The following is a 72,089-nucleotide window of genomic DNA, read 5'->3' on the forward strand; positions in this document are numbered from 1 at the left end:
AGCAGTGTCACAGGCTGATTGCCTCCATGCCACGCCGCATTGAAGCAGTCATTTCTGCCAAAGGATTCCCGACCAAGTATTGAGTGCATAACTGAACATTATTATTTGTTGGTTTTTTTGTTTGTTATTAAAAAACACTTTTATTTGATTGGATGGGTGAAATATGCTAATTTATTGAGACAGGTTTTTTGGGTTATCAGGAGTTGTATGCCAAAATCATCAGTATTAAAACAATAAAAGACCTGACAAATTTCAGTTGGTGGATAATGAATCTATAATATATGAAAGTTTAATTGTAATCATTACATTATGGTAAATAATGAAATTTAACACTATATGCTAATTTTTTGAGAAGGACCTGTACTTATACATGGTTATTAGATCGCCCCTCAGTCGTCTTTTTTCTAGACCAAATAATCCTAATTTCGCTAATCTATCTGGGTATTGTAGTTCTCCCATCCCCTTTATTAATTTTGTTGCCCTCCTTTGTACTCTCTCTAGTTCCATTATATCCTTCCTGAGCACCGGTGCCCAAAACTGGACACAGTACTCCATGTGCGGTCTAACTAGGGATTTGTACAGAGGCAGTATAATGCTCTCATCATGTGTATCCAGACCTCTTTTAATGCACCCCATGATCCTGTTTGCCTTGGCAGCTGCTGCCTGGCACTGGCTGCTCCAGGTAAGTTTATCATTAACTAGGATCCCCAAGTCCTTCTCCCTGTCAGATTTACCCAGTGGTTTCCCGTTCAGTGTGTAATGGTGATATTGATTCCTTCTTCCCATGTGTATAACCTTACATTTATCATTGTTAAACCTCATCTGCCACCTTTCAGCCCAAGTTTCCAACTTATCCAGATCCATCTGTAGCAGAATACTATCTTCTCTTGTATTAACTGCTTTACATAGTTTTGTATCATCTGCAAATATCGATATTTTACTATGTAAACCTTCTACCAGATCATTAATGAATATGTTTAAGAGAACAGGTCCCAATACCGACCCCTGCGGTACCCCACTGGTCACAGCGACCCAGTTAGAGACTATACCATTTATAACCACCCTCTGCTTTCTATCACTAAGCCAGGTACTAACCCATTTACACACATTTTCCCCCAGACCAAGCATTCTCATTTTGTGTACCAACCTACCAACCTCTTGTGCGGCAAACGCTTTGGAAAAATCGAGATATACCACGTCCAATGACTCACCGTGGTCCAGCCTATAGCTTACCTCTTCATAAAAACTGATTAGATTGGTTTGACAGGAGCGATTTCTCATAAACCCATGCTGATATGGAGTTAAACAGTTATTCTCATTGAGATAATCCAGAATAACATCCCTCAGAAACCCTTAAACATCCCTCAGAAACCCTTATAACATCCCTCAGAAACCTCGATATTTTTTTATTTTTATTCTTTATTTTTTACATGAATATGGATCCCAGGGCCTGAAGGAGAGTTTCCTCTCCTTCAGACCCTGGGAACCATTACAGGATACCTTCCGATATTTGCGTCCCATTGACTTGTATTGGTATCGGATATCGGTATCGGCGATATCCAATATTTTTCGGATATCGGCCGATGCAATCCGATACCGATACTTTCAAATATCGGAAGGTATCGCTCAACACTAATGGTATGGTTACAAAAAAAAAAAAGAGGAAAATGCACAAAAAATACATGTCAGAATAACCTAAATTTGGACTGTCATTGGTTTAGATTTTGAACGTACCTTAATGTCACCAGCAGATGTTCCTCGGGTGGAATCGCTCTACGGAGCTGGGTGTCCTGTCGCCGTATGGCTCCTTGGACACGAGACAGCAAATCCCGGAACGATTCTTGCAACATTCTCGTGTACTCCTGGAATTTCTCCGGGTTGGCATTCAGCTCGGCATAGAGTGTGTGATAGGCTCCATGGCTCTCACGCACTTCAATAATGGGGTGCCTCCAAAAACGTCTACGTTGTCTCTTTCTCCATCTTTCGCGATTTCGGTCTTGCTCCCAAGCAAAAGCACAGGCAAGAAACAGCTTGAAGCTGAAATCCAGATTGAAATAAAAGCTCTCCATGCAAAGATCCATCATGACACAGGATACAGTAGCAAGCTGTAAAAATTTCAGTAGCCCTAGGGTCTATATATAGAGATCCCATCATATACGCCCTCTCTAGTCCCATTGGTGGTGTCTGGTTATCTTGATTTTTCTCTTGTGAAATTTCTCTTCTTGCGCACCAAAAATGCAAATGCAGGAAAAAAGCGTCTTAAAAACGCTGCATTTGTATGCGTTTACATGTGTTTTTTCCTGCACTTGCAGATGCGTTCAAAACGCTGCAGATCAAAACGCAAGTGTGAAACCAGCCTTATCCCACCATGCCTCTCCTACTCTATTCTCTATGCTATACCTAATATCTATGATGCCCCCATCTAGTGGCCAATTTGGGGTACAACCCCCTAACACTATACAGACCCAGGCACTTACTTTCCCTAACAATAGTACATGTGCAATTAAGGGAAAAATGACATGACAACATATTTTACATTTAGACTCTTAAAGGTAATACACCTAGGGTGTAGCAATACCTGTATGCAACAATGGCAATACACTTTAGATGTGTAGCAGTACCATACATGAATAACAGTGATAATACATTGAATAATGTAGCAGCATCACATGCCAAGTGGACAGTGGGTTAAAGGGGAGGGGAACAGGGCATCAAATTATCACATCCCCTACAAAGTGATGGAGGGGAGATACGTGTCACTGCATATTGTCATGTCAGTGATGTGAAACCAGATTAGTTTCCTCCAGTACTACATGTTGGGACAGTATATACTGTATAAAATTATATAATGGGCTGGTTTTAGTGGACATTCATAGAGCAGGAGGGAGAATGTCCATATATCTTCTCCTGAAAAACTGCCAGGACCTGTGCGATGTCAAAATCATGTGATCAGTCACATGATGGAGTCACAAGGTCAGGGCTTAAATGGCTGCCTGGCAGGCTTCCAATGTTCAGTGGTTGCTGGAGAGATAGCATACCTCCCAACTTTTGAAGAAGGCAAAGAGGGATAAAGTTGCTGCGCGCGCAGCGGCAAACTTTAGGCCATGCCTCTGACCACACCCATTTTACATCTAGTCATACCCATATCCATGTCCCAACCACACCCATTTAGCACTGCTGATCACACTGTTTCATAAACAATAATTCTAAACAAAAAAATATGGCCACACAGTGCTCCATACTGTATAATGGCCTCACATGATGCTCAATACTGTATAATGGCCACATGGTGCTCCATACTGTATAATGGCCACACATGATGCTCAATACTGTATAATGGCCACACACAGTGCTCTAAACTGTATAATGGCTCCACATCATGTTGTGTACATTAAAATGGCTCCACATGATGCCCTAACTGAACTGTGCACATTGCTGTGTGCTAGCAGTCTGATATAGCTAGGAAAAAGGACTGTGTTTTCTTTCTTTTGTTTCTTTGTTTCTTTGTTTTGCCTGGAGGGCTGTGTTTACTTTTAAACTTGGTTTATGCTGCTACAATAAACCAAGCACTTTCTTAAAGAGACAGTATTCCAGAGATACATCTGTGTCCAGCTGAGTGAGGCACTCTACCACAATGTGTGTATGTGAATGCAGAGTTCAAACCAAATTCCACATCTTTAAGCAAACATCATCAATCATGCTTGGAGAAAAATTGGTCAATGTCAACCAAAGTTTTCAGTATAACCAGTGACAGCAAACATATTGATATAGCAATAAATGCAAATCAGTTCAACAGTCCATAAAAATATAATGATACATTTAAAGCACCACTGCAGCGTTTTTTTTTTTTTCAGCCTTTCCTAGCTTTAAATGGAAGTCCCTTGCCTCCGGTCATATATTCACCCTTCGGCATCTTCATCAATTTTCGGCATCACTCTGGTCCGCCATTTTGTGAGCGCAGTTTCTTGTAGAGAGATGGACAAGAGAGTCAGTAACTGTAAACGGACACCACCATCTGCTGGACAAAACTGAAAGTGAAAGTTAAAAAAAGAAACAATTGTGTTAGCAGGAACCAAGAAGGAAGTACATAGTCAACAGTGGAAGAGTTTAAAGGACGACACCAGGTCAGGTAACACCTGTGTCACAGTACCTAACTATAAAAGGCCTGTCCAGGCCAAGAAGAGGCAGTTGACGCTGAAGATGACAATCAAGCACCAAAGACCCAAACAACATTGGTCAAGGCTCTCGACCCAGACGACGCCGGTCAACATCCGAGAACCAGCACCATCAATATGGACCAAGGAGACACCTGCCGGTGGTCAAGTACAGAAAAAGCCCTGAGGATACCGGGTCAGAGACCCAAGCCTGGGCCAGACGGCAAGGAGGAGACATATGGGACGGGCTGTTACTTTCATCAGAGACTTATTGTACCAGGTATGGGTAATGGATAGACTGCAGATGAGACGTGGTCCAGCTAATGATAAAGTGGCCCAAGAAAGCATTATTAGACTTTTCAGGGCCCGGAAAGTTCCACGTGTGCCCTAGAGATTGTTCCCCCTAAGTACGGCGTTTATCGCCTTCCCAGTTAGAGCAAGGTTGGATTGTGAACCCCGAACTGATCATATGTCTTGTAATGTACTAATCAATATATCTCTATGCATTTAATTGCGTGTAACTAATACTGTGAATATTGTTCTTGTGCGATATATCTATGATAATAATCTTTCCCGTATTAAACTCTGTTAAGTGAATAAAGTAGAAGTAGATTGTTGTTCGGCCTGTTGTCTCCGCTGTTGCACTCAGATCACCGGCATTACATTCTGACTGTCCAGAAGTCAGAAGCTACGACACAAGCTCTCAATACAATATTTTGAGAGGCAGAACTTAGCTCTCAGACTTGCACTGGAAAGTGACCTCCACGCAGCTCCAGGAAAACACTGGAGCTCCTGGCAGGTCACTTTTCGCCAGAGACCGACAGGAGTGGTGGCGAAAACAGATGAAAACATAGGAACGTGAGTATCAAATAGGGGACAGAGGACTTTCATTTAAAACACGGCTCCAGGGGTGAAATAAAAAAAAATGCTGGAGTGGTGCTTTAAAGAGTAAAAATAAGTCACATGATGGAAAGCGAAGTAACTGACTAATTTTTAATATACCTTATTAAGTGTGCTCATGTATATTGTAGTATTCACAGTTTGTTACCTGTCATGCATCAATATTATAGGCATTAGGTTCAGCTCAATATGAGATTATGAATAAGTAGAGATATTCCTATACTGTTGTTACTAAGGTTTGTTATATTGGTGTGTTTTTCTTTAAGGTCAGTGAGTTTTAAAATGACACGATCTTGTCACGAAAAAAAAACATATCAAGAATAATTAATTCAGAACTTTTTTCAGCTGTAATCTCATCCATAATCTGTACAAATACATTGAGAAACAAACTAAAATTATGTTAAGGGGGGAACAAACAAAAATAATGTGGTTGCATAAGTGTGAACAACCTCATATAATTGGGTATGTGATTCTGTTTAGATTTAGCCAATCACTATCTCATGTAAGATAGAAGCGAGTAAATAGCCGCCATCATTTATAGTGATTCTGATTAACCTCATATAAAGTTTTTCTGTTCTAGGAAGATTTTCCTGACATTTCTGACATTTTTTTAGTTGTATTTTACAGTAAAAGCCATGGTCCATAAACAGCTTACAATCCTTGCAAAAGGATATCATTGTTGAAAGTTATCGATCAGGAGCAGGGTCTGAAAAAAATTCCAAGGCATTAAATATACCAAGGAACACTGTGAAAATAGCCATCAAGAAGTAACTTAAGTTTACCTAGAACTAGATGTGCCTCAAAAATTGATGAAAATACAAGTAGGAAATTGATCCAAGAAACTGTCAAGAGGCCTAAATCAACACTAAAGGAGCTGCAGAAATGTCTGGTAAGTACTGGTTGTGTACTGCATATGAAAGCAATCTCCTTTATTCTTTACTAGCTGAAGAGCCCGGCGTTGCCTGGGCATAGTAAATACTGTATCTGTGGTTAGTTATAGCACCTCACTTCTCTTATTTTCCCATCACGTCTCTCATTTTCCCCCTCACATCTTTCATTTTCCCCCTCACATCTTTCATTTTCCCCCTCACATCTCTCATTTTCTCCCTCACACCTCTTAGTTTCCCCCTCACTCCTTTCATTCCCCCCTAACACTTGTCATTTCGACCTCATATCTGTCATTTTCTGATCACTCCACTATTTTCCCTCACTCCTCTCATTTTGCACTCACACCTTTTCATTTTCACCTCACACCTTTCATTTTCCCCTCAGTATATACATGTTTGTCATCTCCCTTATATATAGTATACACCTGTATGTCATCTCCTGTGTATAGTATATACCTGTATGTCATCTCCCCTGTAAATAATATATACCTGCTGTATGTAATCTCCTCCTGTATATTGTATATACCTATGTATCATCTCCTCCTGTATATAGTATATACCTGTTTGTCATCTCTTCTGTATATAGTATATACCTGTATGTCATCTCCTCCTATATATGGTATATACCTGTATGTCATATCCTGTATATAGCACAACATGTAGAGACAGCTGGACGGCACCACCGCTCTCAAACACAGTGTGAACCGCTCACCTGCAATGGAGGCTCAGACTTCTGATCACGGGTGCCTTGGCAGAAGCAGTAGACAGTCAATGCGGTATAAAGAAGAAAAGAGCCGGCACTCACCGATCGTCCGGAACAGGTACCTTTATTGAAGTGCGGTTAAAACATCTTCACGGCCGGGGGTGCTAAATAAGGAGAGCGGCAAGCATGTCATGCTTGCCGCTCTCCTTATTTAGCACCCCCGGCCGTGAAGATGTTTTAACCGCACTTCAATAAAGGTACCTGTTCCGGACGATCGGTGAGTGCCGGCTCTTTTCTTCTCTATACCGCATATCCTGTATATAGTATATACCTGTATGTCATCTCCCCTGTATATAGTATATACCTGCTGTATGTCATCTCCTCCTTTATATACTGTAGGGGTTTCACTCACTCAGGTGCGATGGCTGACACTTAGGAGACAGGTTCCAACAAAAGTTCAAAGGTTTATTGCTCCAAAAACCAGTTAGCATAAACAGAAAACAAATAGCCTTTAGCTCAGGCAAAGAAAAAACAAGTGTCCATTCCTTCAGGCTCAGTCCTGGAGCCTTAACACACTCTGGAGGCTAGCACGTCCACACATATCCTCTGTGTTAAGCATTAGGCTTTCTTTTATATGTCTAACCACACCCAGAACCCATCACATGACCAGACATGTGGTTGTGACATCACCACAGGTCCTGAAACACATATAGGTAGCTATGGTTACATCACAGCGGCAAGCCATCTATGTGACACATATCTCCCGTCGATTAGACACCCTTTAGCCACGCTACATACCTCCCCCCTCTGCCTAAAGCCGTGGGGCTTGGCACTTTCCCCCACTAGACAAGGGATTCTTGACAGTGCATCAGCATTACCGTGCAGCTTTCCGGCCCTATGTTCCACATGGAAACAGAAGTCCTGCAGGTTTAAGAACCAACGGGTGACCCTAGCATTTCTACCCTTCGTTTCCCTCATCCACCTAAGTGGGGCATGGTCGGATATCAGTCTACATTTACGTCCCAGCAGATAGTACCGTAATGTGTCCACCACCCACTTTATGGCCAAGCACTCCTTCTCTAGGACTGAGTAGTTCTTTTCAGATGAGGACAGCTTCCTACTCAGATAGAGAACAGGATGCTCCTCCCCGTGTAGTTCTTGGGAAAGGACTGCTCCTACCCCAACATCTGAGGCATCTGTCTGAAGAATAAACTCTTTCTTGAAGTTTGGGGCCATCAGAACGGGTTGCTTACACAGAGCCTCTTTCATCTCTTGGAAGGCTAACTCTGTTTCTTTGGACCATTTAATCATGATTTTGTCCCTTTTAGCAGATCAGTCAGAGGCGCAGCCATCGAAGTTTGGGATGAACGTCCTGTAATATCCCACGATTCCCAGGAAGGCTTTAACTTGCTTTTTGGAAACTGGTTTTGGCCATGTTTGAATTGCCTCGACTTTACTGATTTGGGGTTTTATTTCTCCATGACCCACTATATATCCAAGGTACTTAGCTTCTTTTTTACCCAAGGCACACTTCTTCGGGTTTATTGTAAACCCCGCCTCTCTTATAGCATCAAACACCGCTTGGACTTTCTCCAGATGACTCTCCCAGTCCGGGCTAAAGATGACGATATCATCTAGGTACTCAGCAGCGTAGGCCTTATGGGGTGCAAGGACTCTATCCATAGCCCTCTGGAAGGTCGCCGGAGCTCCCTGTAGGCCAAATGGCATCCGGACATACTGGAAGCATCCATCTGGTGTAGAAAACGCCATCTTCTCCTTGGCTTCCTGTGCCATGGGGATCTGCCAATACCCCTTCGTCAAATCCAAGGTGGTTATGTACCTGGCGGGCCCAAGCCTTTCGATGAGCTCATCAACGCGGGGCATGGGATATGCGTCGAACTTGGAGACCTCATTCAACTTCCTATAGTCGTTGCAAAATCTCCACTCCCCATCAGGTTTTGGGACCAGGACAATTGGGCTCGACCAACCGCTCTTGGATTCCTCAATGACTCCAAGCTTCAACATACGCTCCACTTCCTTGGAGACTACTTCTCGACGAGCCTCAGGAATTCTATAGGGCTTCACGTTCACGCGCACATGTGGCTCTGTCAGGACCTCATGCTCTATGACCTTTGTGTACCCAGGCAACTCAGAAAACAGGTCCCTGTTTTTCTGGAGTAACTCCCGGCACTGCTGTTTCTGGGTCTTCGATAGCGTCTCCGCTATAGTAACCGCTCCAACCTCTCCTTCTGGGTTGCTTAACAACGATGGAGTTACTGTCAGCTCTCTATCTTGCCACGGCTTGATGAGGTTGACATGGTACACTTGGAATTGTTTCCATCTTCCTGGTTGGTGAATTTTATAATTTACTTCACCAAGTTTCTCGACAACCTCATACGGCCCTTGCCATTTGGCCAAGAACTTGCTTTCCACCGTCGGAACTAACACAAGAACTCGGTCTCCCGGATTGAACTGCCTCACTCTTGCAGACCGGTTGTAGACTCTGGCCTGAGCTTCTTGTGCCTGGAGGAGGTGTTCTTTCACGATAGGCATCACCTTTGCAATCCTCTGCTGCATCAGGGCCACATGCTCAATGACGCTTCTGTGGGTCGTGACTTCGGCTTCCCAGGTTTCCTTGGCTATATCCAGGAGTCCTCGCGGATGTCGGCCATATAGAAGCTCAAACGGTGGGAACCCTGTGGAGGCCTGTGGAACTTCACGAATGGAAAACATCAGATAGGGTAAGAGACAATCCCAGTCTCTACCGTCTTTCTCCATCTGACTGGGGATGGTACACCGAGGTCCTCAACTGGGAGATTTTCAGGGCTTTGCATAATTCCCTCATCACCTTGCTCATGAAAGGTGTCCCCTGGTCAGTCAGGATCTCCTTCGGCAGACCTGTCCGGGAAAAGACATGGACCAACTCGCGAGCTATACTCTTTGAGGAAGAATTTCTCAAGGGAATTGCCTCAGGATAGCGTGTGGCATAGTCCAGGATGACCAATATATACTGATGGCCCCGGGCTGATTTAACTAAGGGACCGACCAAGTCCATGGCAATTCTCTCGAATGGCACCTCAATAATGGGCAGTGGCACAAGGGGGTTCTGGAAATGAGGAGTGGGAGCAGTTAGCTGACATGTAGGGCAGGACCTGCAATAGTTCACTATTTCCCGGTGACACCCAGGCCAATAGAACCTCTGCACAACCCATTCCTGCATTTTTTCCACCCCTAGGTGTCCACCTAAGATGTGTGAATGGGCCATGTCCAGCACCTTCTGTCTATATGGACCCGGCACTACCAACTGCTCTACCAACTCCTCCCTTATTTTCGTGACCCGGTACAACAACTCCCCACTCATTAGAAAATGGGGAAATCTTGTGTCCGCCCCCAGCTCCTGTACCACCCCGTCAATAACTGTGACATTATTAAAAGCTTCCCTCAGAGTGGGGTCCCTATGTTGGGGAGTCCCAAAATTTTCACCGGTCACCTCTAACTCCAGAATGTCAGATGCAGGGGACACTTCCTCCTCATCCCCAACCAGAACACAAAAAGGAAACCTGTCTGACTCTGGGTGTGGTGACACCCTTCCAGGGTTCATTGGTTCCCTACTCTTGCTAGGGAGCTCAGAACCTTTTCCCCACAAATCCCAAAACAAACAGAAATCCCGGCCAATAATTATAGGGTGCAACAAGTCCTGCACGACGCCGACTATGTGGGACTCAGTGCCACATGCCGTTTCCATGTCCACCCTGGCCATAGGGTAGTTCTTTGCATGACCATGTATGCACCGCACTCCGACCTTCTTTCCCGGGAGCAGGTGGAAAGGAAAAGTGGCCCTCACCAGGGTCACTAGGCTCCCCAAGTCTAACAGTGCTGTTAGTGCTCGACCGTTCACCTTTACTGGACACTCTTGAGGTCCATCGTTGGGCGGAGAGTTCACACCGCAGGCTGGATATGCATAGTATGAACAACGGCGTCCCATGCTGCAGTCCATCTGCTCAGTGGTCTGGGAACAACGGGCAGCTATATGTCCTGGCCCGTGGCACCTCCAACAAATAACATCACCCGTAGGGACCTTGGGCACCACCTCCCCCACCCTTTGTGACCTTGGACGCGCCACCCCTTTTTGGGACTCAGCTCCCTTCTGGGACCCCCAGTACGGCATGGGTTGCCTCCCGGAGGAGCCTTCCAACCCTTGGTATCTCTCAACCAGTCCGATCAGCTCGTCAGCATTCTGGGGATCACCCTGGGCAACCCAAGTCTGTATGGACCTCGGGAGGGAATGCACAAACCGATCCATCATCACCCGTTCCACCATCTGTGCAGGTGTACATGACTCTGGCTGCAGCCATTTCTGGACCAGGTGCAACAGATCAAACATTTGAGAGCGAGGCAGTTTGTCCCGGTGATAGGCCCAGCAGTGAACTCGCTGTGCCCTGACAGTCAGTGTCACCCCCAAACGTGCGAGAATCTCGACTTTCAATTTGTGATACTCTTTGGAATCATGCAAGGTCAAATCATAGTACGCCTTCTGGGGTTCTCCCGTCAGGTATGGCACCAGTACCTCTGCCCACTGCTCTGGCGGGAGTTTTTCCCTCTCAGCGACCCTCTCAAACACCATCAGGAAGGCCTCAACATCATCCCCGGGGGTCATTTTCTGCAATGCGCGTCTTACCGTCTTCCGGACGTGGGTGTCATCAGCCAGACCTGGAGTTGGGGCGCTCGTCTTGCCCTGGATGGCGGTTGCCAGAAGCTGCATCTGCTGCCGTTGCTCCTGCTGGTTCTGTTGCACCTGCTGCATCAACAGCTTGTTGGACTCTTGCTGGTTCTGTTGCAACTGCTGCATAAACAGCCTGTTGGTCTCTTGCTGCTGTGACTGCGACTGATCAAGTGTTTCAGTAGGTCCTCCATTTTCCCCGGCAATGCTTGCTGGCTTACAACAGACTTGACCCAGGACATTCAATAAAAGACTTATGTCTCCGCTGGGAACACTGCCCGCACGTCTACCACCAATTGTAGGGGTTTCACTCACTCAGGTGCGATGGCTGACACTTAGGAGGCAGGTTCCAACAAAAGTTCAAAGGTTTATTGCTCCAAAAACCAGTTAGCATAAACAGAAAACAAATAGCCTTTAGCTCAGGCAAAGGAAAAAACAAGTGTCCATTCCTTCAGGCTCAGTCCTGGAGCCTTAACACACTCTGGAGGCTAGCACCTCCACACATATCCTCTGTGTTAAGCATTAGGCTTTCTTTTATATGTCTAACCACACCCAGAACCCATCACATGACCAGACATGTGGTTGTGACATCACCACAAGTCCTGAAACACATATAGGTAGCTATGGTTACATCACAGCGGCAAGCCATATATGTGACACAAAGCTCCCGTCGATTAGACACCCTTTAGCCACGCTACAATACCTATATGCCATCTCATCTTTTATATAGTATATTCCTGTATGTCATCTCCTCCTGTATATAGTATATACGTGTGTCACCTCCTCATGTGTATAGTATATACCTGTATGTCATCTCCTCCTATATATAGTATATACTGTATCTGTATGTCATCTCCTCCTGTATATAGTATATACCTGTAAGTCATCTCCTCCTGTATATAGTATATACCTTTGTGTCATCTCCTCCTGTATATAGTATAGACCTGTGTGTCATCTGTTATGTTTGCTAATGACAGGTGTTATGAAGGCAATCCAGAAACACAGTGTGCTTAGCGATCAGAGCGCACACAGTGATCTGACAAATACCCAAAAATACAAGAACGAGCTCTGAGACGTGGAAACTCTGTAGACTGCACACCTGATCCTATCCTAAACACAACTAAAAGCGGCTGTGGATTGCGCCTAACAACTACCTAGGCAACTCGGCACAGCCTAAGAAACTAGCTAGCCTGAAGATAGAAAAATAGGCCTGACTTGCCCCAGAGAAATTCCCCAAAGGAAAAGGCAGCCCCCCACATATAATGACTGTGAGTAAGATGAAAAGACAAAACGTAGGGATGAAATAGATTCAGCAAAGTGGGGCCCGATATTCTAGGACAGAGCGAGGACAGTAAAGCGAACTTTGCAGTCTACAAAAAACCCTAAAGCAAAACCACGCAAAGGGGGCAAAAAAAACCCACCGTGCCGAACTAACGGCACGGCGGTACACCCTTTGCGTCTCAGAGCTTCCAGCAAAACAAAAGACAAGCTGGACAGAAAAAAAAGCAACAAAAAAGCAAAAGGCACTTAGCTATACAGAGCAGCAGGACACAGGAACAATCAGGAGAAGCTCAGATCCAACACTGAAACATTGACAAGGAGCAAGGATAGCAGCATCAGGCAGAGTTAAGTAATGAAGCAGTTAACGAGCTCACCAGAACACCTGAGGGAGGAAGCTCAGAAGCTGCAGTACCACTTGTGACCACAGGAGTGAATTCAGCCACAGAATTCACAACAGTACCCCCCCCTTGAGGAGGGGTCACCGAACCCTCACCAGAGCCCCCAGGCCGACCAGGATGAGCCGCATGAAAGGCACGAACAAGATCGGAAGCATGAACATCAGAGGCAAAAACCCAGGAATTATCTTCCTGAGCATAACCCTTCCATTTAACCAGATACTGGAGTTTCCGTCTAGAAACACAAGAATCCAAAATCTTCTCCACAATATACTCCAATTCCCCCTCCACCAAAACCGGGGCAGGAGGCTCAACAGATGGAACCATAGGTGCCACGTATCTCCGCAACAACGACCTATGGAATACATTATGTATGGAAAAGGAGTCTGGGAGGGTCAAACGAAAAGACACAGGATTGAGAACCTCAGAAATCCTATACGGACCAATAAAACGAGGTTTAAATTTAGGAGAGGAAACCTTCATAGGAATATGACGAGAAGATAACCAAACCAGATCCCCAACACAAAGTCGGGGACCCACACGGGTCTGCGATTAGCGAAAAGTTGAGCTTTCTCCTGGGACAAGATCAAATTGTCCACTACCTGAGTCCAGATCTGCTGCAACCTATCCACCACAGAATCCACACCAGGACAGTCCGAAGACTCAACCTGTCCTGAAGAGAAACAAGGATGGAACCCAGAATTGCAAAAAAATGGAGAAACCAAGGTAGCCGAGCTGGCCCGATTATTAAGGGCGAACTCAGCCAACGGCAAAAAGGACACCCAATCATCCTGGTCTGCAGAAACAAAACATCTCAGATATGTTTCCAAGGTCTGATTGGTTCGTTCGGTCTGGCCATTAGTCTGAGGATGGAAAGCCGAGGAAAAGGATAGGTCAATGCCCATCCTACCACAAAAGGCTCGCCAAAACCTTGAAACAAACTGGGAACCTCTGTCAGAAACAATATTCTCAGGAATGCCATGCAACCGAACCACATGCTGAAAGAACAAAGGTACCAAATCAGAGGAGGAAGGCAATTTAGCCAAGGGCACCAGATGGACCATTTTAGAAAAGCGATCACAGACCACCCAAATGACTGACATCTTTTGAGAAACGGGAAGGTCAGAAATGAAATCCATCGAAATATGTGTCCAAGGCCTCTTTGGGACCGGCAAGGGCAAAAGCAACCCACTGGCACGAGAACAGCAGGGCTTAGCCCTAGCACAAATCCCACAGGACTGCACAAAAGTACGTACATCCCGTGACAGAGATGGCCACCAGAAGGATCTAGCCACTAACTCTCTGGTACCAAAGATTCCAGGATGACCAGCCAACACCGAACAATGAATTTCAGAGATAAGTTTATTAGTCCACCTATCAGGGACGAACAGTTTCTCTGCTGGACAACGATCAGGTTTATTCGCCTGAAATTTTTGCAGCACCCGCCGCAAATCAGGGGAGATGGCAGACACAATGACTCCTTCCTTGAGGATACTCGCTGGCTCAGATAAACCCGGAGAGTCGGGCACAAAACTCCTAGACAGAGCATCTGCCTTCACATTTTTAGAGCCCGGAAGGTACGAAATCACAAAGTCGAAGCGGGCAAAAAATAACGACCAACGGGCCTGTCTAGGATTCAAGCGCTTGGCAGACTCGAGATAAGTCAAGTTCTTATGATCAGTCAATACCACCATGCGATGCTTAGCTCCTTCAAGCCAATGACGCCACTCCTCGAATGCCCACTTCATGGCCAGCAACTCTCGATTGCCCACATCATAATTACGCTCAGCGGGCGAAAACTTCCTGGAAAAGAAAGCACATGGTTTCATCACTGAGCAATCAGAACCTCTCTGTGACAAAACCGCCCCTGCTCCAATCTCAGAAGCATCAACCTCGACCTGGAACGGAAGAGAAACATCTGGCTGACACAACACAGGGGCAGAACAAAAACGACGCTTCAACTCCTGAAAAGCTTCCACAGCAGCAGAAGACCAATTAACCAAATCAGCACCCTTCTTGGTCAAATCGGTCAATGGTTTGGCAATGCTAGAAAAATTACAGATGAAGCGACGATAAAAATTAGCAAAGCCCAGGAACTTTTGCAGACTTTTCAGAGATGTCGGCTGAATCCAATCCTGGATGGCTTGGACCTTAACTGGATCCATCTCGATAGTAGAAGGGGTAAAGATGAACCCTAAAAATGAAACTTTCTGCACACCGAAGAGACACTTTGATCCCTTCACAAACAAAGAGTTAGCACGCAGGACCTGAAAAACCATTCTGACCTGCTTCACATGAGACTCCCAATCATCTGAGAAGATCAAAATGTCATCCAAGTAAACAATCAGGAATTTATCCAGATACTCACGGAAGATGTCATGCATAAAAGACTGAAACACAGATGGAGCATTGGCAAGTCCGAACGGCATCACTAGATACTCAAAATGACCCTCGGGCGTATTGAATGCAGTTTTCCATTCATCTCCTTGCCTGATTCTCACCAGATTATACGCACCACGAAGATCTATCTTAGTGAACCAACTAGCCCCCTTAATCCGAGCAAACAAGTCAGATAATAATGGCAAGGGATACTGAAATTTAACAGTAATCTTATTAAGAAGACGGTAATCAATACACGGTCTCAGCGAACCATCCTTCTTGGCTACAAAGAAGAACCCTGCTCCCAGTGGTGATGACGATGGGCGAATATGTCCCTTCTCCAGGGATTCCTTCACATAACTGCGCATAGCGGCGTGTTCGGGCACGGATAAATTAAATAATCGACCTTTAGGGAATTTACTACCAGGAATCAAATTGATAGCACAATCACAATCCCTATGCGGAGGTAGAGCATCGGACTTGGGCTCTTCAAATACATCCTGATAATCAGACAAGAACTCTGGGACCTCAGAAGGGGTGGATGACGAAATCGACAAAAATGGAACATCACCATGTACCCCCTGACAACCCCAGCTGGATACCGACATGGAATTCCAATCCAATACTGGATTATGGGTTTGTAGCCATGGCAACCCCAACACGACCACATCATGCAGATTATGCATCACCAGAAAGCGAATAACTTCCTGATGTGCAGGAGCCATGCACATAGTCAGCTGGGCCCAGTATTGAGGTTTATTCTTGGCCAAAGGTGTAGCATCAATTCCTCTCAATGGAATAGGACACCGCAAAGGCTCCAAGAAAAACCTACAACGTTTAGCATAATCCAAATCCATCAGATTCAGGGCAGCGCCCGAATCCACAAACGCCATGACAGAAAACGACGACAAAGAGCATATCAAGGTAATGGACAGAAGGAATTTGGACTGTACAGTACCAATGACGGCAGACCTAGCGGACCGCTTAGTGCGCTTAGGACAATCAGAAATAGCATGAGTGGAATCACCACAGTAGAAACACAGACCATTCAGACGTCTGTATTCCTGCCGTTCAACTCTAGTCATAGTCCTATCGCACTGCATAGGCTCAGGTTTAACCTCAGGCAGTACCGCCAAATGGTGCACAGATTTACGCTCGCGCAAGCGTCGACCGATCTGAATGGCCAAAGACAAAGACTCATTCAAACCAGCAGGCATAGGAAATCCCACCATGACATCCTTAAGAGCCTCAGAGAGACCCTTTCTGAACAAAGCTGCCAGCGCAGATTCATTCCACTGAGTGAGTACTGACCATTTCCTAAATTTCTGACAATATACTTCTATATCATCCTGACCCTGGCACAAAGCCAGCAAATTTTTCTCAGCCTGATCCACTGAATTAGGCTCATCGTACAGCAATCCGAGCGCCAGGAAAAACGCATCGACACTACTCAATGCAGGGTCTCCTGGCGCAAGAGAAAATGCCCAGTCTTGAGGGTCGCCGCGCAAAAAAGAAATAATAATCAAAACCTGTTGAATAGGATTACCAGAAGAATGAGGTTTCAAGGCCAGAAATAGCTTACAATTATTTTTGAAACTTAGAAACTTAGTTCTATCTCCAAAAAACAAATCAGGAATAGGAATTCTTGGTTCTAACATAGATTTCTGATCAATAGTATCTTGAATTTTTTGTACATTTATAACGAGATTATCCATTGAAGAACACAGACCCTGAAAATCCATGTCCACACCTGTGTCCAGAATCACCCAAATGTCTAGGGGAAAAAAAAAAAGTGAACACAGAGCAGAAAAAAAAAAAATGATGTCAGAACTTTTTCTTTCCCTCTATCGAGAATCATTAGTTGGGCTCCTTGTATTCTTATGTTTGCTAATGACAGGTGTTATGAAGGCAATCCAGAAACACAGTGTGCTTAGCGATCAGAGCGCACACAGTGATCTGACAAATACCCAAAAATACAAGAACGAGCTCTGAGACGTGGAAACTCTGTAGACTGCACACCTGATCCTATCCTAAACACAACTAAAAGCGGCTGTGGATTGCGCCTAACAACTACCTAGGCAACTCGGCACAGCCTAAGAAACTAGCTAGCCTGAAGATAGAAAAATAGGCCTGACTTGCCCCAGAGAAATTCCCCAAAGGAAAAGGCAGCCCCCCACATATAATGACTGTGAGTAAGATGAAAAGACAAAACGTAGGGATGAAATAGATTCAGCAAAGTGGGGCCCGATATTCTAGGACAGAGCGAGGACAGTAAAGCGAACTTTGCAGTCTACAAAAAACCCTAAAGCAAAACCACGCAAAGGGGGCAAAAAAAACCCACCGTGCCGAACTAACGGCACGGCGGTACACCCTTTGCGTCTCAGAGCTTCCAGCAAAACAAAAGACAAGCTGGACAGAAAAAAAAGCAACAAAAAAGCAAAAGGCACTTAGCTATACAGAGCAGCAGGACACAGGAACAATCAGGAGAAGCTCAGATCCAACACTGAAACATTGACAAGGAGCAAGGATAGCAGCATCAGGCGGAGTTAAGCAATGAAGCAGTTAACGAGCTCACCAGAACACCTGAGGGAGGAAGCTCAGAAGCTGCAGTACCACTTGTGACCACAGGAGTGAATTCAGCCACAGAATTCACAACAGTCATCTCCCCTGTATATAGTATGTACCTGTATGTCATCTCCTCCTGTATTAGACTTTGTTCACACGTTATTTAGTCAGTATTTTTACCTCAGTATTTGTAAGCTAAATTGGCAGCCTGATAAATCCCCAGCCAACAGGAAGCCCTCCCCCCTGGCAGTATATATTAGCTCACACATACACATATTAGACAGGTCATGTGACTGACAGCTGCAGTATTTCCTATATGGTACATTTGTTGCTCTTGAAGTTTGTCTGCTTATTTATCAGATTTTTATTTTTGAAAGATAATACCAGACTTGTGTTTGTTTTAGGACGAGTTTCATGTGTCATGTTGTGTGTGTTGAGTTGCATGTGGCGACATGCATGTAGCGACTTTTGTGAGATGAGTTTTGTGTGGCGACATGCGTGTAGCGACTTTTTGTGTGTCGAATTGCATGTGACAGGTTAGTGTAGCAAGTTGTGTGCAGCAAGTTTTGTGCATAGTGAGTTTTGCGCGTGGCGAGTTTTATGTGTGGTGCATTTTGAGTATGTGCAAGTTTTGTGTGAGGCAACTTTTACATGTGTTGCAACTTTTGTGCATGTGGCAATTTTTCCGTGTGTGCAAGTTTTGCGTGTGGCGAGTTTTCCATGAGGTGAGTTTTGCACATGTGGCAAGTTTTGCGTGAGCCTAGTTTTGCATGTGGCAAGATTTGCAGTGGCGAATTTTGCGCGTGGCGAGTTTTGAGCGGTGACTTTTATGTTTCGACTTTTATGTGGCGAGGTTGGTGTATGTTTGGTGAAATGTGTGCTGAGAGTGGTATATGTGTTCAAGCATGTGGTAGTGTGTAGCGCATTTTGTGTGTGTGTTCATATCCTCGTGTGTGGTGAGTTTCCCATGTCAGGGCCCCACCTTAGCAACTGTACGATATATACTCTTTGGTGCCATCGCTCTCATTCTTTAAGTCCCCCTTGTTCACATCTGGCAGCTGTCAATTTGCCTCAAACACATTTCCTTTCACTTTTTCCCCATTATGTAGATAGGGGCAAAATTTTACCTCACAACATAGCCTATGACGCTCTCGGGGTCCAGACCTGTGACTGTGCAAAATTTTGTAGCTGTAGCTCCGACGGTGCAGATGCCAATACCGGACATACACACATTCATACACACACACACACACATACAGCTTTATATATTAAATATGTCTGGCCTATAGGTTAAGGTGGCAAGATGGAATCCATTTCTTATAAAGAAAAACATGTAAGCCTGGCTATCTTTTGCAAAAACCTATATAAAATCTGCCAAAGCATGTGAGAAAGCATGTCATGATCTGATGAGAATAATGTTAAACGTTTTGGCCATAATTCCAAAAGGTATGCTTGGCGTAATGCCACTAACGAACGTCACTAAAAGAACACTATACCCAGAGTGAAGCATGGTGGAGGCAGCTTTATGTTTTGGGGCTCTTTTTTAGGTAGCTGGAACTTGCACTTTAATCAAGGTGGAGGATGTTATGAGCAGTTCAAAATTTCAGTCAATTTTGCACCAAAACTGTGCTAAAAAGCTGAATATGAAGAGGAATTTCAGCTTTCAGCATGACAAAGACTCTAAACATAATTCCAAATCAACAGAAATGACTTTGCCAAGAGAAAATCAAAGTTTTGGAATGGCCCAGCCAAAGCCCAGACCTAAATCCAACTGAATATCTATGGGTAGACCTAAAGAGGTCTGAACACAGGAGATTCCCTCATAATCTGACTTGGAACACTACTGCAAGAAAGAGTGGGCAAAGATTACGAATTCCAGATGTGCCATGTGATAGACTCCTACCCAACAGACTCATCAACAAAGTATTAATTTAAGGAAGCAGACAGATGGCCATATAACTCATTCGAGGATCACATCACAATCTTTGCCCTGGTTGTCTGCTCTCTTGACCTGAGCCTGACAGCTGCATTGAAATACATCACGCTGTCATGCTCAGGTCAGGAGAGGTGCTGGGCCAGTCCGAGCAGTGGCATGCAATCATTGCACGAGTTATACAGCTGTCTGTCTGCACCCTAAGGGTGTGCATATGCAACATATTATTTTAATTAACTATTTTTCTCTTTTCAACCATAAATACTTCAGTTTATTATATATAGTTGATTATATATAATTATAGGTGATGCTAAATGTAAAAAAAAAGTTCTGATATGATTTTTCTTGGTATGATCTTCTTACAGGACAAAAAGCTGGCATTGCAGACTTTAATATTAACTATATAAGAGGTAGTTGTTTCATATTGGGGCCTTCTGGCAGGTGTATTTTGGGTGGCATGCGTTGCAGATGATTTCAATTGGTGGTCTTCTGGTGATCAGACAGATATACTGTCCACTTCTATATACTGTCCACTTCAGATATACAGATATCCACTTCTTCTTAGCAGTGCTCCACAGTGACAATGTGTCTATTAGTGTCGATCGATCACTGAAATATTCACATGCTCAGTACTCAAATCGAGAATGTCGAACTTTCGGATGTGCTGAACTCGAATAGCAAGCATAATGGAAGCGAATGGCACGAGAATTTTGTCCGGATGACTTTAAAATTCTCTCTCTCTGTCTCAGATTAGATAATTCACTTATAAGGATCCGAGCAATCGAGCACCACGCAATACTCAGCACTGTTTGCTACTTGATCAAGCACCCCGATGCTCGAATGAGTATTGAACAGTGCCGAGCATGCTTGGCCATCACTAGTGTCTATATGTTCTGATTCTCTTTAGAAAATTTCAGCATAATGCTGCCATTTTTTGGCGTGATTTTAAGAGAATCTGACCACAGAAACTGACCATAGAAACAGCATTACTTATCAGGAGAGCTGATTGGGGGGTTCCTGTCTATCAAAACTTTTGTCTGTTCTCCTCCAATGAATAAGCCCTCCTATTCCATAAGGACTACCTATACAAGCAATTTTAATCAGCAGGGGCCTCATCTGCTGTATCTTGCAGAATTATACAGACATCCTTCTAATAGGGGGCAAAGCTCATCCAAGGAAAATACAGCCCCACCGTGCTAACAATAAGTTACAATGCAAGACGACATTTTAAGGGCCCAGATGATTCTTCACTGGCTTCCTAGAAAGCCGACACAAACCTGTTAACTAGCCAAACCCCATATCATGCAAACTGAACTTTTTCATTGTATAACAATAAGTTATATACAGGTGTTTCTCACTAAATTAGAATATCATCAAAAAGTTAGTTTATTTCAGTTTTTCAATACAAAAAAGCGAAACTCATATATTATATAGAGTCAGTACAGAGTGATCTATTTCAAGTGTTTATTTCTGTTAATGCTCATGATTATGGCTTACAGCCAATGAAAACCCAAAAGTCATTATCTCAGTAAATTAGAAAAAAAAAAAAACCTGCAATGGCTTCCTAAGCATTTAAAAAGGCCCTTTAGTCTGTTTCAGTAGGCTCCACAATTATGAGGAAGACTGCTGACTTGACAGATGACCAGGAGGCAGTCATTGACACACTCCACAAGAAGGGTAAGCCACAAAGGGTCATTGCTAAAGAAGCTGGCTGTTCACAGAGTGCTGTATCCAAACATATTAATGGAAAGTTGAGTGGAAGGAAAAAATGTGGTAGAAAAAGGTGCACAAGTAACTGGGATAACCGCAGCCTTGAAAGGATTGTTGAGAAAAGGCCATTCAAAAATTTGGGAGAGATTCACAAGGAGTGGACTGCTGCTGGAGTCATTGTTTCATGACCGTAGACAACGCCTGAAGCTTTTTACCTGGGCCAAGGAGAAAATGAACTGGACTTTTGCTCAGTGGTTCAAGGTGTTGTTTCAGATTAAAGTAAAATTGGCATTTAATTTGGAAATCAAGGTCCCAGAGTCTGGAGGAAGTGTGGAGAGGCACACAATCCAAGCTTCTTGAGGTCTAGTGTGAAGCTTCCACATTCAGTGATGGTTTGGGGAGCTAAATGATCTGCTAGTGTAGGTCCACTGTGTTTTATCAAGACCAAAGTCAGCGCAGCCATCTACCAGGAAATTTTAGAGCACTTAATGCTTCCTTCTGCCAACAAGCTTTTTGGAGATGGAAATTTCATTCTCTAGCAGGACTTGCCACCTGTCCACACTGCCGAAAGTACCAATACCTGGTTTAAAAACAGCAGTATCACTGTGCTTTATTGGCCAGCAAACTCGCCTGACCTTAACCCCATATAGAATCTATGGGGTATTGTCAAGAGGAAGATGAGACACCAGACCCAACAATGCAGACAAGCTGAAGGCTGCTATCAAAGCAACCTGGGCTTCCATAACACTTCAGCAGTGCCACAGGCTGATCGCCTCCATGCCACACCACATTGATGCAGTAATTGATGCAAAAGGAGCCCCGACCAAGTATTGAGTGCATTTACTGAACATATATTTCAGTAGGCCAACATTTGGGCCCCGACCAAGTATTGAGTGCATTTACTGAACATATATTTCAGTAGGCCAACATTTGGGATTTTAAAATCATTTTTCAAGGTGGTGTTATAAAGTATTCTAATTTACTGAGATAATGACCTTTGGGTTTTCATTGGCTGTAAGCTATAATCATCAATATTAACAGAAATAAACACTTGAAATGGATCACTCTGTTTGTAATTAATCTATATAATGTATGAGTTTTACTTCTTGTTTTGAAGAACTGAAATAAATTAACTTTTTTATATTCTAATTTTGTAAGAAGCGCAGCATCCTCATTCAAATATACATCTAAGTTGATAAGTTCTATCAGCTTGCAGTCGATTACCAGAGCTGTGCTTTTACATTGATTAGCTCTCATAGGATTGCCCCAGGAAGCCTTGGCATACAACAATAACTAGACCTGCCACTTTTACAATAGGGAAGGCACACTGATTTCCACCAACTCAAATTATGGTGCTGTACATGAATCGTAGAATGTTCACCGGCTACAAGAATCCTATGTGAGGCATTAATGGCAGTAAGGGCTCCCAAAGAGTAAAGCCTTTGGGAATTACTAGCCTAGACTGATCATTATTTGAAAAGCAAAGCATTTTCAGTCTCTGAACAATAAAAGAGATGTAAAGAAAACTGTCAAAATGAGAGCATAATGAAAGATTATTTCATTTTACTTGTAATAGTTTTTAAAATTTAGCAAAGACTTGTCTGGCATATTGGAGTTATACCCATCTTTCCCAGTTCACATAGTAGAGCAAGGCTGCTACAGACATTAACCAATTGTGTCTACTCTAATAGTGTAAAAACTAGAATATTTCCAGTTAAAAAAAAAAAGAGTGCAATTAAAAAAAAGACATTGTTAAAAAAATATGCTCAGGATAAATTCTAATATGGTTTGCAAAGCATGTGAAAGAGATGATCATTTGTGATATTGTTGTGGCTGTAAAAAAAAAAACCATATTGGAGCACTGTGTGCACAAATCGGAAAAAACTTCTGATGAACCATTACCTTTGCCAAAAACGTTTCCAATCACTTATACAGTATGCAGAAAGACTGTGATGAATTTAAACACACTTTATATGAAGAAGTTCCATAGTTTTTCATTATATGCTATTTAAGCTTAATTTATAAAATTAGACCATCCCTTTAACAGATCAATAGACTCTACATAACTTTTTCTGTGAGATGAAGCCTTGTCCCTGGTGATAGGCGCACACCTTCCTGGCATAGTAAACATTCCTGGTTATAATTTATACACATATTTCAAAATAAATCCTGATGTATAATAGCCATAAAACCTGTTTCTAAGGAATATAAACGGCTTTCATGGCTGATTAAACAGCTCAGATTCACTGCTCTGCAGCACTTAATCACTGTGGCAGATGTTTACTGTCTGGTGTACTACCTGAAAACAGCCAAAAATTCACAGCTATTCGATGTTTCCAACTTCTCGTTCTAATTTCACAGCATTATAGCAATGTATCTCTTTAATATTAATAAGATTTTTGTGTTTTTTCTTTTCTAGGTTAAAGTTAAAGTAGGCTTAAATTGTTTGTAAGTACCTGCAATTCTCTCCAATATATGCCTAGGGGTCCATTCAAATTACCACTATACAACACAGTGCACAAGAGCAGAAACAGGGCAACACAGCCCTTGGGCCCAATTCAGTTTTGGGATAAGGGCAAGTCTTACCAGACAGACCTGACCAATCCTTATATTATGGCATATTTGATATTTGCAGATGTAAACACCCATTTATTAGAACACAATGAAAATTTTAATTTTGAGCAATGTTTTAATTTATTTAGCAGTTTGCACTGAAAACCGTTAGGTTATTCATAGCAAAAGATGGGGAACAATCAAAAGTGCAAACATCCTGCCCTTTGGCTTAAAGAGGACCTGTCACTTGCCAAAAACAATTCAGTTAAGTAAATTGTAAAAATCCCTGAGCTCCCTGGATTATGCCTCTCTCTGCTGTTTTGCGCTGTGTCACTTCACTGCAGCGATTTTCACATTTGTTTCATCTGGAATACACAATGTGAAATCTCTGCTTGTGATGCGATGGGGTAGTTCCTGACAATTTTTTTCTGGAGGCATGAGCGTTCACACCTCCCTGATGCTAATAATCATAGCTCAGCAGCATCTGAGACTGATTAATTGCTAGATCTCTGTGCCCTTTTTTCTGTTTGTAGATCTTTTGTTGCCTGTCCTTGGACCTTGTTCTGACCAACTCCTTCTGCTCCTGGTATTCTGACCTCAGAACGTTACCTGACTACACTTTTGACTCTTCCTTCTGCTTATGATGTACCTTCCTGTCTTTTGACCTTGGACTCTGACTATCCCAACTTCTTGGCTGGGAGAAGTTACTCAGTGTCACACATGTACATCAATAAAACCAACATTCATGTAAAGTGGAGTTTAATTTTCCTACTCCACACTGATGAGGGGCAAAAACCCCGAAACAGCTGTCTGTGTGGATGGATACCATGCTTGGCATAGGTGGCTTTCCTTCATAGGATGCTGCCCTTCCCGTGGTTGTTCCTTCCCGGGGAAAGGCCTGGCTATTCACTGCTTGCGTCGAGAAACACGTGATGGTGTCTCCACAGCTTCTTTACATGCATCTGCATATTTCCCATAAGGGATGGGGGCAGTGTTCTGGAACCACTGCGTTGAGAAATACGTGATGGTGTCTCCGCGGTGTTGGATGTTTTGGTCTCCCCGAGGCCAATCATCTGTGCCTTTATAGCCTTTTTACTAGGCACTGCTCCTAATAGCCAGATTCCTACTCCACACTGATGAGGGGCAAAAACCCCGAAACAGCTGTCTGTGGATGGATACCATGCTTGGCATAGGTGGCTTTCCTTCATAGGATGCTGCCCTTCCCGTGGTTGTTCCTTCCCGGGGAAAAGCCTGGCTATTCACTGCTTGCGTCGAGAAACACGTGATGGTGTCTCCGCAGCTTCTTTACATGCATCTGCATATTTCCCATAAGGGATGGGGGCAGTGTTCTGGAATCACTGCGTTGAGAAACACGTGATGGTGTCTCCGCGGTGTTGGATGTTTTGGTCTCCCCGAGGCCAATCATCTGTGCCTTTATAGCCTTTTTACTAGGCACTGCTCCTAATAGCCAGATTCCTACTCCACACTGATGAGGGGCAAAAACCCCGAAACAGCTGTCTGTGGATGGATACCATGCTTGGCATAGGTGACTTTCCTTCATAGGATGCTGCCCTTCCCGTGGTTGTTCCTTCCCGGGGAAAGGCCTGGCTATTCACTGCTTGCGTCGAGAAACACGTGATGGTGTCTCCGCAGCTTCTTTACATGCATCTGCATATTTCCCATAAGGGATGGGGGCAGTGTTCTGGAATCACTGCGTTGAGAAACACGTGATGGTGTCTCCGCGGTGTTGGATGTTTTGGTCTCCCCGAGGCCAATCATCTGTGCCTTTATAGCCTTTTTACTAGGCACTGCTCCTAATAGCCAGATTCCTACTCCACACTGATGAGGGGCAAAATCCCCGAAACAGCTGTCTGTGGATGGATACCATGCTTGGCATAGGTGGCTTTCCTTCATAGGATGCTGCCCTTCCCGTGGTTGTTCCTTCCCGGGGAAAGGCCTGGCTATTCACTGCTTGCGTTGAGAAACACGTGATGGTGTCTCCGCAGCTTCTTTACATGCATCTGCATATTTCCCATAAGGGATGGGGGCAGTGTTCTGGAATCACTGCGTTGAGAAACACGTGATGGTGTCTCCGCGGTGTTGGATGTTTTAGTCTCCCCGAGGCCAATCATCTGTGCCTTTATAGCCTTTTTACTAGGCACTGCTCCTAATAGCCAGATTCCTACTCCACACTGATGAGGGGCAAAAACCCCGAAACAGCTGTCTGTGGATGGATACCATGCTTGGCATAGGTGGCTTTCCTTCATAGGATGCTGCCCTTCCCGTGGTTGTTCCTTCCCGGGGAAAGGCCTGGCTATTCACTGCTTGCGTCGAGAAACACGTGATGGTGTCTCCGCATCTTCTTTACATGCATCTGCATATTTCCCATAAGGGATGGGGGCAGTGTTCTGGAATCACTGCGTTGAGAAACACGTGATGGTGTCTCCGCGGTGTTGGATGTTTTGGTCTCCCCGAGGCCAATCATCTGTGCCTTTATAGCCTTTTTACTAGGCACTGCTCCTAATAGCCAGATTCCTACTCCACACTGATGAGGGGCAAAAACCCCGAAACAGCTGTCTGGAGTGAGTTTTTCTGGAGCAATCCAGACCCTTTTGCAGAGAATTTTGTTTTTTTCTGTGGTTGTTTGTACCGACAGCTTTTAAGATGAGTTATGTGAGGAACACCATCCGAGTGACGTTGGAGCCATCTATCCGGGCAAGGAACAGCGTGGTCTTTATTGTTCGTGACCTTATTGAGGAAAAGGCTGGAGGAAAGAGAGAAAACATCTTTAGTATCAATGAGTTCCCTAATCAAGGTAACTACGACATTACTTTTATGTCAGAGCATTATTGCCTGAACATCTATGAGTGGTTCCGGAATCATGCCAGAGATCCCTGTTTGAAGGGAGTGAAATGTGAACCACTGTTTGGTCTTCAGGAAAGGCAGGTGACTATCACTGTCTATAACCCCTTTACTGAACCTGCATTGTTGGAGAGCTTCCTCTCACAGTATTGTGACTTTGTTTCAAGGGGAGAGAAGCAAGTGAACTGCTTAGGAATCTTTAATTGTCGATACAAGTATCGTGTAAGGTTCAGAAGAGATCCTGGCAGTGTGGGTGGGTTCAGACACCCTCCGGCGAACTTCTCTGTGGCAGGGCATAGGGGTTTCCTGACGTACCCTGGGCAGCCTCTGTTTTGCAGGAGATGTTTCTCTTTTGGACATGTCCAGGCAGACTGCCAGAAGGGGCAGTGTTGCCGAAACTGCAAGAAGGAGGGGCATATGGCTGGTGATTGCCCGATCGCTAAGACCTGTGACGTGTGTGGTAGTAGTGACCACATGTATATGGATTGTCCGCAGAGAGCGCCTAGACGCTCAGAGAGTGAATGGAGAGAGGAGGAGGAGAGAAGGAGGAGGTTGGCGATTATCAGAAAGGAATCTGAAAGAATGGAGAGAGAGGAAAGGAGGGAGAGGGAGAGGGAGAGGGAAAGACGCTCTGTGACTCCAGATGACATTGTGCTAGCACCCCGTGGTGCTATGACTGATGTACAGAAGGAAGATAAGGAGTTTTGGTTGGCGGCAAAAAAAGTAGAGAAGGGGTTTAAGAAGAAGGAAGAAGATCAGGAAGAAGATGAGGAAGAAGATGATGACTCTACTGTGCCTGAAATGTTTTCTCTTGAGGAAGCAATGGATGCAACGGAGGAAGACGTGCGCATTTCTGAAGCTGAGAGCCCTGTGCACCCCTCAGATCCTCAGAATATTGGAGGGCTTTCTTCAGATGAGGACAGGGGTGGGAATAAGTGTCAGAGGGAGGAGGATGGGGAAAGTGATGAGGCATGCACTAGTATGCCTAAGAGAAAAATTGGGCCGGCTATAAAAAAATGGAGTGAGCACGAAGGGGCTAGTGGTTCAGAGACTTGCTGTTCAGTCCGAATGGCAGAGGAGGACAATGGTGATACTGGGTAAAATGAAAGCTCAGTGGATCTGTTGTTTTTTTTTTTTCTCTCCTTTCTGTGAGTCTTGACCTTTGTCAAGGGCTTTTTGTGTAATGTGTGTAGTTTTGTGGTAATTTTTGCATTGTTTTTTGTTTTTATAGTATGGGTTTTTCTATAGTTTCTCAAAATGTGAGAGTTTTTAAGAAAGCAAGGAGGAGAGCAGCAATTTTGGATTTTTTAGCTATGCAGAGTGCATCTATTTTTTGTTTGCAAGAATGTGGGATTGTGGATGGTGTGAAAGGGGATGAGTGGTCTTATGGTGCGTCTGTATGGTCTGGTAGTGCAAATAATAGAAATGATGGTGTGGGTATTTTAGTTAAGGGGCAGGAGGTGGTTTTGAATAATTATTTGGTGGTGGAGGTGGGGAGGTGTATCTTAGCAAATTTTGAATATAAAAATGCTAAGTTTTGTGTTATCAATATTTATGCGCCAGTAGAAAAAAATGAGCGTAAGTTATTATTTGAAAAAGTGAAGCTTTTTGTTCCAGGAAGAGTGCCTGTGGTGATTGTGGGTGATATGAATTGTGATGTGGGGGGAGTGAATGTGGATGTGTCTGGAAAAGTTTTGCTGGAGTTAGTTACTGACTTTGATTTGAGTGATATGCAGCGTGTGTGTAAGGTTAACCCTTTGTTAGATACCTTTTTTTCTGATAGTGGAAGAGCACAGTCCAGGTTGGATTATTGTTTTATTTCTAAAAATATTATAGGGCAGGATAGGGTCGTTTTTTCGGACCATGTTTGTGTGTTGTGCGAGTTAGATATTAATGTTAGTGGTGTGTTTGGAAAGGGTTTGTGGAAATTAAATGTGAAATTGTTGGAAAATGAAGCTGTGAGGAAGGAGTATGTGAGAAAGTATGAACAGTGGTGTAAAAGTAAGGAAAGTTTTGGGAATGTTTGTGAGTGGTGGGATTGGGTTAAGAGGCAGACAAAAAAGTTTTTTAAAAGTGTGGGGTATGAATTTGCGGCAATTAAGAGGGAAAAGTTTGTTAAGTTGAATGCCCGTTTATGTTTATTGTATAAATTGAGGGAAGGAGGAATGGAGGTGGAGGAGGGGATAAAAAAGGTTAAAAAAGAAATTAATGAGTTTTTGGAGGAGAAAGGGAAGAGTATTATTTTTAGGGCAAAAATTGATAGAATGGAGCAAGATGAAAGGTGTTCAAGGTTTTTCTTCAAAAAGGTTTTTGGGAAAAAGCAGAATATGGGTGATTTGAATGCAGAGGATGGAAGAGAGGTAAGTGGGGAGGATATGTGTGAACATGTGGCTAAGTTTTATGAGGAGCTGTATGCAGTGAAGTGGAGGGATGAGGCTTTGGAGGAGGATGTACTAAGTGTATTAGAAAATAAATTGAGTGAGATGGAGAGAGAGAGAGTGATGGGTGAGGTGACAGGTGATGAGGTATGGAAGGTAATGAATAGCATGGCGTTAAATAAGACTCCAGGAGAGGATGGTCTTCCTATAGAGTTTTATAGGGTGATGTGGCATGTGATTGGTAAGGATTTTGTGGATGTGTGTAAGTATATGTGGTCTAGTATGGAGGTGGCTGAGAGTATGCGTGCAGGGATGGTTGTGTTAATACCTAAAAAAGGAGATTTGAAGAGTTTAAAAAATTGGAGACCGATAACGTTGTTGAATTGCGATTATAAGATCTATGCGAAAGTAATGGCGAATAGGATGCGTGACATGATAGAGAGTGTGATTGGGGATGAACAGTGTTGTGCAGTGCCTGGGAGACGTATACATGAGTGTGTGTGTGTGTTGAGAGATTGTTTGTGGGACTGTATGAGTCGTAAGAAGAGTGTATTTGTTTTGAGTTTGGACTTTGAAAAGGCGTATGATCGGTTATCACATAGTTTTTTGTTCCGGGTATTATTGAGAATGGGGTTTCCGCCTGATTTTGTTTGGAGGGTGAGGAGCTTATATAAAGACATTTATAGTTGTGTTTTGATGAATGGTTCTGTGGGTAGAAGAGTGAATGTTTTTTCAGGTGTGAGACAAGGTTGTCCTTTGTCTCCTGTGGTTTTTATTTGTGCGATTGAACCGTTGCTTTGTATGTTGAGGAAAGATAAAGTGATTAGAGGAGTACAAGTGCCAGGAGGTGGAGGGAGGGAATGGAAGGTTAGTGCTTATATGGATGACGTGTGTGTGTTGTGTGATTCAGAGTATTCTGTGAGGCGGGTGAAGTTATTAGCGTCTATTTTTTGTGGTGCGTCAGCATTTAAGGTGAATTGGGAGAAGAGTGAGTGTAAGGTTTTTGGGGGAGGGGTTTTAAGTAAGGATGTAGGAGTGAATGAGGTGACTGGGTCTATTAAGGTTTTGGGGGTGAAATTTTCAGAGAGTTTGGATGGGAAAGAAAGTTGGGATGATGCGAAAGGAAAGGTTGAGCGGAAGCTATGTTTTTGGAAGATGAGAAGTCTTTCGTTTTTTGGAAAAATCTTAGTTATTAAAAGTGTGATTTTGCCTATTTTCTTATATATTGCAGTGGTCTTTCCGCCGGGGTATATGTGTATAAGGGGGTTAAATAGGATTCTGTTTGTGTTTTTGTGGAATTCTAGAATGGAGAGGGCTAGGAGGGAGGTTTTGGTGAAACGTTTAGAAAAAGGTGGGTTGGGTTTTCCAAACCTTGAGGTGTTTTTTGGTGTAAATATTGTGGTTTTTGTGTTGAGGATGATTAGGATGGATGGCAAGTTTTCTTGTCTGTGTAGGTTTTTGTTTGGGGCATATTTATTTCGTTTGAAGTGGCGAGAGAGGGATCTGAGGTATCCGGTTGCTTTTGACGTGCCTAGATGGTATGTGTGGGTTTATAAATTTTTGGTGAAGTATGAGTTGTGTGATGTGGATGTTAGGTTGTTGAGTAATAAGAAGGCTGTGTATAGGATGATTGAATGTAGAGAGACAGAGTGTGGAATAAACATGGTTAGAGGGAATGATATAGAAAAAGTATGAAAGAAAGTGCGGTTGGACGGTATGACGAATAGGCAGAGTGAGATTGTGTGGCAGTCTTTGCATGGAGTGTTACCAGTTAGGGAATTTCAGAAGAATCGTGGGTTGGGGAGAAGTGATATGTGTCCGAGAGGTGGGTGTGGTGGAAGGGAAAGTGTAATACATGTGTTTTGGAATTGTCATTATGCTAGGGAGGTGATTGGAAGAATGGGACCGTTGTGTAAAGAATTGTGTGGTGTGAGCTTGTTATCATTCGAGTTGTTCATGTTTGGCTTGGGAATGTGTGATGGAGTGAAGGAGAGAGTGTTGTGGTTAATAGTTGCATGTATAAAAGAAGTATTATGGGATGTGAGGAATGTGTATGTTTTTAAGAGAAAGGAAATTGTAGTAAAGAATAGTCTAAAAGTGATTTTGGGGAAGATGTATGTGTGTTTTCTATGGGATAAAAGAAGAAGGGGGGAGGTGGATGCCGAAGGGATTTGGAAGGTGAAGAAGTGGAGATACCTTGTAAATATGTCTTGATTTGATTTTTCTGATGTTGTATTAAACTGAAATTTTCCGATGATGATGGGAACAGCTTTTGTGTTTTGGATTTGACGCAGCTGTTTGGGATTTTTCTTTGGTCTTGGATTTCTGGACCGTGGATTTTCCCATCTGAGGGAGAAAAAAAAAAAAAAAAAAAGAAACAGCTGTCTGTGGATGGATACCATGCTTGACATAGGTGGCTTTCCTTCATAGGATGCTGCCCTTCCCGTGGTTGTTCCTTCCCGGGGAAAGGCCTGGCTATTCACTGCTTGCGTCGAGAAACACGTGATGGTGTCTCCGCAGCTTCTTTACATGCATCTGCATATTTCCCATAAGGGATGGGGGCAGTGTTCTGGAATCACTGCGTTGAGAAACACGTGATGGTGTCTCCGCGGTGTTGGATGTTTTGGTCTCCCCGAGGCCAATCATCTGTGCCTTTATAGCCTTTTTACTAGGCACTGCTCCTAATAGCCACATTCCTACTCCACACTGATGAGGGGCAAAAACCCCGAAACAGCTGTCTGTGGATGGATATCATGCTTGGCATAGGTGGCTTTCCTTCATAGGATGCTGCCCTTCCCGTGGTTGTTCCTTCCCGAGGAAAGGCCTGGCTATTCACTGCTTGCGTCGAGAAACACGTGATGGTGTCTCCGCAGCTTCTTTACATGCATCTGCATATTTCCCATAAGGGATGGGGGCAGTGTTCTGGAATCACTGCGTTGAGAAACACGTGATGGTGTCTCCGCGGTGTTGGATGTTTTGGTCTCCCCGAGGCCAATCATCTGTGCCTTTATACACTCTTTGGGTCCGATCACTAAGCCAGTTATGAATCCACCTAACAGTTGCCTTGTCCATTTCATACTTAGTTATTTTTTCAATAAGGATGGTGTGAGATACTTTGTCAAATGCTTTGCTGAAGTCAATATATACTATATCTACAGCATTTCCCTGATCCACCCAGTCAGTGATTCTGTCATAGAATGAAATTAAGTTAGTTTGACATGACTTATTAGTTGCAAACCCATGCTGGCTCTGGTTAATCACTTCATTCTTATCCAGGTACTTACATACATGTTGTTTAATAATTTGTACAAAGATCTTTCCTGGTATGGAAGTCAGACTCACCGGCCTATATTTCCCTGGGTCCACCTTTTTCCCCTTTTTGAAGATAGGAATGACATTTGCTCTTCTCCAGTCTTCTGGGACTTCTAATGTTTTCCAAGAATTTTCAAAGATTATGGAGAGTGGTTCAAAAATTTCTTCTGCTATCTCATTCAGTACTCTGGGGTGTAATTCATCTGGACCTTGAGACTTGAAATCATTTATGTTAGTTAAGTGTTTCCTCACTATCTTTCTGTTTATAGATATCCAGGATTCTTCTACTCCTTTAATAGGACAGTGAAGATCAGTTGATGTTACATTTCCTTTCTGAGAAAAAACATGCAAAATAGGAATTTAAAAGTTCGGCCTTCTCAACATCCTTTCTTATCATTTCATAATTTTCATCCTGTAAAAATCCTATAGCATCTTTGACTTTTTCTTTTACTTTTGACATATTCCCAAAATCCTTTTTACTGCTTTTGACGTCTATAGCAAGCCTTAATTCATTGTCAGCTTTAGGTAATCTGATTTGTGCCCTGCAGGTTCTGCAGACAGCATTATATTCTTCTTTAGATATGCTTCCTTCTTTCCAATTGATAAACATTTCTTTCTTTCTTTTTAACATGTGTTTTAGTTCTGTGTTCATCCATCCTGATTTCCTTTAATGCTTTGTATTCTTCCCGCTTTTTGGAATTGTTAACGATTGTGCTTTGAGAATCTCATTTTTCAAGATTTCCCAACCTTCCTGGACATTTATGTCCTTAAGGACATCCAGCCATTGGATCCCTCCGATTCTCTTTCTGAGTCCCTTCAAATCTGACTTTCTGAAATCTAATCTTGAAGTCTGAGTCTTCACAGGTCTGCCTCCTCTAGGTGTCCAAAATTCTAAAATAGCATGGTCGCTACCTCCTAGGGTCCCAGCCACTCTTAAGGTACCGTTACACTAAGCGACGCTGCAGCGATACCGACAACGATCCGGATCGCTGCAGCGTCGCTGTTTGGTCGCTGGAGAGCTGTCACACAGACAGCTCTCCAGCGACCAATGATCCCGAGGTCCCCGGTAACCAGGGTAAACATGGGGTTACTAAGCGCAGGGCCGCGCTTAGTAACCCGATGTTTACCCTGGTTACCATCCTAAAAAGTAAAAAACACAAACGCTACATACTTACCTACCGCTGTCTGTCCTCGGCGCTCTGCTTCTCTGGTCTGGCTGTGATCACAGCGGCCGGAAAGCAGAGCGGTGACGTCACCGCTCTGCTTTCCAGCTGCCCGGCGCTCACAGCCAGACCAGAGAAGCAGAGCGCCGAGGACAGACAGCGGTAGGTAAGTATGTAGCGTTTGTTTTTTTTACTTTTTAGGATGGTAACCAGGGTAAACATCGGGTTACTAAGCGCGGCCCTGCACTTAGTTACCCGATGCTTACCCTGGTTACCAGCGAAGACATCGCTGAATCGGTGTCACACACGCCGATTCAGCGATGTCTACGGGGAGTCCAGCGACCAAATAAAGTTCTGGACTTTCTTCCCCGACCAGCGACAGCACAGCAGGGGCCTGATCGCTGCTGCCTGTCACACTGGACGATATCGCTAGCGAGGACGCTGCAACGTCACGGATCGCTAGCGATATCGTCTAGTGTGACGGTACCTTAACCTCCTCAATCATTTCCTCCCTGTTTATTAGGATTAGATCCAAGATAGCAGATCCCCTTGTTTTCTCCCCTACCTTTTGGAAGATAAAGTTGTCAGCAAGAGAAGATAAGACTTTGCTTGACCTGTTAGTTTCACCTGAGAGAGATTCCCAACAAATGTCTGGATAGTTGAAATATCCCATGACCACTATGTCATATTTTTTGGAGAACTTAGCCATTTGATGCATAAAGAGTTTATCCATATCTTCAGCTTGCACTGGCGGCCTGTAGTAAATACCTACAATGGTGTCCTTTCCATTGTTCTCTGTATTCTTACCCAAACAGTTCCCACAGAATTCCCAGTCTCTGAAGCTTCAATCTCTGTGCAGGTATACGCTTTATTATCATACAGTACAGACCAAAAGTTTGGACACACCTTCTCATTTAAAGTTTTTTCTGTATTTTCATAACTTTGAAAATTGTACATTCACACTGAAGGCATCAAAACTATGAATTAACACGTGGAATTATATATTTAACAAAAAAGTATGAAACAACTGAAATTATGTCTTATATTCTAGGTTCTATAAAGTAGCCACCTTTTGCTTTGATGACTGCTTTGCACACTCTTGGCATCCTCTTGATGAGCTTCAAGAGGTAGTCATCGGGAATGGTTTTCACTTCACAGGTGTGCCTTGTCAGGTTTAATAAGTGGGATTTCTTGCCTTATAAATGGGGTTGGGACCATTAGTTGTGTTGTGCAGAAGTCTGATGGATACACAGCTGATAGTCCTTCTGAATAGACTGTTAGAATTTGTATTATGGCAAGAAAAAAGCAGCTAAGTAAAGAAAAACAAGTGGCCATCATTAGTTTAAGAAATTAAGGTCAGTCAGTCCGAAAAATTGGGCAAACTTTGAAAGTGTCCCCAAGTGCAGTGGCAAAAACCATCAAGTGCTACAAAGAAACCACAGTGCCACAGTGCCAGTGTCAGTGCCACACAGAGTTCTGGCAGTGGACACATTTCTACAACAACTGTTAAGAGGAGACTTTGTGCAGCAGGTCTTCATGGTAAAATAGCTGCTAGGAAACCACTGCTAAGGACAGGCAACAAGCAGAAGAGACTTGTTTGGGCTAAAGAACACAAGGAATGGACATTAGACCAGTGGAAATCTGTGCTTTGGTCTGATGAGTCCAAATTTGAGATCTTTGGTTCCAACCACTGTGTCTTTGTGTGACGCAGAAAAGGTGAATGGATGGACTCTGAAAAGAAAAAACAATGTGTTTCAGCTCACCCGCATGGTGGAATTTTCCATAGTCCAAATGTAATCCGAGCACGGAAAGCGTCTCTGTCCAACGCTGAGGTTGATGAGCAAAAAGGAAAAAAATCCAGCTCCAGGAGTAAAATTAAACAAATTTTTTTTATTAAATATCTTTAAAACGGATGGACTCTACATGCCTGGTTGCCACCGAGAAGCAGGGAGGAGGAGGTATGATGGTGTGGGGGTGCTTTGCTGGTGACACTGTTGGGAATTTATTTAAAATTGAAGGCATACTGAACCAGCATGGCTACCACAGCATCTTGCAACGGCATGCTATTCCATCCGGATTGTGTTTAGTTGGACCATCATTTATTTTTCAACAGGACAATGACCCCAAACACACCTACAGGCTGTGTAAGGGCTATTTGACCAAGGAGCATGATAGGGTGCTATGCCAGATGACCTGGCCTCCACAGTCACCAGACCTGAACCCAATCGAGATGGTTTGGGGTGAGCTGGACCACAGAGTGATGGCAAAAGTGCCAACAAGTGCTACGCATTTCTGGGAACTCCTTCAAGATTGTTGGAAGACCATTCCCGGTTACTGCCTCTTGAAGCTCATCAAGAGAATGCCAAGAGTGTGCAAGGCAGTCATCAAAGCAAAAGGTGGCTACTTTGAAGAACCTAGAATATAAGACATAATTTCAGTTTTTTCACACTTTTTAAGTATATAATTCCACGTGTGTTTATTAATAGTTTTGATGCCTTCAGTGTGAATGTACAATTTTCATAGTCATAAAAATACAGAAAAATCTTTAAATGAGAAGGTGTGTCCAAACTTTTGGTCTGTACTCTACAATGTGACACCTCCTCCTCGTTTATCAAACTGTTCTTCAACTATATCAATAGTAAAAGAATAAAAACTGAAAATGTAGGCCCCTTAAAAAATAGTGAGGAAAGAATGGTTGTAGATGACGAGGAAAAAGCTAACATATTAAACACCTTCTTCTCCACGGTATTCACGGTGGAAAATGAAATACTAGGTGAAATCCCAAGAAACAATGAAAACCCTATATTAAGGGTCACCAATCTAACCCAAGAAGAGGTGCGAAACCGGCTAAATAAGATTAAAATAGATAAATCTCCGGGTCCGGATGGCATACACCCACGAGTACTAAGAGAACTAAGTAATGTAATAGATAAACCATTATTTCTTATTTTTAGGGACTCTATAGTGACGGGGTCTGTTCCGCAGGACTGGCGCATAGCAAATGTGGTGCCAATATTCAAAAAGGGCTCTAAAAGTGAACCTGGAAATTATAGGCCAGTAAGTCTAACCTCTATTGTTGGTAAAATATTTGAAGGGTTTCTGAGTGATGTTATTCTGGATTATCTCAATGAGAATAACTGTTTAACTCCATATCAGCATGGGTTTATGAGAAATCGCTCCTGTCAAACCAATCTAATCAGTTTTTATGAAGAGGTAAGCTATAGGCTGGACCACGGTGAGTCATTGGACGTGGTATATCTCGATTTTTCCAAAGCGTTTGATACCGTGCCGCACAAGAGGTTGGTACACAAAATGAGAATGCTTGGTCTGGGGGAAAATGTGTGTAAATGGGTTAGTAACTGGCTTAGTGATAGAAAGCAGAGGGTGGTTATAAATGGTATAGTCTCTAACTGGGTCGCTGTGACCAGTGGGGTACCGCAGGGGTCAGTATTGGGACCTGTTCTCTTCAACATATTCATTAATGATCTGGTAGAAGGTTTACACAGTAAAATATCGATATTTGCAGATGATACAAAAGTATGTAAAGCAGTTAATACAAGAGAAGATAGTATTCTGCTACAGATGCATCTGGATAAGTTGGAAACTTGGGCTGAAAGGTGGCAGATGAGGTTTAACAATGATAAATGTAAGGTTATACACATGGGAAGAAGGAATCAATATCACCATTACACACTGAATGGGAAACCACTGGGTAAATCTGACAGGGAGAAGGACTTGGGGATCCTAGTTAATGATAAACTTACCTGGAGCAGCCAGTGCCAGGCAGCAGCTGCCAAGGCAAACAGGATCATGGGGTGCATTAAAAGAGGTCTGGATACACATGATGAGAGCATTATACTGCCTCTGTACAAATCCCTAGTTAGACCGCACATGGAGTACTGTGTCCAGTTTTGGGCACCGGTGCTCAGGAAGGATATAATGGAACTAGAGAGAGTACAAAGGAGGGCAACAAAATTAATAAAGGGGATGGGAGAACTACAATACCCAGATAGATTAGCGAAATTAGGATTATTTAGTCTAGAAAAAAGACGACTGAGGGGCGATGTAATAACTATGTATAAGTATATAAGGGGACAATACAAATATCTCGCTAAGGATCTGTTTATACCAAGGAAGGTGACGGGCACAAGGGGGCATTCTTTGCGTCTGGAGGAGAGAAGGTTTTTCCACCAACATAGAAGAGGATTCTTTACTGTTAGGGCAGTGAGAATCTGGAATTGCTTGCCTGAGGAGGTGGTGATGGCGAACTCAGTCGAGGGGTTCAAGAGAGGCCTAGATGTCTTCCTGGAGCAGAACAATATTGTATCATACAATTAGGTTCTGTAGAAGGACGTAGATCTGGGGATTTATTATGATGGAATATAGGCTGAACTGGATGGACAAATGTCTTTTTTCGGCCTTACTAACTATGTTACTCTGTTACTATGTTAAATAAGTTGTATCCTTCTAGTCTTGTATTCCAATCACGTGTATTGTCCCACCAAGTTTCAGTGATTCCAATAACATCATATTTCTTCTCCTGTGTTAGTAGTTCCAATTCTCCTTGTTTGTTGTTCATGCTTTGTGCATTTGTATAGAAACATTTTAGTTTGTGATTGGTTTCTCCTCCTCCAATATTTTTATTATTTAGATTTTTTTGTCTTTGTTCTTCCTTTCCACTTCTAATAGCAGAGTTCTCAATAGTAGTTGTCAGGTGTATGGCTTTTTCTGGCCTTTTCTTCCCTTCCCACACTGTTCTAGTTTAAAGCTCTCCTGATGAGTGTAGCAAGGCGACTTCCAAATATATGTTTTCCAGTCTTCGTAACGTGCACCCCATCTCTAGCAAGCAGTTCATCGTATAGGTAATTCACTCCGTAATCCAGAAATCCAAATCCTTTCTGATGGCACCATCGACGTAGCCAGTTGTTCACCTGCAGAATCTTATTCCACCTCCTTGCTCCTTGGCCAGACAGAAAATAACCCCTGTGTCAGGCATAGTCATAGCGACATGGATACACCATGGATCAGTCTTGCCTGATGTGCTATTATAACTGTACCCCTTGGTAATATGTAATACAGGCGGCCTTACAGTGAGTGTAGAAAAAAACTCCACTTTTCTTTTGATCCCACAGTAGGGACCAACAGACGTGATGCGACACACTAGTAAGTGGGAGTTATTATTCTCCAAAATGTCCCCAGTGTCTTTAACCTCATTGATGCAGACCAACTTATGACACATTGGTTTGGTACCAAAGGTGTTAATTTGTGTCTCGAGTTGAAAGCTGTGCAGAGATGACTAATAGTCTGTGACCACTCTGCAATTACATCCGCGTGTTGTGGTTCACTATGCCAGCCTCAAATTATCCATTCACTGCTGGTCATTAACCTTGATAATTACAGCAGTGCATTTGTTTTTAGAGAGTGCCTTTGTGATGCGGCGGAAAAGCAGGTGAGAGCTGAATTAGGCACACATTATGAGCAGCGGCAGTTGCTGAGGTTTTTCAGCTGTCTGGTAATGACGGCTGCTCTTGTGCTCATGTATTGGAGGTCCTGAACATCTCATTAGAACAGTTCAATTCTGTCTCCACAGCAACATCTCATGTCTTTCCTGACACAATGGCACAGCTTGAGAACTTAGAGACCCGGGAGGAAGCTGACTCGCATACATTGGCCACTGCTGGATAGAAAGAACATAGTGACAGGAGAGAAAAGAATCAGCATCATTGGAGAGTGTAGTGCTGATTAGGATATAAAAAAAAAAAACCTTCAGCACTCCCTGCCATTGTTGCAATTCACCGTAGAGGTCTGATGTTGCCAGCAGCAGGTGCAGCATGCCCTGCAGGGAATTGTGCACGTATATTAAAACCCCACACAATTCCAGGCCTATATCAATCAGCAGATGGATCCAGAACCGAGATTATTCTACATACCTACACTGCATAGATTACCTGTCCCTCAATGGACTGCACAATATCTAACAGCATTGTATATATGGCTGATGAGAATTACTTACATAGAGGCACCATTTCCAATATCCATCCAACAATGGTCTACGATGTGCAGATCAGATAGAGAATAATGGGAATCTATCAGTTATCAAATAACTTGCAGTCCTAAATGTTCCCTCTAAACAGTTGTCCAGATTTGTACCACCATACTCTGTCTCTCTTCCTTTTCAAATTAAAGGGACACTGTCACCTGAATTTGGAGGGAACAATCTTCAGCCATGGAGGCGGGGTTTTTGGGTGTTTGATTCACCCTTTCCTTACCCGCTGGCTGCATGCTGGCTGCAATATTGGATTGAAGTTCATTCTCTGTCCTCCGTAGTACATGCCTGCACAAGGCAATCTTGCCTTGCGCAGGCGTGTGATACGGAGGACAGAGAATGGACTTCAATCCAATATTTCGGCCAGCATGCAGCCAGCGGGTAAGGAAAGGGTGAATCAAACACCCGAAAACCCCGCCTCTATAGCTGAAGATTGTTCCCTCCAAATTCAGGTGACAGTGTCCCTTTAAAAACCTTTCCACCTTACATTCTAAATCGCAGTTCACCACATGTTCATTTAAAGGGAACCTGTCAGCAGGATTGTGCACAGTAACCACAGACAGTGTAAGGTTGGCCCAGTTATACTGATTGATATTATACTTGGGTGACGAAATCTGTCTTGTGGTTGTTGTTTAATCTTTATTTTCAGATTTGAGTTAATGATTAGAGATGAACGAACCTTTCAAGGTTCAACGTTACCAGATGTTAACCCCCAGAGGTGTGGATGATCCATTCCTGATGCGACTCAGATACCTGAGGGGCACGTGGATTGTACTGTGCTATCAGGACAGGAAGAGGAGTATGGTGATTCTCAGGGTGAGGAATGGTAGAATAGAGAGGATGATGATTAGATTGTAGATCCCACAAAGCTGAGTATCTCATCAGAGGAGGTGGAGAAGGAGGAGAATGAAGTTGAGCAGGTTACATTGCGGCTTAGCACACAGAGTTTGATTGATGCAACCATGACAAACACTGCATTCTCAGTCAAAACTCTGGCTGCAGTAAGCAGCAGTCGCGAGTCTGAAGCTAACAGGGGTGGCAAGGGTTAGCTAGTCTGGCCCTTTTTGAGACCACAAAGGATGAGTCAACTCACATTATCTGCCAACTTTGTAAAAAATTACTGGTTAGCGGCTAAAAATCCAATAATTTGCCTATTAGATACATTAATTGGAACATGCACGATCAACATACATCAGTCGGGTAATCTCACTGCCCTAAAATGCAGACTAGCGGGCCTCGCCAACCACCGGCCGGCCCATTAACCGCATCTGCTGCTTCTTTCTCCTCCGTCAACATGGCAAGTGTTCTCACACAGTTCTCCACCTTTGTAAGTTGTGGCCTCTGTTCACACGGGCCGCATTACAGTTAGCACTGGGCAGCCCGCCACAGGGTGTTACTGATAGGCTATGATCCAGATTCTGTGCATACTCTGTGTGAACACTGCTGCAGATTATTTATTTGCACAGGTGTGACAAGCAGCCAATCCCTGATTGTAGGCTGGCTGTCTCATTTGGTATTACAGCACCCGTGCAGTCGCCATCTTTACTTGGGCCCGCTGCACTATGATAGTGCATTTGATTTGAGGCCTAGACAGGTAAGCCCTTTTATACCCAAAGGAAAAGGGAAGTAACAGACCAAGAATAAAATTTAGAAAATTTTATTAGCAATGGTTAAAAGACAAAAAATATGAATAATATTCAAATGTAAACTAAACAAAGGGGATGAAAACACGGCAGAATGAACTCAGAGCAAATCCATATAGTGTATCAATATATATACATATAAAGGGGATGAATCAATAAATTACTAGTTGTACATGCAACAGCAGGCTCTGGATTATAGAAATGAATGAGCACAAAGTAGATGCAACTATGACCAATAAAGTACCTCTCAACGAAGCATATATGTAAATAAGTATCCTGAAGATCTAAGTGTAACAGACGATAACACATGTGCCTTTTACAACCCCCAGGAAGAGGCCACGTTGTGAAACGCGCGTCGGGGTTTCCTACCTCACGGCAAATCCCTCTATCAGCAGGTATGCACACATCATTACTACTCTACCTTTGACCTCTCTAACATGGCTCCTATAGGAGTATATCTGAACTCCACTATGCACTAACACTGTACTTTGTGCCCACTTGGTAAATTAATAATCAGCACTGCCCCACACTTACTGGCTACTTTGGCACCCTTCATAGGTACAATTTTATTACCTCAGATTATATGGGTTTCAGTAGTCCTTAAAAGGCACATGTGTTATCATCTGTTACACTTAGATCTTCAGGATACTTATTTACATATATGCTTCGTTGAGAGGTACTTTATTGGTCATAGTTGCATCTACTTTGTGCTCATTCATTTCTGTAATCCAGAGCCTGATGTTGCATGTACAACTAGTAATTTATTGATTCATCCCCTTTATATGTATATATATATTGATACACTATATGGATTTGCTCTGAGTTCATTCTGCCGTGTTTTCATCCCCTTTGTTTAGTTTACATTTGAATATTATTCATATTTTTTGTCTTTTAATCATTGCTAATAAAATTTTCTAAATTTTATTCTTGGTCTGTTACTTCCCTTTTCCTTTGGGTATATGTTATTTTGGAGGTACGCCCTATACATCATTTAGGCTATAACTTTTGGATATAAGGTAAGCACCTTTGCCTGTTTTTCTGTGGTGTTTGTTACAGTTCTCCAACCGCAGAACCGCCAATTGTTTATGCGCTACAATCGTGGAGAGTGAGAACCCGTTAGTTGTTATGAAGGTGGACATACCTGCTGTTTGTGACTGATCTCAGACAACAACACATCACAACTTTCTCAATCCACCATACCATCCGTGCCTGCACCTCACTCACAGTCCAGCAGTTTGTCGTGTTCACCCTACTCTACCCTCTGTCAGCACAGCAGCCAGCCCTCATTTGCGCAGTTGTGGTCATGTAAAATATTGTTTCCTCCTACACATGGCAAAGCTAAGAGCTTAAACTTCACCATCTTCAATCTACTAATAATAAGAACTTTTATTTATATAGCACAAGCATATTCTGCAGATCTTGTGAGTCAGTGAGTAGTTCATATAAAACAGTTATAAGTTACAAAGTTAACGATAATCAAACAATTATAGCAAAAATAATGATTACCCTGCTCTTCAGAGCATCCAATCTACAATGAGGTGGTGTTGACAGACAGTACAGGTGCTTATTTAGAATGATGGTCCAGCCATCTTGAGGAAATAGGTGGTAGATAAAGGCTGCATGAGGCTTTTAGGTATGGTTGAGTTTGATGGCGAGTTATGTTTAGAGAAGTAGACAATAGGCTATACAGAGGGTACGGAAAGTATTCAGACTCCTATAAATTTGTGGCTATTTGTTTCATTGCAGCCATTTGGTATATTCAAAAAAGTTTATTTTTTTCTCATTAATATACACTCTGCACCCCATCTTGACTGAACAAAAACAGAAATGTGGTAATTTTTGCAAATTTATTAAAAAAGAAAAACTGTAAAATCACATGGTCATAAGTATTCAGACCCTTTGGTCAGTATTGAGTGGAAGCACCCTTTTGAGCTAGTACAGCCATGATTCTTCTTGGGAATGATGCAACAAGTTTTCACACCTGGATTTGGGGATCCTCTGCCATTCTTCCTTGCAGATCCTCTCCAGTTACATTAGGGTGGATGGTGAACGTTGGTGGACAGTCATTTTCAGGTCTCCACTCCTTTGTTACTTTAGCTGTGTGCTTAGGGTCATTTTCTTGTTCAAAGGTGAACCTTCGGCCAAGTCTGAGTTCCAGAGCACTCTGAAAAAAGGTTTCATCCAGAATATCTCTGTACTTGGCCGCATTCATGTTTCCTTCAATGATAACCAGTCGTCCTGTCCCTGCAGCTGAAAAACACCCTCATAGCATGATGCTGCCACCACCATGTTTCACTGTTGGGATTGTATTGGGAAGGTGGAGCGCCCCCTAGGGCCGTGTGGTACTCGGGCCTGGTCTGACAGTTTTTAAGGGGGTGGTCATGGCAGCAGAGATCCGGTCCGTGGCCCTGGGCGTCCAATAAAAGTCAACTAAAGGGAAAAATAAAGTTTATAGGGGGTGTATTTGTGACGCCACCCATGGTATTCGGCAACAAGGAGATGGTCGATGCTGTAGTTCAGGTCCGCTTGGGGCAGTTGGTGATGCAGCAGAGATTTTACAGCTCTCCATGGGTAGAGCTAGGCCCCAGGGCAGTTAGGGAACTAAAGTCAATGATGGTGAATGTTGTAGTGTAGGGCAGGTGATGCAGTAAATAATTTTGAGGACATATTAGGTGAAGTTTCCACACTTTACTCACAGTTTTTAGATGCAATCCCCAGCTGGGTGCTGTGTCCTCCGGGTCTATGGTCCAGTCAGCTCTCAGGTAATTTGGCGTACACTTTGCCAGACCCCCCTTCTTATGTTCCTTCTCTGGCCCTCTCACTGTGCAGGCTCCCACCTCTCCTGCCCTGTATTTCACACACAGTGTCCCAAGCCGGCAGCCTCTGATCCTGTCATGCGACATCCTCCTGGTCCCCTTGATCCTATGTGGCTCCCTTTTCGCAGAATGTGTGAATGTGGCTGTGGCACCTACAGTTACCACAGCCTCCGGCTTGCTAGCTGAGTCTTGTAGTTCCTCTACTAGACTGGGGGCCGGTTCTCCCACTGCGACCTGGTCCCTCCACCTGACTACAGTCGGCGTAGATTTGGGGTCCACGGGTGGAATCTTCACTTTCCATGCCCCTCGGACCCCTTCTGTATCTTCTCACTCTTCTTTAGTCTTGGGATGAGCTCCTCATTCCTCTAGTCCCTTCCACCAACTCACTCACTCCTCTGTCACTTCCTTAAGCTCCTCCGCTTCTCCACTTTCTCTACCCACACCTTCTACCCAGTCCCTCCCTAGCCTGGAGAGGTCTAGTGTTAGGTGCTAGTGTGTGGGTACTGGGTAGTGTCCCCTCCTTATCTGAGAGCAGGGTACCACACCTCTGGCAGAGGTGAGGTACTTCTATGGCGACTGGACGTTCAGGGGCTCCACATTGGTGATGAGCCGTGCCTGGTTTTCTCCACACATACCACTTAGAATTATCATCAAAAAGGTCTATCTTCATCTTATCAGACCAGAGAATCTTATTTCTAATAGTCTGGGAGTCCTTCATGTGTTTTTTAGCAAGCTCTATGCGGGCTTTCATATGTCTTGCACTGAGGATAGGCTTCCGTTGGGCCACTCTGCCATTAAGGCCTAACTGGTGTAGGGCTGAAGTGATAGTTGACTTTGTGGAACTTTCTCCCATCTCCCTACTGCATCTCTGGAGCTCAGCCACAGTCATCTTGGGGTTCTTTTTCATCTCTCTCACCAAGGCTCTTCTCCCACGATTGCTCAGTTTGGCTGGACGACCAGCTCTAGGAAGGCTTCTGGTGGTCCCAAACATCTTCCATTTAAGGATTATGGAGGCCACTATGCTCTTAGGAACCTTGAGTACTGCAGAAATTCTGTTGCAATCTTAGCCAGATCTGTGCCTTGCCACAATTCTGTATCTGAGCTCCTTGGCCAGATCCTTTGACCTTAAGATTTTCATTTGGTCTGACATGCACTGTGAGCTGTGAGGTCTTATATAAAAAGGTGTATGCCTTGCCAAATCAAGTCCTATCAGTTTAATTAAACACAGCTGGACTCCAATGAAGGAGTGGAACCATCTCAAAGAGGATCACAAGGAAATGGTACAGCATGTGACTTAAATATGAGTGTCTGAGCAAAGGGTTTGAATACTTATGACCATGTGATATATCAGTTTTTCTTTTTTATTAAATTTGCCAAAATTTCTACATTTCTGTTTTTACAGTCAAGATGAAGTGCAGAGTGTACATTAATGTGAAAGAAATGAACTTTTTTGAATTTACCAAATGGCTGCAATGAAAGAGTGAAAAATTTAAAGGGGTCTGAATACTTTCCGTACCCACTGTATATGCAAAGACTTTGATTACAGAATGTGATAGACCGCCCTAAACAGATGTGTTTTTAGGGAGCTCCTAAAAAATGTGTAAGTTGTGGTTAGTCCTAATTTCATGGGGTAGAAAGGGTAAGAGGGGAGTTATCTAGGTGGGAGATTGAACAGAGCCAGACAAAGACTAGATCAGGGGTGTTACTCTCTTTGTGTGTCTCAGAGGTTGAAAGTTGTGAGAGGCCACGAGAAGTGGATAGAGATAGAAGATGGGGGGCAGTTGGGGAGATGGGGCAGTTGAAGTCTCCCATAATAAGGGTTGGCAATTCTGAGGCCATGAAGTGCGGATGCAAACCACAAAAGTAGTTAAGGAAGTGGGTGGATGAGCCTGGGGGACTGTATTTTACTACTACTCTGAGGGAGAGGCGATGGATCCTGATGGTGTGAACCTCAAAAGAAGAATGGCATCCAATCGGCCTGTATTTATTTGTTTAAAAACAGGATTGGTGGTGGCAGCGAGAAGTGTAGGGTTATCATGGAGTTAGCAGTAAAAATAGGATTGGTGGTAGCAGCGAGGAGTGTGGGGTCATTATGGAGTTAGGGTACCGTCACACTAAGCGACGCTGCAGCGATACCGACAACGATCCGGATCACTGCAGCGTCGCTGTTTGGTCGCTGGAGAGCTGTCACACAGACACCTCTCCAGCGACCAACGATGCCGGTAACCAGGGTAAACATCGGGTTACTAAGCGCAGGGCCGCGCTTAGTAACCCGATGTTTACCCTGGTTACCATCGTTAAAGTAAAAAAACAACCACTACATACTTACCTACCGCTGTCTGTCCTCGGCGCTCTGCTTCTCTGGTCTGGCTGTGAGCACAGCGGCCGGAAAGCAGAGCGGTGACCTCGCCGCTCTGCTTTCCGGCTGCCCGGCGCTCACAGCCAGACCAGAGAAGCAGAGCGCCGGGGACAGACAGCGGTAGGTAAGTATGTAGTGGTTGTTTTTTTACTTTAACGATGGTAACCAGGGTAAACATCGGGTTACTAAGCGCGGCCCTGCGCTTAGTAACCCGATGTTTACCCTGGTTACCAGCGAAGACATCGCTGAATCGGCATCACACACGCCGATTCAGCGATGTCCGCGGGAGAGCCAACGACGAAACAAAGTTCTGGCCTTTCTTCCCCGACCAGCGACATCACAGCAGGGGCCTGATCGCTGCTGCGTGTCACACTGGACGATATCGCTAGCCAGGACGCTGCAACGTCACGGATCGCTAGCGATATCGTCTAGTGTGACGGTACCTTTAGCAATGATCATACGGTGGTGTATACACATATTCCATGCGTTGTAATCCAGAAGTGTATATGCCGTACGCCCACTATTAGGTTTCCGATAACTAATTATTGTGAACAGCCTGCAGCCTCCTCTGTGTTGATCGTCACCCAATCATGTTATTGTCTGGTAGAAAGGGGCCAGCTGAGAGCTAATCACTCCAAAGATCACAGCGGGTGGTTATGCATGACTCCCAGCTTGTGATATCTATGATAATTGGATGTCCAATCCAATCTGTTGGCCACGGAAATGCAGGCTTTCCGTATTGTGGATAAAGACAGTTTACGAAAGCTGATGGCCGTCTCAGTCCCCCAGTAGCAGTTGCTTATTCGCCATCACTTCTCTAAGAAAGATGTGCCTGTGCTACACCAGCATGTCGCAGACATAATATTGCAATTTTGGTTTACATCTGCATCATTTTTCAAACACTATTTTATTTTGTTACGTTGGTAGAGGAGTTAAAAGTTTGGAGACCTTTGTAAAAAAAAGAAATAGAGGAGTTAAAAGTTTGGAGACCTTTGTAAAAAAAAGAAATAGTTCTCCAAACAAAGTTTACATTATGAATAAGTAATTTTTATTAGAACATACAATTTAAAAATGGTAAAAATAGCAAATTGGAGATGAAAACAGACCATACAGAGAATGGAACACTCAAGTACTGGAACAAAGCTGAATGGATAGTGTCCAGGAATATGTAGAAAAAATATATATTGCATACAAGACTGTATACAAATTGTAAATTCCATAGAAAGCACCTAGTTGTAAAAAGCACATATCTGAAATAAATAGCAATAATATTCTAAATACGGTAAGTAAAGTGCAGAGTAAAAACAATTGGAATAATAAATGGATGCAAAGAAATTATTTATAAGTAAATGAACCGAACACTTGACAAAGAGCGCATGTCGCTCGAAATGCATCAAAAGATGCCTGTATTTTCATGTTGCATTCCTGTGCGGTCGGCGGCATGTCAAAACGATGCACGCGGCCACAACCGCAGACAAATGCATGTCCCTGCGCACCCAATGTTAAAGATAGGTACGCAGGACGCATGCGCAGCTGTGCGGATATGAAGGGAAAAAGTACGCAACCCTACGCAGGGCTGCCGAATGCAAATGTGTACTTAGCCTTACAAAGCTTGATGCATTTTGAAAACAATTCCAGTGGACTCATGAGGTTAAAATAGAACTCTTTGTCCACAATGCTCAAAGGTATGTGTGGAGAAAAAAAGGCACAGCATTTCAAGAAAAGAACATCTCGCCAACCATTAAGCATAGGTATGGATCAATCATGCTTTGGGGTTGTGTTGCAGCTAATGGCACAGGGAACATTTCACGGGTAGAGGGAAATGTTCCCTCTACCCGTGAATGTTTAAAGGGAACCTGTCAGCAGTATTGTGTTGAGTAACCTACACACAGTGTCAGGTTGGCGCTATTATACTGATTACAATGATACCTTTGTTGATGAAATCCATCTTGTGGTTGTTGTTTAATCTTTATCTTCAGTTTTGAGTTAATAAGATGCTCTTGCTCCGATGTGGGCTGTGGGGGCGGAGATGGGGGTCTTCATGTGGTGTTCTGCTTAGATATTCAACTGTATGGCTTCTGACAGGTCACTGATCCCTCACTGACATACCCCCTATTTTAAATAATGAATATTCTATATATTGAAAAACAAATCACCTTAAACAGACAGCATGGTTGCATGTATAATGTGCATTTAATTCTATTTGATGCTATAAATAAATAAATTTTTTAAAAATCTGTCTCAAAATGCGATCCGATAGATGCTACTGTGCAGGCGCTGGCAGCACCATCTTGCTAGAGAAAAAAAATTGCCTCCTCCAAGATTGCACCGCTGGCATCTTGCCGGATCGCCGATAGATGCTACTGCGCAGGCGCGGAGACAATTTTTTTTTCTCTAAGAAGATGACACCGCAGACACATGTGCAGTAGCATCTATCGAATCCCCATTAGCTGCTAACGCGCAGGCGTGGCCTGCGCCACTTTGAGACACTTTATATATATATATATATATATATATATATATAAATATATATATATATGAATTTATTTTTAGCATAAATTAAAAAAATTAAACAGACATTACACATGCGATCATGCCGCAGCGCAGGCGCCGGCCAGATGAAGGTGATTTTGTTTCATTATATATAATATTAATTATGTAAAATCTTGCTGCATAATGGCAATTCGCTACCTTGAATTCCAATGGCTTATGCATTCCACATGAAGGAAACCTATGACAACATGAACTAGTTGTTGAAGTGCCAGAACTATGACCAACTGTAACATCCCTGCCGGCTCCACTGCATGGCTTCCCATCTCCCCTCTTACTCACCACACCGGGCCATGCTGTGAGTTCTGTCCCCTGCCGGCTCCATGCTCTGGGCCACATGTCCTTGGTTGCTACATACTTCCTGGCTGTATGCTTAGAGCGGCGGTCCCAGCACTTCCTGTTTCTTATAGAGACTATGTGCCCCTTCCTAAGGTGTCCCCTGTCAATTGCTAAGAGGCATCTGGTACTTAAGGCATTCCCACCCCTACAGGGATGCCTGAGCAACAAACTCTGTCAGTCTGTCTTTGGCTACCAAGTTGCCAGGTCCTGTCCTGCTATTTCTCTTGTCTCTGCCACCCAGGGGGCTTCGTACCCTGGCCCCCAGGCCTGTCTTACTGTATGTCTCATTTCAGCCACCCTGGAGGGTTTTGTACCCTGGCCTGTAACTGTGTCCTGTGTCTCTTGATTCTGCCTTCCCAGGGGGCTGCATACCCTGGTCTGAGTCCTTGTTCCTGTACCTTATCCCGTACCTGTCCCTGTCTGAACTAAGTCCTTTGTGTCCCTGTCTGTAGCCTTTCCTATACCGCTGTGTGTTTCCTTGTGTTCACTCCTTCTGTTCTTTGCTCTGCATCCTGCGGCTCTGCTCTTTTCTCCGCAACCTGCGGCTCTGCTCTTCTCTCTGCAACCTGCGGCTCTGCTCTTTGCTCTGCAACCTGCAGCTCTGCTCTTTGCTCCGCAACCTGTGGCTCTGCTTTTTTCTCTGCAACCTGTGTCTCTGCTCTTTGCTCTGCCTCCTGCAGTTCTGCTCTGCTCCACCTCCTGCGGCTTTGCTCGCTGCTACCCGTGGTTCTGCTCTGCTCGCAGCTACCTGTGGCTCTGCTCTGCTCGCTGCTACCTGCAGCTCTGTTCTGCTGGCCACTACCAGCGGCTCTGCTGGCTCTGCCCACTGCATTCTGTGGCTCTGTTCTCCTCCCGTCTCGCCTCTCCGTATCCTGCGGCTTTGCTTCCACTCCACGCCCTTTGTGTCCTTGTCCCTCCAGTCTGAACTGGTTCTTGCCTGTTTCTTTATGCCTCTAGTCTGAACTAGTCCCTACCTGTTCCCTTATCCCATACATACCTGCCTATGTTCCTGTCCTACCCGAACCAGTTCCAGTCCTGCTAGCCATTTGCGTCTGCCTGCCAGAGTGCCAGCCATGCCCGCCTTCCTGCCAGAGTTCCAGCCATGCCCACTTTTTTGCCAGAGTGTCAGCCATGCCCACCTGCCTGCTAGAGTGAAAATACCCCCCAGAGTTCCAGTCGTGCTCGTTCGTACTTCCCCACACCTCTTAATAGTGTTCAGTCCCTCAATGGGATCAGCTGCCACAGCCAGACACCACCCTGGAGTGGTACCTGGCAGCTACCTGCCGCACAAGCCGGACCTCACCATCAGAGGCTCCAGCGAACACCAAGGTAGCTGCTTAGTCATGCCCCTCCAGGGTAGTCTGGTTTGTGGCACAACACCGTGACACCAATATTTGTAGCCCCTCTGTGGTGACTTAAAGGTGGCTGCCCTCTCACTTGGTTTCCAGTGTGGCTACACAAAGAACTGTGGCTTTTTTGTGAATGGGATAGCTATGCAAGAGAATAAATATCACTATAATTAAAGACACTGGCCTATCCAACTTGAGCCTTGTAGTAAAAATGTCCTGTATCCAGCACTTGTTGACCCACATAAGATTTTGTTACCACCATTGCATATCAATTTGGGCCTAAATAAGAACTTTGTAAAAGCAATGGATAAAAATGCAAAAGCATTCAAGTATCTCTTTAATAAATTTCCAAGGTTGAGTGAAGCAAAGATACAGGGAGGAGTCTTTATTGGACCTCAAATTTGTAGCTTCTTCAAGATGTGGAGTTTCCCTATTTGTTGCAGAGGAAAAAAAAGGCTGCAAGGCTAGCATTTGCATTAGTGGTAAGTAACTCATGTTTTGGGAAAACTAAGTCCAGATAACTATGAAGATCTGGTGGAAAATCTCCTCAAAAGGATCTTGACTGTAACATGTTCGTAAAGATTCATTTCTTACATTTGCATCTAGACTTTTCTCCACCAAACTGCGGATCAGTGAGCGATGAGCACGGTAAGAGAGTTCACCAAGATATTACGCCTATGTAGAAAAGATATCAAGGAAAAGGGAATCCATCAATGCTCGCAGATTACTGTTGGAAAATTGCGAGAGATGATCAGATGCAGGAGTACAAGAGACAGGCATGAGGACCACATTTTGCAGTGCAATTTCTGCAACTGTCATTCACAATTTAGACATGTTTTAGTTATTTGAATTGTTGCTAAGCTTCCTCTAAATAAATATCAGAAAATTGGCATAACAAAATATTCTGCATCTTTATATTTGCAAAAATAAGAACGTTTCAAAGTACTGAAACTTTTATGCATTAATTATATGTAGCAGTAAAAGTAAAAAATTATAATATTATAGAAACAAGAAACTTAGCCAGAAAACAAAATAACTGGAGTATAAACTGGTATGCATGAAAAATAGGACCATGTTCACACTGGCCATTAAACAGACAAAACCCAAGGCAGAAACAAAATGAACATATGCCCTACTGTAAGTAAGCAAGTAAAGGCAATAGTGCATATTAACCCCTTCCCGACCCATGACGCCACGTAGGCGTCATGAAAGTCGGTGCCAATCCGACCCATGACGCCTATGTGGCGTCATGGAAAGATCGCGTCCCTGCAGATCGGGTGAAAGGGTTAACTCCCATTTCACCCGATCTGCAGGGACAGGGGGAGTGGTAGTTTAGCCCAGGGGGGGTGGCTTCACCCCCCCGTGGCTACGTTCGCTCTGATTGGCTGTTGAAAGTGAAACTGCCAATCAGAGCGATTTGTAAACTTTCACCTATTAAAACTGGTGAAATATTACAATCCAGCCATGGCCGGGGCTGCAATATCATCGGCCATGGCTGGAAACACTAATGTGCCCCCACCCCACCGATCGCCCCCCCAGCCCTCCGATCTGTCCGGTACACTGCTCCGGCTCCCCTCCGTCCTGTGCTCCGCTCCCCCCGTGCTCTTGTCCGCTCCCCTGTGCTCCAATCACCCCCCCGTGCTCCAATCACCCCCCCTGCACTCCGATCCACCCCCCTGCACTCCGATCCACCTCTCGTGCTCCGATCCACCCCCCCGTGCTCCGTTCCACCACCCCCGTGCTCCGTTCCACCCCCCGCGCTCCCCTCCATCCTGTGCTCCGCTCCCCCGTGCTCTTGTCCGCTCCCCCCGTGCTCCAATCACCCCCCCGTGCTCCAATCACCCCCCCTGCACTCCGATCCACCCCCCTGCACTCCGATCCACCCCCCTGCTCTGATCCACCCCCCCATGCTCCGATTCCCCCCCCCCCTGTGCAGCCCCCCACCCCATCATACTTACCGATCCTGCCGGGGTCCGTCCGTCTTCTCCCTGGGCGCCGCCATCTTCCAAAATGGCGGGCGCATTCGTTCCAAAGTGCATTTTGATCACTGAGATATAATCTATCACAGTGATCAAAATAAAAAAATAATAAATGACCCCCCCTTTGTCACCCCCATAGGTAGGGACAATAAAAAAATAAAGAATTTTTTTTTTCCACTAATGTTAGAATAGGGTTAGAATTAGGGCTAGGGTTAGGGTTAGGGCTAGGGTTAGGGCTAGGGTTAGGGCTAGGGTTAGGGTTAGGGTTAGGGTTAGGGCTAGGGTTAGGGTTAGGGTTAGGGTTAGGGCTAGGGCTAGGGTTAGGGTCAGGGTTTCGGTATGTGCACACGTATTCTGGTCCTCTGCGGATTTTTCCACTGCAGATTTGATAAATCCGCAGTGCTAAACCGCTGCGGATTTATGGCGGATTTACCACGTTTTTTCTGTGCATTTCACTGCGGTTTTACAACTGCGATTTTCTATTGGAGCAGTTGTAAAACCGCTGCGGAATCTGCAGAAAGAAACTGCGTTTCCGTGCAGTTTTTCTGCAGCATGTGTACAGGGATTTTTGTTTCCCATAGGTTTACATTGAACTGTAAACTCATGAGAAACTGCTGCGGATCTGCAGCGTTTTCCGCAGCGTGTGCACATACCTTTAGAATTAGGCTATGTGCACACGGTGCGGATTTGGCTGCGGATCCGCAGCGGATTGGCCACTGCGGATTCGTAGCAGTGTTCCATCAGGTTTACAGTACCATGTAAACCTATGGAAAACCAAATCCGCTGTGCCCATGGTGCGGAAAATACAGCGCGGAAACGCTGCATTGTATTTTCCGCAGCATGTCAATTCTTTGTGCGGATTCCGCAGCGTTTTACACCTGTTCCTCAATAGGAATCCGCAGGTGAAATCCGCTCAAAAAAAACACTGGAAATCCACAGAAAATCCGCAGGTAAAACGCAGTGCCTTTTACCCGCGGATATTTCAAAAATGATGCTGAAAAATCTCACACGAATCCGCAACGTGGGCACATAGCCTTAAGGTTAGGGTTGGAATTAGGGTTGTGGTTAGGGTTGTGATTAGGGTTATGGCTACAGTTGGGATTAGAGTTAGGGGTGTGGGGGGGGTTAGTGTTGGAGGTAGAATTGAGGGGTTACCACTGTTTAGGCACATCAGGGGTCTCCAAACGCAACATGGCGCCACCATTGATTCCAGCCAATCTTGTATTCAAAAAGTCAAATGGTGCTCCCTCAATTCCGAGCCCCGACGTGTGCCCAAACAGTGGTTTACCCCCACATATGGGGTACCAGCATACTCAGGATAAACTGCGCAACAATTACTGGGGTCCAATTTCTCCTGTTACCCTTGTGAAAATTAAAAAATGCTTGCTAAAACATCATTTTTGAGGAAAGAAAAATGATTTTTTATTTTCACGGCTCTGCGTTGTAAACGTCTGTGAAGCACTTGGGGGTTCAAAGTGCTCACCACATATCTAGATAAGTTCCTTGGGGGGTCTAGTTTCTAAAATGGGGTCACTTGTGGGGGGTTTCTACTGTTTAGGCACACCAGGGGCTCTGCAAATGCAACGTGACGCCCGCAGACCATTCCATCAAAGTCTGCATTTCAAAAGTCACTACTTCCCTTCTGAGCCCTGCCGTGCGCCCAAACAGTGGTTTACCCCCACACATGGGGTATCAGCGTACTCAGGAGAAACTGGACAACAACTTTAGGGGTCCAATTTCTCCTGTAACCCTTGGGAAAATAAAAAATTCTGGGCTAAATTATTATTTTTGAGGAAAGAAAATGTATTTATTATTTTCACGGCTCTGCATTATAAACTTCTATGAAGCACTTGGGGGTTCAAAGTGCTCACCACACATCTAGATAAGTTCCTTTCGGGGCCTAGTTTCCAAAATGGGGTCACTTGTGGGGGGTTTCTACTGTTTAGCCAGATCAGGGGCTCTGCAAACGCAACGTGACACCCGCAGAGCATTCCATCAAAGTCTGCATTTCAAAACGTCACTACTTCAATTCCGAGCCCCGGCATGTGCCCAAACAGTAGTTTACCCCCACATATGGGGTATCAGCGTACTCAGGAGAAACTGGACAACTTTTGGGGTTAAATTTCTCCTGTTACCCTTGGCAAAATAAAAAATTGCAGGCTAAAAGATCATTTTTGAGAAAATAATTTTTTTTTTATTTTCATGGCTCTGCGTTATAAACTTCTGTGAAGCACTTGGGGGTTCAAAGTCCTCACCACACATCTAGATTAGTTCCTTTGGGGGTCTAGTTTCCAAAATGGGGTCATTTGTGGGGGATCTCCAATGTTTAGGCACACAGGGGCTCTCCAAACATGACATGGTGTCCGCTAATGATTGGAGCTAATTTTCCATTTAAAAAGCCAAATGGCGTGCCTTCCCTTCTGAGCCCTGCTGTGCGCCCAAACAGTGGTTTACCCCAACATATGGGGTATCAGCGTACTTAAGACAAACTGGACAACAACATTTGGGGTCCAATTTCTCCTATTACCCTTGGCATAATAGGAAATTCCAGGCTAAAAAATCATTTTTGAGGAAAGAAAAATTATTTTTTATTTCCATGGCTCTGCGTTATAAACTTCTGTGAAGCACCTGGGGGTTTAAAGTGCTCAATATGCATCTAGATAAGTTCCTTGGGGGGTCTAGTTTCCAAAATGGGGTCACTTGTGGGGGAGCTCCAATGTTTAGGCACACAGGGGCTCTCCAAACGCGACATGGTGTCCGCTAACAATTGGAGCTAATTTTCCATTCAAAAAGTCAAATGGCGCGCCTTCCCTTCCGAGCCCTGCCGTGTGCCCAAACAGTGGTTTACCCCCACATATGAGGTATCGGCGTACTCGGGAGAAATTGCCCAACAAATTTTATGATCCATTTTATCCTATTGCCCATGTGAAAATTAAGAAATTGAGGCAAAAAAAATTTTTTGTGAAAAAAAAGTACTTTTTCATTTTTACAGATCAATTTGTGAAGCACCTGAGGGTTTAAAGTGCTCACTAGGCACCTAGATAAGTTCCTTGGGGGGTCTAGTTTCCAAAATGGGGTCACTTGTGGGGGAGCGCCAATGTTTAGGCACACAGGGGCTCTCCAAACGCGACATGGTGTCCGCTAACGATGGAGATAATTTTTCATTCAAAAAGTCTAATGGCGCTCCTTCCCTTCCGAGCCTTACCATGTGCCCAAACAGTGGTTTACCCCCACATGTGAGGTATTGGTGTACTCAGGAGAAATTGCCCAACAAATTTTAGGATCCATTTTATCCTGTTGCCCATGTGAAAATGAAAAAATTGAGGCTAAAAGAATTTTTTTGTGAAAAAAAAGTACTTTTTCATTGTTACAGATCAATTTGTGAAGCACCTGGGGGTTCAAAGTGCTCACTATGCATCTAGATAAGTTCCTTGGGGCGTCTAGTTTCCAAAATGGTGTCACTTGTGGGGGAGCTCCAATTTTTAGGCACACGGGGGCTCTCCAAACGTGACATGGTGTCCGCTAAAGAGTGGAGCCAATTTTTCATTCAAAAAGTCAAATGGCACTCCTTCCCTTCCAAGCCCTGCCGTGCGCCCAAACAGTGGTTTACCCCCACATATGAGGTATCAGCGTACTCAGAACAAATTGGACAACAACTTTCGTGGTTCAGTTTCTCCTTTTACCATTGGGAAAATAAAAAAAATGTTGCTAAAATATAATTTTTGTTAATAAAAAGTTAAATGTTCATTTTTTCCTTCCATGTTGCTTCTGCTGCTGTGAAGTACATGAAGGGTTAATAAACTTCTTGACTGTGGTTTTGAGTACCTTGAGGGGTGCAGTTTTTAGAATGGTGTCACTTTTGGGTATTTTCAGCCATATAGACCCCTCAAACTGACTTCAAATGTGAGGTGGTGCCTTAAAAAAATGGTTTTGTAAATTTCGTTGTAAAAATGAGAAATCGCTGGTCAAATTTTAACCCTTATAACTTCCTAGCAAAAAAAAATTTTGTTTCCAAAATTGTGCTGATGTAAAGTAGACATGTGGGAAATGTTATTTATTAACTATTTTGTGTCACATAACTCTCTGGTTTAACAGAATAAAAATTCAAAATGTGAAAATTGCGAAATTTTCAAAATTTTCGCCAAATTTCCGTTTTCATCACAAATAAACGCAGAATTTATTGACCTAAATTTACCACTAACATGAAGCCCCATATGTCGCGAAAAAACAATCTCAGAACCGCTAGGATCCGTTGAAGCATTTTTGATTAAAAATAAAGTGTAAAATCCATCCCATCAGCATCAAAGTGTACCACAGTCGTGATGATTCTTATCTCTAGTATTAAAACCTTACTATGTGTCAAAGTGACGTCAATGGGAATAAGGGCAGAGCAGGACTGGGTCCCGAATGGACACCCAGCAAATGGGATTCTACATGAACATTATATCTAGTTCAAAGAAACGGAGGCCACAAACTTACCTTCACTAAATGCAGAAACCTGAAACTTAACCAGAAAAAAAAATGAACTGTAGTTTTAGATAGTATGCATGCAAAATAGGAACTTGTTCACACTGGCCATTAAACAGACAAAACACAAAACAGAAACAAAATTAATATATTGTCTGCTCGAACTAAATAAGTAAAAGCAATAGAGCATATAAATAACGTAGGGCACTTAGGCCGGTTTCACATTTGCGGTTGTGTCCGCAGCGTTTCTTCCGCATATATCCGCATGCGTTGTGTATTTCTATATTTAACATTAGGGACGCATGCGTCTGCGATCATTTGCTTTTGGCCGCGTTTGACGACGCATGCGCCATTTCGTCGTGTGCGGTTTTGTGCGGAAATGCAACATGTAGTAATTTTTAGAGGCGTCAATTTGCCGCCTATAAACGTATGCGGTCGATTGCGTAAGGAATGCACCAAAAAAACGCATTGCTGTCTATGTAAACGCATGCGTTCACAAGCACATGCGTTTGCTTGCATTCGTAAAAGCATGCGTTGCACCAGAGAAAAACATGTCTAGACACTGCTAAGCCACCCCCCACATGCCAGGTGATAAAGGGAGGTAGTGGATATTTGCAGGTCACTACTCAGCAGACAGCGAAGCAGAACAGACGGACCACAGCAGACAGCCAAGCAGAGCATACAGACCACAGCACCTTTGAGAAAACAAGCCTCTGAACATTGTGAGTATATCCTAGCCAATGCCTTTATTTTCTATTTTCTGTCTCTACATGTCCTAATTTCTGCCATTTCTTTCTTTCTGCATGTATCAGAATGTCTTCTCTCTTCTGATGAGGAGCAACGTCCTGGGCCTTCCGAAGTAGAACACTGACACCACGATGAAGCAGGACCCTGGCATGGCCTTCCGTACCGCCACCACCACCACCACGATTCAGCAGGACCCTGGCATGGCCTTCTGTACCGCCACGATGCAGCAGGACCCTGGCATGGCCTTCCGTACCGCCACCACCACGATGCAGCAGGACCCTGGCATGGCCTTTCGTACCGCCACCACCACAATGCAGCAGGACCCTGGCATGGCCTTCTGCTCTACAAGCACTATGGACTCTGGCATGGCTGCACGCTCTACGAGCACTATGGACTCTGGCATGGCCTTCCGCTCTACAAGCACTATGGACTCTGGCATGGCTGCACGCTCTACGAGCACTATGGACTCTGGCACAGTGCAGCCGGACCCTAACAGGTCACCCACCACGACCATGCCATGACAAATGAGTCCTCCGAGGCTTTCCAGAACCCGGCAATCCCAGAAAGGGAAAAAAAAACAGCGGACTCTTAGTATTCCTCCCCCTTCACCTCCCAGTGTGTCTGTTATGTCAGGTTTGTCTCACCCTTCCAGTGCGTCTCAAGCCTCTCATGTGTCAAGCCCTATCCCCGAACTACCAGATGCCTCAAGTTTCATTGCCCCTTCTCCTGCCACCCCTGCGTCGTCCACCGTTAGCCAGGCCTCACTTCCTCACACCCCCCGTTTACATCACTCTACCCCAAGCAGGCGCAGTTAAATTAAAAGTTTGTGTAAAAAAAAAAAATAATGTTATGTTTTGCCACAAAATTATGTGTGGTTTATTGTGTCTTTCGCCACCGTCAACACACACCGTGCGCCGAACACTTAATTTTTTGGCCACATCATAGCTCCAGTAGTTAGCAAATAAATGACTGCAGCTTTGTGTGTCTTTAGTATAGAGATATGAGGTGGGCCAAAAAAATAATTCATTTATTATCTCCATAATCTCTTCCTTTAGTCTGTGACTAGTGTTGCAGACTGAAGAGAAAATGGCAGAAATACAATGCAGAACTATACTCAACAGGTCAGGTGTCCAAAAAACTCATTAGTTAGGACATCTGACCTGGTAAGTAGAGAACTGCCTTATATAACCTCCATTTTCTCGTCTGTGTACACAATATTCCACACAAAGTGAAGGGACGATGGTGGTCATAAACACGGCATATCTATGCTTACCTGTACATGTGTCAGAAGTAGTGAATACATCAGGCTGTTATATGTGCATCATGAATTCATTATTTCTGACACCTGACTTGATGAGTATTGATCTGTTTTGTATGACAGTCATTGTGTCTTTAGTCTGTATCCAATGGATACTGCATAGCAGAACAGAATCAGGATGCAATGACGTCAACAACCTTACCACTAAAGCAACATGGCTGCCATCACAATAGCAGTATGTGGTCAGTGTTTTATATCAGTATTTGTAAGCCAAAACAAGGAGTGAAACAATTAGAGGTAAATTATAATATTAACATAACTAGCACCTCTGCCTTTATCACCCACTCCTGCTTTTGGATTACAAATACTGATATTAAATACAGACCAAATACTGCTAGTTTGAGGACAGCCTAGGTTTGTAGAGGAAATACATAGGAGACACGGTCAAGACAACAAAAAATAAAGTTTATTAACGAGAAATATTATTAACATTTAAGAAAATTACTGGTACAGATAAAGTTACAACAGGACATTTACACAACATTGTCCTGCCATGACACACGTCCAATATCAGAATCAAAAAAGGTGGCAAATTGGTCCCGCATGTGACCAACTTCAGCAGTTGACTGCAGCGGGTGATGATAGTAATCGGGCAGTGGGTGTGCAACTGGTTCATCCAGTTCAATGTTGGGTCGCTCCTTAGCCATTATGTAATTGTGCAGAACCACACAGGCTTTGACCACCTCGTCGACTGTCTCCATTTTTAGATTAATGGCTGATGCAAGAATGCACCATTTTGAGACTAGAATGCCAAAGGTACACTCTACTGTTCTTCGGGTCCTGGTCAGTCTGTAGTTAAAGATCCTTTTAGTGTGGTTCAAGTCCCGACTGGAATATGGCTTCAGTAGGTTTTCACACATCTGAAAGGCCTTATCCCCAACCATAACAAATGGCATTGGTGGACCTTGAGTGTTGGGGAGCGGTTGTGGCCGTGAAAAATTAAAATTTTTGCCATACACACGGCGGCCCATATCAGAGTTCTTAAAAGTCTGGGAGTCGTTGCCACAGCCAAAAGCTCCAATGTCCACAGCGATGAAGCAACAGTCTGCATCGGCTATTGCCATGAGCACAACAGAAAAATATTTTTTGTAATTGAAGTACTCCGATCCTATTCTGCTGGTTTTATAATGCGGATGTGCTTTATATCAACTGCTCCCAAACAGTTGGGGAAATCATACACACTCCAGAATTTTTCCGCAATTTCAAGCCACATGTCCAAGGTGGGTAGGGGTATAAACTCATCCCGGAGAACATTCCACAAAGCCCGACAGGTGTCCGCAACTATTCCAGACAGGGTGGAAATTTCAAGCCGGTATTGGAAGTGGAGGGATGTAAAAAAATTTACAATCTATTCTATTTATGGTGTGGTTACGGTAAAGACAGAAAGGAAAATACCCAAAAAATACATGTCAGAACACCCAAAATTTGGACTGTCATTGGTTTGGATTTGAAACGTACCTTAATGTAACCAGCAGACGTTCCTCTGGTGGAATCGCTCTACGGAGCTGGGTGTCCTGTCTCCGTATGGTTCCTTGGACACGAGCAAGCAAATCCCAGAACAAGTCTTGCGACATCCTTGTATATTCATGGAATTTCTCCGGGTTGGCATTAAGCTTGCCATACAGCGTGTGATAGGCTCCACTTCTCTCAGGTAATTCAATAATGGGGTGTTTCCAAAAACGCCTATGCCATCTCCTTCTCACTCTTTTGCGATTTCTGTCTTGCTCCCAAGCAAACACACAGGCAAGAAACAGCTTGATGCTTAAATCCAGGTTGAAATAAAAGCTCTCCATATGAAGATCCATTATGACACAGCATACAGGAGCAAAATCTAAAGATTTCAGCTGTTCAAGGGTCTATATATAGAGATACACGCCCTCTGTAGTCCCATTGGCGCTGTCTGGTTATCTAGATTTTTCTCCTGTAAATTTTTTCACCCTGCGCACCAAAAATGCAAACGCTGCAAAAAAACACATAGAAACACGTAAAAACGCTGCATTTTTTAACCGCATGTGTTCCCCGCATGCGTCTAAAAAAACACCGCGTTTGTATGTGTTTCTATGTGTTTTTTCCTGCACTTGCGGATGCGGATTAAACACTGCGGATTCTACCGCAAATGTGAAACTAGCCTTAGTAAATGCAATTTGTGATAAACAAAAACATAAAAGCTATTCCACCAGCATGAAAGTGTATCACAATTGGATGGTCTTAACCTGAGCAGATCCAGGGCATCAGTAGAGGAAGAAATAGGATGCAGAACCACTGTGAGAGTAGAGAGACATGCTGATCAGGACTGGGGCATAGAAGCTGGGTTGTGGCGAAGTAGGATGAAGTAGGACGAACCAGTGTGCTTAACTGGCCCTGGAGTAGACTGCAGAGGATACTGTGCGAGTGAAAATGCTTTGTATTACTTTGAAAAGTCCATAAGACTTTATACCTGTTATCCCTTGTACATAGCCCTAACAAGTTACCATTCAGTAAAGACTGTCTTTTTGAGCTGCAGTCTCCTTTACTTGAACTGAAAAATCCATGGTCCTGACCAGCCAGTACCATCGGTTACAGTCAGCCTGCTCGGGTCCAAAGCCCTCTCAAGACAAGGACAAACACCCAGCCAGGACCCACATTTTCATTTAGAAAGCCAGAGCATAAAAGGAGGAGACTAGTGCCATGCACGTGGCTACCGCCCCATTCCGCTCTACATAAACAATGGTCCAAGTTTTGTATTTGCGGAAAATTGGATATGTTTAAAAGTTCAGAGCAAAGTGCTTTGCTTTTTTGTATACAACTTTTTGAAAAATGGCTTGCTCATTCTACTGCGTAAAAAACTTTTGGCTGGTGTGTAATTTTTTGTTAAAGCGAACCTGTCATCTGGTTTGACCCATATGAGATAAGGTCTCAACTTTTCAGGGCTGATATACAGCATTGTAAACATTCTGAAAGGCTGTATAACTGCCCCTGCCCAACCTGTAAGAGAAGAAAAATAACTTTTATTATACTCATCTGTGGAGTGGTCCGGTCCGAGGGATGTCCCTCTTCTTGGTCCAGCGCCGCCCTTCTTCTTGCTTTGAGTGGATGACGTGTCCCTGCATCATCCACACGGTCTCCTTAGCGTCATGCTTCAGGACAGGCGTACTTCCCTGCCTTGTTAAGGGCAGAGCAAAGTACTTCATTGTGCAGGCAATGTGGTTCTTTGACTGTTCCCAGTGCCTGCACACTGCAGTACTTTGCTCTGCCCTCAGCTGGGCAGAAAAGAACTCCTGTATCATCCACACAAAGTAAGAAGGAGAATGACGACCGTAAGAACAAGGAAGGTGTCGAACCAAGAAGAGAGACACCCCTTGGAACAGATTGACCCGCAGGAGAGTATAAGAAAAGTTATTATTCTTCTCTATCAGGTCAGGTTATGGGCAGAAGCATTATAGGTTGCGGTATATCATCCCTGAGGGTTCCCATGGATGCTGTGTACATTCGCAGCGTCCAACCCGCAGTGGCCAGATGTTACAGCATAGTGAAGGGGATTTCAAGAAATCCCATCTCCACTATGCATGCAGGGACGCCGCCTTCCCTGCAGAGACGGACATGCGTCGCAGCATGCCTATTTATGTAGTGGAGACACTCTATCTCTGCACAAATTTCCCATACACTTTCATTAGATGCGTTAAAACTGCATTATCTTCTTAGTCACATGTGTATTAAGTGCGGGAATGCAGCTTGCTATGCATGTGTACTAATTTAAATAATGGCACACCTGGTTTCAGCCGGAAGAACACCTGCACTGCAGCTCTCGCGATGAGCTGAGCTGATCACGAGAACTGCCATGCATGTGACCGCCGTGTACGGGGTTATTTCTGGTCACTAGTAGTGTTGAGCATTCCGATACCGCAAGTATCGGGTATCGGCCGATATTTGCGGTATCAGAATTCCGATACCGAGATCCGATATTTTTGTGATATCGGGTATCGGTATCGAATCAATAGGGATGTGGAAAATAAAGAATTAAAATAAAAAATATTGATATGCTCACCTCTCCGGCGGCCCCTGCACTTCACGCTGCTATCCGGGAGGCTTCTTTGTTTAAAAAGCGCGCCTTTCGGACCTGTGAATGACGTCCCGGCTTCTGATTGGTCGCGTGCCGCCCATGTGACCGGCACGCGACCAATCAGAGGCCGCGACGTCATTCGCAGGTCCTCAATTCCTAGAATTAGCAGTTTTGTGAATGAGAATGACGTCGCAGCTTCTGATTGGCCGCGTGCCGGTCACATGGGCGGCACGCGGCCAATCAGAAGCCGCGACGTCATTCTCATTCACAAAACTGCTAATTCTAGGAATTAAGGACCTGCGAATGACGTCGCGGCCTCTGATTGGTCGCGTGCCGGTCACATGGGCGGCACGCGACCAATCAGAAGCCGGGACGTCATTCACAGGTCCGAAAGGCGCGCTTTTTAAACAAAGAAGCCTCCCGGATAGCAGCGTGAAGTCCAGGGGCCGCTGGAGAGGTGAGCATATCAATATTTTTTATTTTAATTCTTTATTTTCCACATCCCTATGGATCCCAGGGCCTGAAGGAGAGTTTCCTCTCCTTCAGACCCTGGGAACCATGAGAATACCTTCCAATACTTGATGTCCCATTGACTTGTATTGGTATCGGATATCGGTATCGGCGATATCCGATATTTTTCGGGTATCGGCCGATACTATCCGATACCGATACTTTCAAGTATCGGACGGTATCGCTCAACACTAGTCACTAGCCAAGTTCTCATGATCAGCTTATCTCAAGAACTGCAGTGAACGTGACCACCGGGGACTGAGTTCTCTCCAGTGATCATGTTCAAGCTCCGCTCTGTCTGGTTGTCAGGCTGAATGGTGGCATAATGCCACCGTTCAGCCAAAGGCAACCAGATGTAGCAGAGCTGGACTCGTCGTAAAACAATATGTATATCTTCTTGGCGGACAGGTAAGGATATTGTTTCTTTTTTATTTTAATTATCTTACAGGAGAACAAGGGCGTTGGTGGAATAGGCGATGCAGTAAGTATGGTTTATTTAAGATCTGTTAAAGGAGTCTGTGTCATTATTTCAATTGAAGGATAATTATTCTGGCTGTCTCTTTATTTACCATGTAACTATAGGATTAGTAATGGATAGGTGTCTTATAGACGCCTCTCCATTACTAAGCCATGGGCTTGATGTCACTGGACAATACAAAGGTGACATCAACCCCACTAATATTACCTCACTTGCCACAGCTACAGGGCAAGTGGGAGGTGCCGGGTAAAGTGCCGCAATTGGTACATCTTTGGATGTGCCAATTGTGGGGTGGCTGCAGGCTGCTATTTTAAGGCTGGTGAGGGCCAAAATCCATGGGCCTCGCCAGCCTGAGAATAACAGGCCGCAGCTGTCTGCTTTTTCATTGGCTGGCTAACAAAACTAGGGGGACCCCACGCTATTTTTTTGGCAGGGATCCCACTATTTTTGCTAACCATCCAAGGTAAGCAGACTGCCGCGGCCTGGTGTTATCAGGCTGGTAAGGTCCATGGATACTAGATCCTTATCAGTCTTAAATACCAGTCCCAGTAGTCTGCTTTACTCTGGCTGGTTAACATATATAGGGGAACCCCACGCTATTTATTATTATTATTATTATTATTATTATTATTATTATGTACAATAACACCCCAGGTTCCTGGTTGTTACAGTAGCATTGGTTTCCTCATGGGGAGAGTGATGTCACACTTGGAAGTGAGGAAGGATCCCTTTGACAGGTATTCAGCACAAACAACACTGTTCTGACTCCAGGACAGAAGGGGGAGCTCTACACCTGACTTCAGGGGAGCTGCTCTCTCTGGTCGGGAGAAGGAGTTAGTAGCTAGGCAGTTGCTAGGCAGTTGGAGTTAGACAGTTGGTGAGAGGAGAGCGAGGGGAGAGGAAGGAAAGCTGGGGCTGTGGAGACGAGTGATTCTGTGGCTCCTGGGAAGGGAAAAGAAAGCAGAGCAGTCTGTAAGAGACTGAGAGGGAGAAGAAGCAAAGGAGAGTCAAGAGCTGGAGAGAGAAGCTGCGACTGGGCTTCCTCCATGCTGAGCACAAATACCGGTAGCCAGAAGACCCAGGTTGTGGGGTAACTTCATGCCCCATGGCAGAAACCGGTGGACAGCAAGTTACCTGTCCACCATTAACACCTGAGGACACAGTAGCAAATAGAGCCTGGGTCAAGATAGAGATCCTGTAAAAAGGCTCAAGTTACTTGTCATGCGGGTACTGTCCTACCTAAAGGGGGAAAGAGAGAAAATGTGAGGACTTTATGTGAGGCCTAAGGCAGCAAGGGACTACAGCACCACAGCACAAGAAGGAAGGCTTCCAACCCCACCTCTTTAGAGGGATTCTCAATTCGCTTTCAAGCCGGCTGAACCACACCAGCATCTGTGATCCAGTACCCGTGTCTGTGGCTGCCTTGAACCAAGTAAAGAGGTAAAGAGACAGCAACCCTAAGTACACCACCTATCACCATCTTTATCTATTACACTGGGGGCCCTGGGGACCCAGCTTCACCGCAAGAGAAGCAGGAAGCCCTGGCAGGAGAACTGGAAGGAGCACCGAACAGAACGCCGGCGAGACAGCTACAGACACCGGTAACCAGACGAGAGGCCTGGCTGAGGTTAGCAAGGGGGAAAACAAGTTCTTAATCATATAGAAACAACAATACTAATGTTTTAACTCAGGAAGAGTTCAGAAATCAATATTTTGAGGAATAACCATGAATTTTAATCCCAGCTTTCATGTGTCTTGGCATGCTTTCCACCAGTCTTTCACACTGCTTTTGGTGCAAAAATGTAAGCAGTTATTCTTTGTTTGATGGCCTGTGACTATCCATTATCCTCTTGATTACATTCCAGAGGCTTTCAATGGGGTTCAGGTCTGGAGATTGGGCTGCCCATGACAGGGTTTTGATGCGGTGGTCTCTTAATTTTTGCCACAGCTGTATCTGCAAACAGGAAATCATTTTTTTCCTTCCCAGAAGCCAACTTTGAAAAAATGCATCAAAAACACATGCGGAAAAAACGCATCAAAAACGCAGGTGACCTGCCAGTGACCTCAGATGCAGATTTGATGAGCAGATACTGAGCCATTCCTGATCCTGTGCACATACCCTGAAAGGTGGTGGCCGTATTTCATATCAACAAAACCTGGTGACAGGTTGACTTTAAATTTTTGGCTTAGCAGTAGTGTTGAGCGATACCTTCCGATATCGGGAAATATCGGATGGGATTGGATCGGACCGATTCCCAAAAAATATCGGATATCGCCGATTCCGATACCGGAAACCAATGCATGTCAATGGGACACAAATATCGGAATGAAAATAAACCCTTTCTTTCCTTGTAGGTTAATTCTACATGAAGGAAAACAACTAAGAATAATGTAGAATGTATTGAGGGAGGTGGAGGAGACATTAAAGGTATAGAGGTTTAGCCCAATCAAATGAAATAGCAGGAATTACATTTTTTTAAGACGTTCGGAGTTACAAAGATATTGACTATGTTAAGCTTTTTTATATTATGTTAGATATTTATGTTTCACTACTTCCATGCTCTTCGCCTTCTTTTTTACTTTTCCCACACTTTCTCCTTCATCATCCTCAGCAGCAGCACCTTTTTCATCAACTTCTTCTTCACCTTATTCATCTTCTTCTTCACCTTCTTCCTATTATTTTTTTAACATTCTTCATATTATTCTTATTCAACTAATATTCTTCTTCATCTTCTTCAGGGTCATCTTCTTGGTCTTCTTCGGGGTGGTCTTCAGGGTCATCGTCTTCAGGGTCATCGTCTTCAGGTTCGTCGTCTTCTTCGGGGTGGTCTTCAGGGTGGTCATCTTCAGGGTCGTCGTCTTCTTCGGGGTGGTCTTCAGGGTCGTCTTTAGGGTCATCGTCAGGGAGATCCAGAGTGATTACCAAAACCCATTTCAAAAAGCTTGAACTTGGAAATGTAGCAGAAGGTACAAGAAGGCTTAGGAACCACTTGATGGTACTGGAACTCGGACGGGTAGTAGAATGTACAAGAGCCAATGGAACTACCGAGGACCAGCTGATGGTACTGGAGCTCGGTTACTAAGCAGGAGGTACCTGTGCCAGAAAACACTACCAAGGACCAGCAGACGTTGGTGGAACTTGGATACCGAGAAGGAGGAACCTAATCCAAAGGCACTGCCTGGAATCAGCTGATGTTACTGGAACCCAGGGGGACATATTCAAGATTGACTTCCAAAGAACCAGCTAATGGTACTGGAACTCAGATAGGCAGCAGAAGGTACACATGAAAAAAAAAGTTGCAAAGCCGCGAGCCAGCCGAAGTTACCGAAACTCACAGTCCTACAGGGGGTGCTTGTCCTATTGGCACTACGGAACTAGCCTCCATTGCCAAATCCCGCAGCCCACATAGGAAGCACCTAAACTGCAGGCACCATAGAGTCGGCTAACCCGACCGCAACACAACAGGACAACGTATTGGAGGCAAAGTGATGTTGACACTACCCAGAAACAGCTGGTGTGCTGGAACCAGGCTGGGCAGGAGGGAGTACCTGTGCCAAAGACACTGCCGAGAACCAGCTGACAGTACTGGAACCCGGATGGGTAGTAGAAGGTACAAGAGCCAATGGAACTACCGAGGACCAGTTCATGGTACTGGAACCCGGTTACTAAGTAGGAGGTACGTGTGCCAGAAAGCACTACCAAGGACCAGCAGACGTTGATGAAACTCGGATACCGAGAAGGAGGAACCTAATCCAAAGGCACTGCCTGGAATCAGCTGATGTTACTGGAACCCAGGGGGACATATTCAAGATTGACTTCCAAAGAACCAGCTAATGGTACTGGAACTCAGATAGGCAGCAGAAGGTACACATGAAAAAAAAAAGTTGCAAGGCCGCGAGCCGGCCGGAGTTACCGAAACCCACAGTCCTACAGCGGGTGCTTGTCCTATTGGCACTATGGAAAGAGCCTTCATTGCCAGATCCCACAGCCCACATAGGAAGCACCTAAACTGCAGGCACCATAGTGTCAGCTAACCCGACCGCAACATGACAGGACAACGTATTTGAGGCAAAGTGACGTTGACACGTCTCTTCAGTGCCTCTTCAGTGCTCAGGACCAGAGAGGATCTGGAACTAATTGAAGTCGATGCGTTAGCTGCCATCCATCCGACAACGGCTTCAATTTGGTCCTCCCCCAGCAATGGGCTATGGCGAGCTCCTACAAAGCTGCGCATAAAGGACTGTTCCCTGGTAAAACTGGGGGATGCTGAGTCACTGGTGCCTGCAGCAGGCACAGAATCCACACGTCCTTTCCCTGCAGAAACTCCATGCCCACTACCACGTAACTTACTCCCTGCCTTCTTCATCTTGGTAGACTGATAAAGATAGACAGAAAAGTACTAAGGACTTAGTGTTCATTCCTGAAAAGCTGCTAACAGGTATAAGAAACATTAATTTTATAAAGTGTGGACTATACTTTAATATGAACTAATGTGGCCTACACAACTGTAAAGTGGAGTGTTTGGTGAACTTTATTTAGGTTTTTTTTTTTACAAAAAAAAATGGATGTGCCCAAAGATGTCAAACCGATAGTATCACAAACTTTTTGTTGCTATTACAATGCAGGAAGGTAACCTAAAATGCAATAGATGAGGCTCCAAAAATAGGCTAATACTAATCTGGCTGGGGCTGCAGGGCTTAAGGCTGCAGAAAGGCTCCTCTATCTACTCCTATATAGTGTTTGCAAGCAATCAAGATGGATATGGATGGAACCACACTAATAATGAAATCAGGAAAAATGTGCAGCAGCACTAATGCAAAAAAGGACAATGTAACAGTATGAGGCAGTGAGGCATGCTGAGCGGACTACAACCAGATGTGGTGGCAGAACACATGACCGCGTGAGCTGCACTCACACACAGAGACATCGCAGACAGCCGTGAACAGCGCTGCAAGGCTGCAGAAAAGCTCCTCTATCTAGTCCTATATAGTGTTTGCACGCAATCTAGCTGGATACGGATGGAAACACAGGAAAAATGTGCAGCAGCACTAATGCAAAAAAAGACAATGTAACAGTATGAGGCAGTGAAGCACGCTGAGCGGACTACAACCAGATGTGGCTGCAGAACACACTACAGCATGAACTGCACTCACACACAGAGAGACCTCGCAGACAGCCGTGAACAGCGCTGCAAGGCAAAAAAAAGCTTCTCACACAGCGGTTGCTAAAGTAGCCTGGATAAATCACAATGAAGCAAATCGCTATCTCAAACTGTCCCTCAGTCAGAACAGCAGCATCCTGTCCCTAACTGAATTCACAGCAAAGTGAACCCAAAATAGCGGCGGCGACTTTTATAGTGCATCATGACATCGTTTCAGCAGCCAATTACAGCCATGCCATTAGTTACATGCCTAACATGCATAACAGGATGTGCCCACACTTCTTAGGATTCCTCATTGGCCGAATTAAATCAAACTGGCTCATTGCATTATGGGAACTTCCGATTCCGGTATTCGATATTGTAAAAGTATTGGAACTCAGTATCGGAACTCCGATATCGCGAATATTGGCCGATACCCAATATTGCAGTATCGGAATGCTCAACACTAGTTTTCAGTGATAGCATTATTTTTCTAAGTTTTTCTATATATTTTTCTATTTATTTTGTTTATCATTTTTTTTTACATTTTTGGCAATTGTGAGAGGGGAGACCAGCTAGACTAAATTAGAACAATTATTTAATTAACACTACGGTTTTGAATTCTTGTTTGAATTGCTCATATTTAGTGCTATTTCTGTTATACTTAAAGGCGGGTCTCCTGTCATCAGTAGGGTCTATTACTGTTAGTGATTTTAGAAAAATACTTTTTAGTTCTCTCAGTCAGATTAATGTTAACACACATCAAATTCCTATTGCCTGATTGTGGCTTGAAAGGAAATGTGTCATATGAGATGGATCGAACTACACTCCCTGTTCCCAGGGCCATGAGGACAAGATTCGCGCCAAGCTACGCCAATCTTTTCATGGGGTGGTTCAAGTCTCTTCACATTTTGCAGTCCCTCCTTCTGGTGGGTCACATCCTCTTGTGTCAGAGATTAATAGATGATTTATTTTTTATTTGGACAGAAACCCATGATGAGGTTCAGTCCTTTGCAAATGAGAATCCATGGGGGATGGGGTTTACCTTCACGTTCTCTGAAAACTGCAATTAATTTCTTGATCTGGTTATTTAAAAAAAATGATAATGGTGAAATCTATACATCCACTCATTTTAAGACATTAACAGTTATTTAGATTAATCTAGTGATCATCTACTGAAATGGACAAAAATGTGCCATATGGGGAATATTGGCACATCAAAAAATCTGAACTAATAATGATAATTTCCATGAAGAGTCACACATCTTAAATGAAAGGTTTAGGGGTAAAGGCTATCCTTAGGGTATTCTGATGAATGCTTATGAAAGACCAAAGGATCTTCAGCAGGTAGATTGCCTGGCCAAAACAAGGGATAAAGTCAGCCTGAAATTGGAAAATATCCAAGGGTTGAAAACAAATTCAAATGTAGTTTTGTCACCACATTAATTGGTAAAATAATGCCTTTAGGGGCTTGTTAAACAAATATTGGTTCATTTTGGGGAATGACTCTGTTTTGGTTAACCAATCCTGAAATAATGCCCCGTCCTGTAATAATGTCCCCGATCCTGTAATAATGTATCCATTCTTGCAATAATGTCCCCTGTCCTGTAATAATGTTATCAATCCTGTAATAATGGCACCTGTCGTTTAATAAAGTTCCCCATCCTATAATATTGTCCCCAATCCTGTAGTAATGTCCCCTGTCCTGTAATGATGTTCCCAATACTGTAATAATATCTCCAATCCTGTAATAATGTCATACATCTTGTAAAAATGTACACTGTCCTGTAATAATGCCTCCAATACTGTAATAATGCACGCTGTCCAGTAATAGTGTCCCCAATCATGAATAATGTTTTCTGTACTGTAAGAATGTCCTCAATCCTATAATAATGTCACCTGTCCTGTAATAATTTTCTTCATCTTCATATCCGCAATTGTGTAATAATTTCCCTCAACCTGTAGTAATAATCCCTGTCCTGTAATAATGTCCCCAATCCTGTAATAATGTCCCCTTTCCTGTAATAATATCATCTTGTAGTCATGTTCCCATCTTGTACTTTTAACAATAGCCCACATTCTGTCGCTGTTTCCATACACATAAAAAAAAAATGTTCCCACCTATCCTCGCTCCCTCAGCAAACAGTGTCCATGCGAGGCCGCGACGAAGATGTCGACGTCAATTGCTGTTCTCTGATTGGCCAGTGGCTGGTATTGGTATTGAGGTGCATAGAGCAATGTACCAATACACCCCAAAACATTTCAATTGAATGTGCGTGCGTTCGAGGACACACATTCAGTTGAAAAGGAACGCTCACAACGGCACTCCTGGACTCGGCCAAGATCGTCTCGGGGACCTGGGAGTTGTACAGTAGAGGTTCGGGGACCGCATGCAACCCACAGGCATCGTGTT

The sequence above is a fragment of the Ranitomeya imitator genome, chromosome 1, assembly GCF_032444005.1.
Source record: "Ranitomeya imitator isolate aRanImi1 chromosome 1, aRanImi1.pri, whole genome shotgun sequence".
Lineage (NCBI taxonomy): Eukaryota > Metazoa > Chordata > Amphibia > Anura > Dendrobatidae > Ranitomeya > Ranitomeya imitator.